At 43.4% G+C, this 71,720-nt stretch overlaps 1 protein-coding gene across 1 annotated transcript; it reads left to right on the top strand.

The window, feature by feature from the left end:
• The first annotated feature begins 25,993 nt into the window (after positions 1-25,993).
• Positions 25,994-66,353, top strand: NDRG1 (N-myc downstream regulated 1). The gene is made up of 16 exons (XM_054643090.2): positions 25,994-26,098; positions 39,571-39,649; positions 42,173-42,208; positions 49,517-49,622; positions 51,051-51,171; positions 53,817-53,879; positions 55,444-55,504; positions 55,964-56,050; positions 57,215-57,271; positions 58,219-58,322; positions 58,721-58,777; positions 59,570-59,621; positions 60,395-60,442; positions 61,958-61,993; positions 63,304-63,355; positions 64,504-66,353. Exons 2-16 carry the CDS (start codon positions 39,587-39,589, stop codon positions 64,767-64,769), a joined length of 1,209 nt encoding a protein of 402 aa, XP_054499065.1. The 5' UTR covers positions 25,994-26,098; positions 39,571-39,586; the 3' UTR covers positions 64,770-66,353.
• Positions 66,354-71,720: the final 5,367 nt, after the last annotated feature.

Below are 71,720 nucleotides of genomic sequence, written 5' to 3'. Positions count from 1 at the left end.
CTTTCTGCACTGAAAGTCCCTGATGCAAAGGGAACCACCTCTTGGTTTGGCTGGGACCCAGGGCAGATTGGAAGGACTGGTTTCAAGACAAGGTGCCAGGCAACTAAACAGGCACAACTGGAACTTCATGTGCTTTCTTACTTAATCCTGTGATAAGAGCTTTCCTTGCTTGTTCATGTCCCACCTCCATGCACTGCCAGTGCTGCCCTTGGATGGGGCAAGTGTTGCTGCAAGTGTAGTGCTGGTAGGGAACTGGTTCTTTACAGCCTCTGTGCTTGCCTTTCACACACACCAGGCACTGAACTAGTTCTGTGGTCAGGCTGATTCAGAAAGCAAAACATTGCTACTACAGGCATCTGTTTGTGCCTGTGTTTGGCACAATCTTGAGGCAACACCACCTCCCTGATCTTCTCTTCCCTGCACCTTATTTTTAATGCATTTTTCACTTCCTGTCCTGCCCCCTCCCTTAGCAAACCTCTGTTGTTTCATTTCCAGAGAATGTCATCAATCCCATCTTGAATTCAAAAGGTATTTTTCTAATTCCAATGTATTCACCTCGCTCATTACCAAAAGTCCTTATGAAAATTGTGAAGAGGTTGGAGGCTCAGAGGGTAAACCAACACACAATGCTGATTTACAGGAATCCTTTATCATGGGAAGGGGAAAGAAACCTACTCTTCTACCAGCTCTGGAGACTGCCAGAAGAGCTGGCATGAACATTCACCTCTGCTCTCAGCTATTCCCTTCTGCAATGCTCCTAAAGCAAATTATGCAGGACAGTTCTATATGAGTGTCCCTTGTGTTCACATGGGGCTGGGAAAGGGATTCCAAATTGCAATGGGAGAGGAGCTGGGTGCTCTTAATGCCTTGTGGTTCCCTTTCTTAAACCATTTTGGCCTCAAAAATACAAAAGGCTTTGTTTTGCTCAAAGGAGGCAGGGCAAATCATTGAAAAAGGCAAGTTTAAGCCAACTGTGCTAGTTTTAGTATCCAGTGCAGCCCACAATGCAGGGCTTTGTGCAGACTCCAAGGAGAAGAACATGTGTGCACATTGCAATGGGAACTGAAAGAAATGTCCTGTCAACTGACCAGGAGCTGGAATGTTTAGGGATCAGTTTTCCAAGTGAGTGCAATGGCATAAGAGCAGTTAGGAGATGATTCAAACCAACAAGCAGAGCAAAGCTCTCTGAGAGATTCTTGCCCTGGACAGATGATCTCAACTGAAAGAGATCTCTTTCTGAAGTGTGTTTGAGTAACAAATGCATAGGCAGGAAAGGGTCTCTGATCTCTTTTAGGTTTTGCTCCTCCTGGAAACACTCCCATTTAGGCAGAGGGGAGGCTGAGAGAGACCCAGGCAGAAATGTCCATCTAGTTAGACATGTTTCTGGGATGCACTTGTATCAGTGGTTACTCCTCCTTGATGGAATCTAATCATCCACTGCCAGTCTACTGGATGATGCACTTATGGGAGGTACTGCTTTTCTTTTTCTCATGGAAAACCAGCTGAATTACTTTCATCCTTCAGCTCGTTGGTCTGAGCTGATTTCCATGAGCAGCTGACTGAAGAGTGCTGCCACATACTGCTCTGCCTGTAGGCTGGTTGGCAGTCATTGGCAGCCAGGATATCAGGGGAAGGAAGGTGGAGACCCCAGAGTCCAACAAGATCTCATATTGTGATTTTACATGTAAAATCACCAGCCACAGCCTAGAAACCTTTTATTGCCTCACTTTGCTCAACCAGTGCAGCTCCCCAGAGCCTTGTGCCCCAAGCTGTGAATGGTGAGCCTTGATAATTGACACAGCAGGGGAGACTGAGGCCTGTGATCTAGAGATCAGGTGGGGAGAAGAACACTCCAAGTTCCATTTGGGCCACGGTGGAAAGACAGGCAGAATCTCTCTCAGATTGTTTCACAGCTCTTCTGCAGGACTCTTGTTTGCCCCAGAAACACTGCTACACCATGGATAATGACAGACATCCTTTATATGGAACACCTTTTGTGTAGCACATCCTCTGCCTGTCTGTAAAGTACCCTAAAAATACCCTAAACAGGCATTTTTGAGTGGGACATTGCTCCAGTGCTCCTCTGCAGTGTGGGTTAGGGTACAGCCAAGACCAGAAGGGGCCTGGGTCCCTAAGGAAAGCCCACACACAGGAGTCATCAGCAGTCATCTGCTCTCAGGAGAAGGCTCTGCATCCTCAGCACACAGTGATAGCTCCATTTCTTTTCTGCTTCAGGCAGATAAATCCAGGGTAGGACAGCAATGCAGCAAAGCCAAGTACTTCATGTTCCTGTCACGTGGCAGTGCTTGTGTTGGATGTTCAGATCATGTTTATGCACTGTTTATGGAATCTGATCTCTGGATTTCATTGTGAGGTTGGGCATGTAAGGCCTGAGCCTTGGCACTCCTGAGGCCAATGCCTGGCCACAGGTCCCCTAAGAGAAGTTGGTTTTGTTTTGTTGCACCTCTCACTGCATGATGAAATAAATGTGCTTTTGCTGCCTTGTGTTAAACACCAGTTTATACATGTTTACACACAGTTTACACCAGTTTAACACAAGTTAACACAGAATCCCACCATGGAGCATCATGTCTGTGATGGGGAAAACACTGGGATTCAAGTACAAGTAAATTATTTCAGTGTATGGTTGGTCAGTTACTTTCCACAATATTTCTGCTGTGCATAGAACAGTTCCTGTACCTGTGCAGCTGAAATATGACACAGACCAACAAGCTTTTCCTGGCCTTTCCTCAAATGTAGGCATCCCTGCCCACTGCCTCAGGGTGTGTGCACATCAGAAAGAGGCAAGCCAAGCTGGCAGAAACCATCTTTCACAAATTCATACCTCTCCTGAGCAATTCATCTTGCTTGCAGCCATCACTACATCAGTCACACTGTCACTGTGGCATGAACACCACCTCCTTCCATTTGCTGCCCACCTGGGGAATGAGCTTGGCTCCCTTGCATTGCATGGAACAGTGACAGTCCTGGCAGAAGGAAGGACTGAGACCAATCCACCTGATTGCCAGGGGTGTCCCCACCTTGACCCTACACCAAAAAATGCTGAGATCTCTGGGCCACGGTGCCATGGCACTGCTTACCTGCTCAACAGCAACACCATGAGCCAAGGTATCCATGGGAAAGGGTGTTTCTAAACTCTCTGCAAGCTGTTCTCCTTTCCTAGGCTAACATGTTGTCAATTAAATGGTCTTGAAGAAATGCTGAGAAAAACATGTGGTTTGCACATGTATCTAGCAAACAGGCAACCCACCCCCTCCTCTCCAAAAGCAGTCTGTTCCTTCTTCTTCCCCATGCCTGTGGAAATCTGTTTCTGATTTCCATTAATTTTTTCACAAACATTTGAAAATCAGAAGTTCAATCCTCTGAGGTTTTTCAGTCTCCTGGTTTGAGTAACCTGAGGAGCTGGCCCCAGATCTGTACACCTTGTTAAAACCTAGCACATCAAAATGAGGTTATGAGGTTAGCTCTCAAATTTGTGCTTACATGCTTTCCAGAGTTCTGTATTTCTGTTTGAAAGGAAATGTTGGCTGTTCTTACAAGGCTGTGCCCCTTAAAGGTGCATACACACAAAGGCCACACTACCTGGGGGCCTTTGTTTGACTTGCAGACAGTTTTCTTCCTTGCATCCCTCCTAGACAGCCTTCTGTGTCTGACAGCAGATGCACAGATAGAATTTGTCTTTGTGCCCCCCAAATGCCACAGTTTCACTGAAAAGTGGCCCATGCATCAGGCAATCAGCTGTGCTGCCCTGTGGGGCACCAAAAACTTCTTTCCCCTAGGAACTGATCCTTGTGTCCTGTCACAAGGTGCACCAGGGAGGTGATTTTAGAATATGAACCTGAGGGTGCATTCCTAGGGGAAAGCACAAGAGCCTGGGGATGCAGAGACAGCAGGGATGATGATAAAGGCAATGTAAGGCACCAAACTTCTGTCTTGGGCAGAGATGGTTGGGCTGGTCTCTAACAGATCCTGGGAAGGAAGAAATAGTCCTGCAGTGTGGGCAGTCAGAGTTTGAGTTGCCTCAGTTTCTTCTCTGGATAATTTCTATTTGGCAAACCTAACCCCAGAGCAGAGGTGGGAGATCAAACTGTTCAGAACCCATACCACAGTGCTCTGTCTCAGGGACAGGGAAGACACAGTCCCTGGTTTTTGAAGGAGGCTCTTCTACTTAAAGTAATCACCCCTCTTCTGAATTTTTAGATTCAGAAACAAAGCACCAAGCATGGGCCTTTTTGGCTACAAAAAAGCCCACCCTTCATGTTGAAGATGCCCTTCCCTAAATGATTTTCCTTTCCTCTCTCTTCTGCAGCTGGTTGACAGAAGGCCTTAGAGATTAGCTGCGTTCCTGTGAGTTATTTATACAGAAATATTTTGTGTTGAAAGATGTAAGCCCTTTGTTTCCTCTGTATATACACAGAGATCCCTGCGGGCAAGCAAATCCTGCTTTGTTTTGGATCAGATACTCTGTGAATTGCTGTTGTAAAACAGCCCCGAGTGCACTTTTATGAGTCAGTCTCACCTTTTTGCTTCCACATATCACCAGGCACTCTCAGATGTCTGTGCAGCTTTCCAACTGCAGATTACCCTAGTTAAAACAAGTCTAATCCCCACTTGGGATGATGCTTCCAAAACATTTTCTCTGAAACAATATTTCTTGATAAATTTTCCAGGCAGAGAAAACATTTAGCTCCCTGGTTGAGCAAAATAGGAAAGCCCCCCCCAATAACATGCTTGGCCAATTTGGCTGGCTGATGTGTTGGATTAGGCAAGCCTCATATGTAATGGAATCCTCAAATCCTAAAATAAAATCTATGGGATCATACAGTATTCTCTGCTCTTGTGAATGGAGGGGGACTGTGCTTCCACACACCCCAGGTGAGAGGGTCTCAGAAAGGAAATGGAGATGAGAATAGCACAAAAATGCAGGCAGACAAACATAGGGATGGATTTCACCCCAGACATCCCTGCCCTTCCTCCCTTCCCATAGCAGAATGGCTCATCTGCTGGAGCACACAGTCAGGCTCTTATGGAATGAGCAAACTCAGGGATGAGACCCTGGCAGAACTGCCCAGGTGGAGATTTTTCTGTTTGTCTCTGCATTGTGGAGAGCACCAGCAATTTGGGAATCTGAAAAACCAGTGAGCTCCACACTGAGCCAGCTCTAACCAAAACTCCCACAGGCTTTTTAGCCCCATAAGCAAGGACTCTGTCACAGGGAAAAATCCAGAAGCATGAAGCCTGGATACTGGCTTTGGAGGAGTCAGCTGGCAGCTCAACATGGCCTTTCCAGCCTCCAAGCCTTCTTCTCACTCCTCCTCCTCTCCTCAGTTCTGACAGGAGCAGAGGTGATTGGCACAAACTGAAATTCAGGACAATTCCATGTACATCAGGAAACATTCCTTACCATGCAGGTGACTGAGCTCTGGCTCAGATTGCCCAGGGTAGTGGTGAAATGTCTCTGTTTAAGGGTAACAAAAACCAGATACAATCCTGGGCAACCAGCTCTGGGTGCCCCTGCCTGAGCAGGGGTGGGGGCACCAGGTGACCTCTGGAAATTCCTTCCTGCCTCCATCATTATGTGTGGTTCTGTGAATCCCCAGGAAAGGTCCCTTCCCCTGGATCCCCTCACATTCTGTGTGGCAGCAGGGAAGGTCAGCATTAGCAGCAGCCTCTGTTACAGCCTCTAACTGGGAAACAGCTTTGTGTGACCCAGGATGAGTCACTGGACCTGCAGGTCAATGGCCAAATACTTCATTTTGTTACACCCATTTAGTCCTGTGGGCTTCAGAGAGTGGGAGGGTCATGGAGCTGCTCCAGCTACATTTTATTAGAGCAAAACTGCATTTTGGTCCAAGCTGTTTCAAAAACACTCAATAAACAAAGCACACTTAAATATAATGTCCTGAAAAGATCACAAAATCCTATTCCTTTGGGAAGATAATTAGTTTAAATAAGACTTGGTTGAGCAATAATAGCATTCTAAAGGGAATTTTGCTTTTTCTTGGATAATATAGGTTGCCATCAACTGCTGAATCCTTCCTCAGTTGCACAATTTAGTGATACAAACATAAACTGCTGCTATTTACTGGGCACTATTTACAGTCTAATTCCTCTGAAATGAGGTTTTATGCTAATGGCTTCCACACTTCTCTGGCATTTGGGTTGTAAGAATTTATATTTGAAGACTTTTCACCTCAACTTTGATTCAAGGATTTTATTTTTTGTTACTTGGAAGTTATCTGTACCACACTTACTAGGCATGCTGCAGCTTTAAAGGGCTCCTTCAGATCAACTCAAAGCATTCTGAACACTTTTCCACATTTTTATGATATCTTTGGAGAGTCAATGATGATTATTTTCCATATTGAGATAGCAATATGTTCCAAGTGTCCCCATCCCTCCCAAATAAATATCCCAACCAAACAAAAAACATGTCTATAAATCAAGCTTCATTATATGTTTTTTATGAAACTTTTTAAGGCCAACACAGATGAAGAAGGATGGCAGATGACTCTGGCCTGCAGTGGAATTTTATTCTGTTTTGCAAAGCAGAAGTGCTGTAGGAAAAAATGTCACTGTTGCTGCCAATGTTGCCTTCCAATAACAAAAGTTAAATTTTAACCAATAGGTTTGTTATAATTGATTCTTTTTACTTGGAACTATTCTAGGGTATGGCTGGTTATTTTGAATCAAGCATATTTATGGGGAGTAAAATAAAATATATTTGAGATTTGCAGTTTTTATTTTGCTAAGTGGAATATTCATACTCATTTGATTTCTTATTTCTATCAAAAAGGGAAAATCTTCCACTTTTAAAGATAATAATGCCTCCAGCTATATTTATACAGAACCCAGACAACAACTCTACATTTTGTCTCTTGAGTTTTTTTCCTCTTCTTCCTACCTCATATATTTCATATTCTTCTAAGTCTACCAGCCCTGATTGCTGAGATCATGCCTGGCATTAAACATTTAACAGAGACCTTTTGTTGCTCACTGAATGGTTATGACAAATGGCAGACTGTTAGAGCAGGAGCTGTGTTATCAAAAACCAATCAAGAGTGTGCCAAAAACCCGGACTCCTTTTGCAGAATTCCAGAGTGCAACAGGCATTGTCTAGATTGGAGAAAGAGACAACTCATGAACTCCAGCCAAATAAAAACCTTAGGAAGAATGAGGAACACAGAGATGTCCAGCTGAAGCCAGCGTCACCAACTGTGTCCTTTTTCACTTGCTTTTGCATGAAAAATCCCTGAAAGAGGGAGCCTTTAAAGGCTGACTGCAGTAAGGATTGGTGAGGGTGAGTGTCCTATCTGCATTTAAGGAGGTGGAAGTAAGGAAGAGGAACAAATCCAAGGAATTCAGTTGAATGTGGAAAGCTCTTGGAATAAATTATGCAATGGCCTGTGAGCAGTTGGAAGAAAATACAGTGCTCAGAAATGGCCAGCAGGGTTTTGTCAAGAGTAAAGCATGTTAATGGAATTTAGCTCCCTCTCTGACGTGGTGGCTCACTGTGCAGGGCTCATGTGGTCAGGTTTTGGAAGCCGAGGGTTCCAAGTTACAGGGGAGGCTTCTGGGAGAAGGTGCCAGAATCTTCCCTCATGTCTGACAGAGCCAATGCCAGCCCCAAGACAGACCCACCACTGGCCAGGCTGAGCCCACTAGCAGCAGGTACAACTCTGGGATAATGAACTAAAAAAGCGGGAAAAACCTTCTGTGCAACAGCAGCCAGGGGAAAGAGGAGCAAGAATATGTGAAAAAACAGTCCTGCAGAAATCCAGGCTTATGGAGAAGGATGGGGAGGAGGTGCTCCAGCCACTGGAGCAGAGTCACCAGAAGCTCAGACTTGGTGAGGCAGCTCTGCCCTTGCAGCCAGGGAGGTCAGTGAAGGAGCACAGATCCACCTGCAGCTGTGGAGGTCAGTGATGGAGCACAGATCCACCTGCAGCCAGGGAGGTCAGTGAAGGAGCACAGATCCACCTGCAGCCAGGGAGGTCAGTGATGGAGCACAGATCCACCTGCAGCTGTGGAGGTCAGTGAAGGAGCACAGATCCACCTGCAGCCAGGGAGGTCAGTGATGGAGCACAGATCCACCTGCAGCCAGGGAGGTCAGTGATGGAGCACAGATCCACCTGCAGCCAGGGAGGTCAGTGATGGAGCACAGATCCACCTGCAGCTGTGGAGGTCAGTGAAGGAGCACAGATCCACCTGCAGCTGTGGAGGTCAGTGATGGGGCACAGATCCACCTGCAGCTGTGGAGGTCAGTGATGGAGCACAGATCCACCTGCAGCCAGGGAGGTCCATGGGGGAGCACAGATCCACCTGCAGCCAGGGAGGTCAGTGATGGGGCACAGATCCACCTGCAGACAGGGAGGTCAGTGAAGGAGCACAGATCCACCTGCAGACAGGGAGGTCAGTGAAGGAGCACAGATCCACCTGCAGACAGGGAGGTCAGTGATGGAGCACAGATCCACCTGCAGCCAGGGAGGTCAGTGATGGAGCACATATCCACCTGCAGCCAGGGAGGTCAGTGATGGAGCACAGATCCACCTGCAGCTGTGGAGGTCAGTGATGGAGCACAGATCCACCTGCAGCCAGGGAGGTCAGTGATGGAGCACAGATCCACCTGCAGCCAGGGAGGTCAGTGATGGAGCACAGATCCACCTGCAGCTGTGGAGGTCAGTGATGGAGCACAGATCCACCTGCAGACAGGGAGGTCAGTGATGGAGCACAGATCCACCTGCAGACAGGGAGGACCTCTCACCAGAGCAAGGGAATGTGTCCTGATGGAAGCTGAAGCCCATGAGGAGCCCAGGCTGCAGCAGGCTTCCAGCCGGAGCTGTGGCCCAGGAAGAGGAGCCCCCACTGGAGCAGTTTACCCTGGAGGACTGCAGGGTGTAGAAAGGAGCCATGGAGGAACGGTTAATGAAGGATAATTGTGTAATTGGACTCCATGCTGGAGCTGGAGAAGAGCATAAGGAGGAAGGTGTGATGAATTGACTACAACATCCATTCCCCATGCCCCTGGGCTTCTGGAGGAGCATGAGGTAGAGGAGTCAGCAGTGATGCTGAGCCTGTGAAGGAGGATGGAGGGAAAGGGCTTTTAGTTTTCCTTTCATTTCTCACTGTTGCTAATTAACAATAAACTAAATTAATTTTCACCAAGTCAGGTCTGTTTTACCCTTGGCAGTTACTGGTGAGGGATCTCCCTGCTCTTATCCCAACCACATAATTTCCACCTCATTTTCTCCCCTCATCCTGCTAAGAAGGAGTGAAAGAGCAGCTTGATGGGCCCTTGCTGGCCAGCCAAGCTCAATCTACCACATGTGCTCAGCTGATGACAGGGGAGCATCTGATGTAATTCATGGCATTAGTAATAAAGCTTTGGGATAGATGGTCAACAAAAAAATACTATAATGTAACCACAAAATTCAGTGATATGCCTCATAGCAGGGTGTAATAGTTGCTACCCAACAGAGATGGAACACAAAATAGCTCCTTTCAGATTGTGATTTATATCACTAAAATAGAAATCCAATTTACACGAGCAACTGGCATCAACATGTACAGGCAGGTTCAACACTCAAACCAATCTCATTAAGCAGAAGAAAGGGCCTAAATTAGTGAATTTATTAAAAACATAGAAATCAGAAATCATGGACTAATTAGGAGAAAAGAGAACTCTCAAGGCAGCAGTAACAGAGAATAGGCTCTATGAACTGAATATGAAAGAGGATGATATTTGGGAAACAAAGCAAACATCCTCCTGGGCCATGTTAGCAGGGCTGCTCTAAGTCAGACATAGGAGGTAAACTTTGCCCTTCATTTATGCCTTTGAGTAACAAACCCAGAGGACCCTTCAGCACCTCTGACTTCCAGATTTCAGTGCCAGCTTTGGATACCAGAAGATAAAAAATATGTAAAGAAAACAGAGTAAAAAACTGTGATGCTGGCAAGCCCTTTAAGCAACAGGACTTATGAGGAAATATTTTAAAAATAAAGTTGTTGTGCTTTTCTGTACTAAAAGGGGAAAAGAACCAGTAGAAACATCACAGAAACACACAGAGAAGGAAAGCCTGAAAACTGCTGGCCTTCCTGTACTTGGAAATGTTATCAAGAATGTTACATATTAGAAGGAAAGCTTGTTCTCTAAGTGCCCTTAGCCTATGATAAGAAAGAACTAGCAAGAAGAAAAAATGAAAAATAATTTCTTAAATTAATGTATCTCAGAAGAACCTAGAGAAGCCCCAAATTCTATTTCTGGAGGATTTTGAAAGAGATGAAAAAGTGTTGATAAGCAATGGTTACATTTAATTGACCCTTGTTCCAAAGAGGCACAGATTCCCATTCTGAGTTCTCTTCAACTCTAGTTTTCTATAATATGATATGAAAATACATGTTCTTTCCACTAAGAGCTGCTGGCAGCATTCTCACTTTAGAGGGAAAAAAAAGTAGTATTTGGAACTGCTGTGAATTTCTTTCCAAGTCTGGTTTCCTGTCAATAGACTAAAGCCTTGATTTTTACTCAAAGCGCCAGGGCTAGTAGCCTGTTTTTTTCAAATGTTTACAGTAAGTCAGTACTTCCAGTAGTGTTTCCATCTAGTATCTTTTTAAAATCCCTTTTTATGCAGCACTACATTGCTTTTGGTACTTTTTCTTTTTTCTGAAGTCTTTTACTGTTGAAATGGTCACAAAAAGAAGAAACCGCTTGAGCTTCCCTAATCCTCTTTCTATAGGAAGTTGGATGAAAACCTTCTTTCAGTCCCTTAAAGGGTCACATCCCATTTTCCAGGATGTCTGAGCCTCCCTTCTCCACATGTTCTGGTGATGTTTATGCTGTTTTCCTTCTTGAAACATTTACACCATTAATAAACTGGTCACAATGCAATAATTAAATATTTGCACTATGAGGAGGTTGAGCACAATAGAATAAGCAGGAAAAATCATATTCAGCTTCCAGAGTTACTAGTGTTTTGTCTATTTAGCATAGTGATGTATGCCCATGTTGCCCAGAGCCCTTGCCAGCTGGGCTACCCACTTCCCCAGTGGAGCTTCCTGGACTTAAAATCATCCTAACTGCAGGTCAAGTTTCTGAAACCCAGCAGCTCTGCCATGTGTTTATCCTTTAAGTGAGAAACAGTCTAAAGATGATGAAGTTGACTTTTACCTCAGCTACCAGATTCCTCCCACCCCTTTTTTATTCATGCTTTCTGCTACTACATCCCTCCCTCTTATGACCAGAAAAACAGGAATCTGTTCCCATTCAAAAAAGGATTGAACAAAGAACATTACAATGCCCAGGTTTTCCTCTTAACTGAAAGCACCTCAAATCTTTGCTCAATCAGTCAGACTGGGATAGATATGCTGTTCCTTTTCCACTTTTATAAACAAACCTCCTATATTAAGGAACTGATTAAAGCATTTAAACAGAAACACACATCAATGGCTACAATGAATAATTATTGTTATTTAACTGCAGGAAGGACTTCGAGTGTCATAACACAAGTGAGTGTTTATGAGAAAGAGATGTTTTAAAATAGTGGTTAATCCTAACCTTAAATATTTACCAGACCTGCAGGCTCAGTATCTCACTCCGTGCCCTGGCTCAGCCTTTCTGCAGTATCAGGGAACATAGGAACTGAGGCCCCTTCAGATTATTCCAGGGAGGTTTGACACTTGGCCAGGAAAAGTCCTGAGTACATAACAGAACTGCTGGATGTTGGCAGTGGGCACACAGACAATGTGGCTCTAAAAATGTCTAGTTCAGTACACTGCAGCTGCTGGGGGAAAAGGGACACTTCCCCTTTTGGTGAGAAAAGTTCTGCTTTGACAAACTTTTAACAAGAGGCACTGGCAGCACCCAGGGCACATTTGGTACCAGCAGTTATCACGAGACATTGTTTGGGCTTTTTTCCTGCTTGGGGTTTTAGTGTGTTGCTGGTTCTGTGTGGTGACCCAGGCAGAGAACACAAGTTACCCTGCAGCACTGACAGTGGCTGGTCCCCAAGAGCTGGACACTACTGTAAAGCCACTTAGATATAGGTGAGGATCCATTTTCCACAGCACCTTCCCTAGACCAGAAATTCTCATAACCTACTCTTGCAAATTTGCCTGAAGGAGGGTCCAAACCAAGGATGTGGATTGTCCCATCTAGAAAAAGCCCTGAAGGACTTTATCATGAGGCAGATAGGATTACAAATCTCGTCCTTTGAGGATAGAACCCACCAGATTCCTCCATCACCTGAGTGTTTATCACTCAAGCTTGTGAGTGATAAACCTGAGCTCTTGCCTGAGGTTATGGAGAGGTGGTAGATCAGACCTGGATGGGCCTCCTGCAGGTATCTCAGGAATTCTTTGGGACCCTTTCTGGAAAACCATTGTACACACAGAGAAGGAACAGATGTGGTCTGGCTTTCATGTCTGCATCTGGACCTCTCAGCATGGCCAAGACCAGGATTAGGCTAAAACCTGATGAAAGCCAATCAATAATGGGTCTCAGGCAGCTCAAGTCTGCTTTCAGCCTTTGTCTTGAGTTTCTAATAGTGGCAGACAGAAAGGTCTAGAAAATCTCCTTTCACCATTGAGAATAAACAGCTGTAAAGCATCTTCACAGCTGCCCAGGGATGTGGGGCAAGAGCTGTTCCTTCTCCCTGCCTGCATCAAATGCTACAGAAAGAACACAACATTAAGTTTGGCTTCTGTGGGCTTTTCTGTTCTGGAACTAATGACAGTGATAACCCAGCAGGAAGCATCAGATATGGCATATCTGGTTTTGCAGTCAAAACAATCTAGGTAAAGTTTTTTTTATTATTTCCATGCTACCTTACAATAATTTTTAAAGCATGTTCCCAATTTTACTGTAATTCCCAGTTTAAAATACTGCTGCAGATGGATCATTATGATTTTCAAACTGTATTAACTAGTTATGGTCAAGGCTTCCTTTCTCAGTTAAGAATTGTTTCTAACAAGATGGCTTTGAAATTCTGTCCAAATATAGCTTGAGATATCATGTCTGAAAATTGACAGTAAAAACTGCAACAGATTTTTGCCCTCTTTTAAACTCTGATAATTTTTAAAGAGCTTCTTCTGAGATATAAATAACCTACGATGTGTGGAACAAACAAAGCCATAAATGAATTCCATCAGGGAAAGCACACTAACAGGAAATCTTACAGTCACTAACAAATATTCTTAATTATTCCCTTATCAGTTTGCTCAGGATCTTTCAGCGCTGAAAGGACACACAGTGGGGTACAGGCAGACTTTTCAGATACAGGGCCTTTAAGCATGAACCGTTTTGTTTCAGAATGTTCACATTACTCTCCCAGGGTGATGTTGTATTAATCATCCTGCTCAGATCCCTGCTCTCTCTGCTCAGATGTGTCCAAGCTCCATGATCCATGGTTATTGTATTTGCTGGGTGCCCCAAGGAAGGGAGGAATGATGCATTTGACTCCATGTTCTCAGAAGGCTAATTTATTATTTTATGATACTATATTATATTAAGGAATACTATACTATACTAACTAAAGAATACAGAAAGGATACTTACTCAATGCTAAAAAGCTAATAAAGAAAACTTGTGACTCTCTCCAGAGTCCCAACACAGCTTGGCCCTGATTGGCCATTGAGTGAAAACAACTCACCAGAAACCAATGAAACAATCACCTGTGGGTAAACAATCTCCAGACACATTCCACATGAGCAAAACAGAGGAGAAGCAAATGAGATAAGAATTGTTTTTCTTTTTCTCCGAGGCTTCTCAGCATCCCAAGAGAAAAATCCTGGGCGAAGGGATTTTTCAGAAAATGTGAATGCCACACACGGTGCTGTTTGCTGGGATGGATTCTCCCTTTCTGCAAGGCTGCCCAGTGCCACAGACCATGTGTGGGTGGATTACAACACTCAGGCCTTTACCCAAAGCGTGCCTACGTGCACTCAGAATCTGCTCATCCCACAACACTAATATTTGTGCTAGCTCCAGTACTTGGAATTACCAACAACCTCAAAGTATTCTGGTCTTATATTCTGGCCTTGGCTCTCAAGCAGAAAAGGATAGGGAATTTCCTCACCACTTCAATAGTAATGCCACAAAATGTCTCTCAAGATTAATTTTTAGTAAAATAACCTTAACTTAGTGAATTAACCTTAATTGAACAAATTAGCCTCAACTTAGTAAACCAACCTTATCCTAACCTTAGCTCTACCAAGCAATGTAACACCAAAATTAATGAATAATAATTAGCCACGTTTGTAAAGCTTTGCTACGCGCTATTAAACAGCTGTGGCCTTGCATCCACATTTATGTTATGGCTCGGCTCTGGGTGATGAAAAGCTAAATTCAATGCTCAGCCATGCTGGGAGACACTTGGAGAGTTCAGTGAGGTAACAGGGATCAACACACACTTCCTGAAAAGATGTTTTTTTCATTTGGCACCACAGGTGATCAGCCCACTGCAGTGAGGACCTGCAAGAAGCAGCAGGAGTAACTCACTACAGACTGTGGGAGCTCCTGCCCCCAGGCTGTGATCACTGCTGGGCATCACCTGCTGTGAAATGAGATGTGAATTAAAGAGAAATGATGTGTCTAAATACTGGATCTTCCACCAGGGCCCTTTAGGATACAAGCTATAAGGACTGTGCTTCATAGAAAATAAATACAAGTAGCCCTTTAAGATGCATTTTTTCCAGCTGCTGTTAACACTGCTTTGGTTGTTCCTTCTTACTCTGCTCGGCCTGTACTTTTTGTAAGTAAGGCAGGCCTTAGGATTTTCCTATCTCTGTTCATTGGATACCCTCCAACACAGCCCTGAAAGTTCCCAGTTTTTGTGACATCCTTGTCCTCAGCATTTTCATCAGAATTCCTTCCTGCTCCAGCTGGTGCTCCGCAGTTTGATGCCTCTGAATCAGGTTTTATTTACAGTGAGCTCTTACCTTTCCAGTGACCACTGGAGCTGGAAAAAGGCAGGGCAGCTGCCTCCCAACAATAACTTTAACCAATGTTTTCTCATCTAAAGCCCATCCTTAGCAGTAGTTCTGCGGTGTTGACCCCCTATTTGTTCAAAAAAGAAATATGATGTTTACAGGTTTTAAATGACATTGACCTGCTCACATCGACCCTCAGATGTTTGCTCTATTAGATATTTGTTTTGAACATTAAGAAGTGGGTCAGAAAGAACCATATTTCTTCCAAAATTAACAGAGACCTTATGCCTCTGATTTTTGCCTTGGTTTTTTAAACTCTAAGCCTTCCTCCCATATCCAGAGGACATGCTGTACAGTAGAATTTCTGTCCAGAAACTGCTTATTTTTCCAAGTAGGTGGAGCCTCCAGAGTTCACCTTTTTAAGCACTCTTGGCACCCTTCACTGTTGACTCTGTTTTGCAGTGGAGATCCCAGCACTGCTGTGATCTACTCCATGCACTCCTTTCCTTTGGGCCTGCTCCTTCCACTGAGCAGAACTTATTTTGGTTTCCTTTAGCTTTTTGTTACTGTCTTAAACATCAGATTTATCTCAGCCTCCCAAGCCATGGTTTGTGTCTGTTTCCCCTTTATATTCTCTGCCACTACCAAAAAGGGTTTGTCTTCATCATCCCTCCAGTTTCCTCTCACCCAGATGCAGGCTGCTGCTCCACCATCCTGTGTCTCCTCTTCCAGGACAAACAAGCTCAGCTCCCTGACCTTCTCCTTGAAGATCTTCTGCCCTTCCATAACTATCTTTGCAGCCCTTTGATGAGCTTTTAAAGTTCTTGACATCCTTGTAGGTCCAAAACTGGTCTCACCAGGGATGAATAAATGAGGCAATAATTTCCCTAAATCTGCTTCTCCTGGTATAGCTCCATGTGCTGTTTGCACCACCTGTAATGAGAGCAGATTATTTCCTCTTCCTTTACACATTTTGGCACCCAGATTCCCTTTTATAAAGTCTCAGCCATTCAGTTCCCAGCCTGTGCTGATGTGTGGGGTTATTCCACCCCAGCACAGAGCCTGCAACTTCTCTCTGCTGAATTTCAGGAAGTTCTTGGTACAGTTTTCATGTTTCTTAAAATCCTTCTGGGTTAAAGCTTTGTCACTTGGGATCAATCATTTTCCCTCACTAAGCATCATCTGGAATTTGCTGCAGGGTGCACACCCCTTGTCTCATCATCCAAATCACTGATGAAGACATTGAAAAATCCTGGATGCCCTTGATACTCCATTTGTTACTGGCCTTCAGCTGGATGTTAAGCCACTGATTATGACACACTTTAGGCCTGGCATCACAGCCATTTTTCAAGCACACTCATGCATCCTTCAATACTTTCTCAACTTGAAAATAAGAATGCTGTGGGTGAGAGTGTCAAAAATGTTACCTGAGACAGGATATATTCTCCATTGTCTCTTTATTCACATAGCCAGTCTCTCCAATGGCTGTCCTTTTTCCAAGGACAAATGTCAGGAACTTCCCATAAATAACAGGAGGCTTTGCTGATGGCAGACATCAACCTGGCAATCATCACTCATCTTTGATGGTTTCACCAGCTGGATGGTTCCTACAGCAAGGAACCTCTCTCCTTCTTTTGGCCTTAGGCTGAGGAAAGCTTTCCTGGAAGTATCCTGATTTGGATTGCAAACGTCTCTATTCTGTGGTATCTTGAGAAATTCTTCATTTTTCTTTTACAATTTGTTTTCTGATAAAAATACAGCAGTTATGTTTTATTTATGGCAGTGTCTGTATTCTGTTAAAAAAAAAAAACTTATCAGAGTTGTTCTTGAGTTAACTGAAAGCTGTTAAACATATCAAACATTTCAGTTGCTGTGAGAAATGAGACTACTGCCTTCCTTTTGGCACCCAATTTCAGGCAGATGGAAGCTGAAATGCTGCTGAAATTTCCCAGTGTTTTCCACCTATCCAGAAGTTTCCAGCAGAGGTGGAGTTTCACCTGCTGCAATTCTTCATTAGCAAGAAGTTTTTGAGGACTTGAGAGATTTTCAGGGGCTGTTCTCTGCTCAGTGTTTAACTCCAGGTGGATGCATGTGATAACAAAACCCACAGAGGAGCCTGCTCAGTTCTTCTGGATGTGTAGGCTAAAAGGGACAGGGTGTGAGCTCGAAACCCTTGCTTTCCCACATGCTGAATTTCTGTTTTGCTCCCTGACTCTGGGCTGCCCAGGAGCTGCCAGCACTTTGTAGATGACCACACTCCAGCCCACACAGCCTCCCAAGGCTGTCCCATCCTCCTGCAGAGCCTCATCCATACCCCGGGGGATGCAACACACCCTTTCAGCTTCAGGCCATAAATACATCACTCTTGTGGGTTGCAACACCACCCTTAGGTTTTTTTCAGAGCCTTTGTACTCAAAAACACAGCACAGAAAAGAAGATAAATCTTAGGACCCGAAGGGACACCACTTGCAGCACAGAAGGGAGCCAGGGCCAAGTGCCACACAACTTGTGGGGTCAGTCTGACACAGAGGGATCACCCAAAGACTGAAGCCAGGCCACGTCACTTGGGGTCAGGGCCAGACACTGGGGCTGCCCATTTTATATTTAGCAGAATGGACACAGCATCTGTTTGAGAGGCAGCTTGTACAGGCCAAAACTTAACACCAAAGTGGGATTTTTTTGTAACTCTTTTGCTCTGCTAATCTGAAACAGATTTACCATGCCTTGTTTAATAGGGAACAGCCTCTAAAGCTATTAAATGAAGGAATTGCTGATTTAGAGCTGGCTCTTTGATTCTGAGCAACTGTTTTGAAATGGCTGGCAAAAAGAGCATGTCCAGTGTTGCTGCAAGGGCTGCAATCAGCTTACCTATTGCTCTCTTCTGCTGTCCCTACTCCCTTCATTACTTGGTCCTAAGGCTACACCCAGTATTTGTCAAAAAAAGACTTTTAAACATATTACAATCAGAAACTGCTGTTGTATCCTACCCATGTCCTCTCTGGCATCTTCTTCCTCGAAACTTTTGTATGAAGCCATTCAACCCTTGTCTCCTCTACCTGGACAGAAATCAGGGGAGAAACCTGAAGCATCTGTTTGATAGGTGTTTGTGTTTTATGCCCAGGAGTCCAAGAGCAGGAATGTGGTCCCAGTCCTGTTGGTGTGGTCAGCTCTGAGTATAAAATGCCAACCAACAATATCACTTTGTGTCTCCTTGATTCTGTGTTCAAAGCTCTAAGACCAGCATTTATGACCAACAACCTCAGAAAAAAGCAGCAGCCATCTAACTACTCACAAGTGACACATGTCATTTAGGGTCTTGAAGGACAAGACTTTCTTTGAGTGAATTGCTCAGCTCTGCACTGCTCTGCTTTGCCCCTGGGCAAAGGGACACACACTTTTCAGAGCACTTTAAAGCAGAGGGCACATGATATTTCTGTGTGAGGAAGATTAGACAATGATCAGGCCTTTTACCAGCTCTTCCTTATCAGACATCAGTGAGGACAGAATTCTGACTTGCACTTGCTTAGCTGCTCCTCAAAGTGATAGGCTCCCTTCAGCCTGTTCTGCTTGATTTTGAGCTATGTCAGCCTTGGTGGGTTCAAAAGTTCAGCTGAGATGTGAGTTGGATGTTCCTTCAGTGAGGCTGTGAAAAATGGAATGGGAAGGATTCTGGTACACACAGATGAACCCTGGCTACGTGTTTGTGTGTAGCAATGCCTCAGCCAGACTGAGTGGGAGGAAGAGATGAGGGGGGAGGGAAGTGCTTTCCAGATTTCTAGCCAGGAGAGGAACTTCTTTAAAAATATAACAGCTAAAGTGGGGGCAAAGGGAGAGAGGAGGGCAATTGCACGTCAGTTTTGGAGCAATTTTTCTCAAATAAATAATGACCACAGATAATCAAAAAGATGCCAAATTGCATTTGGTACCTTCTGCCCTGGTCAGTATAGGAACAGCAGGCAGCTCAGCTACAGAGACCTGCAGCAAACTGTTAGAAATCAGATTTCCTAGGGGCTTCCACGTTCTGTGATCTCTTGTTTCCAACAGCATAATTCATCAGAGCACAGACTCATACACAACACCTCCTTGGCCACACTTTCCTGCTAAAGAACAAGTTGCTGCAAAGTCTGTTTTACATAAATGGCTTTAAAAGTCCCCTTCAAGTTGCTTGTGCAGGTGAGCTCCGTTAGGACATCCCTGACACTGCCTGCAGGGAGGATGTGAGCAGGGTTCACTATGGTCAGGTTCACAGAATACCTCCTTTCTAGTACGTGAAAGCTGCTTTTAAGGAAAGACAATTACAACCTACAGGTACTTTTTAAAATTTGCTGTTGAATTTGTAGCACAGGACAGTGTTTGCAGTGGATGGTCAGATTCTCACTGAGCAAATCACAGAACCACAGGATATAATGACTTGAAAGGACCCACAAGAATCATTGAGTGAATGGGGAGGGAGTTCTGGCACACCAAGGTTTTGGCCAGGCAGACTGAGGGAGGATTGCAGGTGCAAGAAGTTGTGGATGACCAGTTGTGAGCATTAGCTGGGCTCTGTTAAAATCTCTGCTCACTCGATCCCTCAGCAGTTTAATTAGGGGTCTAATTAAACCACTAATTAATTAATTAGTCTTCATCTTGCCTTCTTGTAGGCCATTTGGAAAAAGTTCAAGGAGGAGAAATGTCAAAGGCTAGATGTTAATGCTGAATGCAGAACTTACTAATTGTATTTCTTTAGGCAGAGGAAACTGTCTGACAAACACAAACTTTCTCATTGGGGATGGGATAGAGAAGGGCACCTATCTCTGAGAGATCTGAGAAAAATCCATTCATATTTAAAGCCTTTCAAATTTCCATTTCTCCCACCTCTGACTGCTGTGTAGGACTAAGGCACTGCCTTTAGCTCACAGTTAAATTGGTTTCTGTACTTCCTTGCTTGCCCATAGTTGACCACAAAAAAAATCATTGTGAATGAAAAAAAAAAAAATCTCATGCCAGCTTGGTAAAGCTGCATTTGTAAGGAACTTATTGTGTGTGTTTAGTGTAGATCTAAAGCAACAAGCTCTGTTCAACTGTCCACAAGGTGTGTACATGTGTGTTTAACAGGTGGACAGGTCTGAAGAGTATGGCAGGAGCAAACAAACTCGTGCAAACCCAATTCTCCAATCCCCCAGCAGCTCCAAGCAGCTTTCTTTTAGACCTTTGGACAAACAAGAGGGTAGGTGAGCAGCTGGTCACCACACACATCCTGCTGGGGCCACCAGGGATCTTCATGGGCCACAGTGCATGGCACTCTTCAATCTTCTGCACAGTGGCAAGCAGGTGACAAAGAAGATTACACAAAGAACCCATGTGAGCAGCCAAACTGAGACTAAATCTGTGTGTTACACTTTGATTGTGGTGAATTCACCTGAAGCTCAGGGAATCCCAGAGTCACAGGATCACAGACTGGGTAAGGCTGGAAGGGACCACAGTGGGTCATCTGCTCCAACCTCTCTGCTCAGGCAGGGTCATCCCAGAGCACATGGCACAGGATCTTGTCCAGACAGTTCTTGGATATCTCCAGTGAGGAGGCTCCACACCCTCTCTGGACAATCTGTGCCAGTGCTGAGTCATCCACACAGTAAAGTTCTTCCTCATATTCAGGTGGAACTTCTGGGCATCAGTTTCTGCCCATTGCCTCTTGTCCTGTTGCTGGGCACCGCTGAGCAGAGCCTGGTCCATCCTCTGACCCCTCCCTACAGACACTGACAGCCATTGATGAGGGCCCCTCTCTGTTTTCTCTTCCCAAGGCTGAACAGGCCCAGCTCCCTCAGCCTTTCCTTGGAAGAGAAAGCTCCAGTCCCTTTATCATCTTTGCTGTCCACCACTGGGCCCTCTGCAGGAGCTCCAATCTCTCTTTCACAGAGCCCACCTGAAAGGCACACAGAGCTCCAGGTTTGGCTGCACAGGGCTGGGCAGAGGGGCAGGATCCCCTCTCTGACCTCCCCCTGATGCACCCCAGGTACCTTTGGCTCTCTTGGTCCCAAGGACACTGTTGGCTCATGGACAGCTTGTTGTCCACCAGGACCCCCAGGTCCTTCTCCACAGAGCAGATTTCCAGCAGGTCAGCCCCTAACCTGTCCTGATGTCCAGGGTTATCCCTCCACAGGTTCAGGACCCTGCATTTGCTCCTTTAGTCTGAAACACAGGTTCCACTGAGACCTGTAAAACCCAGTTGTGCTGCCACCAAATCAGGACATGTGTGAAACCCCTGGGAAAAGGAGTTGCTCTAGCTCCTAACTGAAACCCCAGCTGGGATTTCTTTCCTTTTGTCTTATCCTGCACAAGTTTCAGTGAATCCCTGCTGGCTTAAGCTTTGCACAACAGATAGATCCAAAAATGAAGGCTCTCTCTCTGTGAGTTCTTGGTTTGAGAGACAGGTTTTCATCTAGATATTGCAATTGGAGCCTATTCTGTTTGGAGGAGGAGTGAAAGTATGCAGCAAATCCCAATTCCCCTTCCAACTGTAGCAGGGATATAGAGCTATCTCTCTGCCTTCACAATGACATCTGTGAGCTGCAGAGCCAAATTCTTCCTTTTTCCTGTTTGGCTTGAAGAACTTTCATTATTTTTACAAAATGCATTAACTCCTTCAGGAAGGATTGCAGGCAAGCATTGTGCAATGGATGTTCCCCCACCCTGGAGGCTGGGGCTGAGACTTTTTCCTGGTTAGCAGAAGAGCTGTGCTCACACAGCTGAGTTTGGTATCTGACACCAAGCCCCTGGTTGCCTGCATCCTCTATGGGTTACAGACTGTGAGGCAGCACAGAGAAAACTCTCAGTGACCATAGGTATTCATCTCAGAGGGAACTCACAGTCAAAAACCTTATGTGGAAATAAACATAAAATCTATTTTAGACCTTGTCTCTCTTGGCTTTTTCTCTTGGCTAGCTTTAATATTTACCAGTCATCATGCTGACTTCTCATAAACCCAGTTCTTAGGCACTTATTTGTCCATGTCATGGGACCAAAAGCCTGAGTGGGGAACGTGGGGCTGCGTCACTGAGCAGCCAAGTCCTGCTGCCAGTGACACTCACAGATTCCACAGCAGCCAACAGAGCTTCCTACAGAAATGCTCCCCTTGCTAAAACACCACCAAAACCTCCTGAAGCACAAACCTGTTCAAAGAGAAACAGATCAGCCCCCCAGCCCCTCCATTCTTTACAGATAAACACAATCTTCTGAAATATTTTTTTTAAAAATCCACTTCCTTTGCAAATGGCAGGAAGTTCCTAATGCAAGACCAAATAATGACTCACCCCCTTCTACACTTTTGCTGAAGCAGCTAAACCTGCCAAAAGTAGTTTCCAAACTGGAAATAAGTACTTAAGTGGGGATATGAATAATAACAGTCAAATCTCTGACAAAGGCATGTGAATCTTCAGTCTGTGGTGTTATTTATTTACATTTTTAATTGAGGTCAATGCCCTTGGTTCAAAGCTGCATTGAATAATTTTTGGAAGGACAAATTATCTGAATGGCTACATGTCAGCATCATCCAGGGATCCAAAGACAACAACAAAAGACTATAGTAGAATAAAATTCCCAGTGGACAGGGTGTGATATCTGATGGGTCACACAGGGAATTCTTTTAACATGAACCAGCAAACATCAAGTATATTTTTCATAAAACATGGAGCTTAATCCAAAATTATCCCTCCTTTATTGTTAGTGAGAACAAGGGAACACCCAGTTTCTTTTGCAGTGACTAATAATATTACCACTGCTTAAATGTAAACAGTGTGCAGAGATCTTTCTAAACAAATGCATAATATCTTTTGCAAAATATAACACTGTACTCCAACTTTATTTAACTCTTTTTTCCTTCTTTACTGCTGCAGCACAACCACTGAAATTTCCAGAATTAATGCTGGCATGGCAAGAAGTATAATGTCAAGGGAAAGAGGAATAATCTTGTAATTAACACCTGTTTCCATAGCATCAAAATTGATGGAATTGACACCCTTTGGTGGACTTTGGATCAGGTCTCTACTTGGTGGTTCTTCATTTGCACCATACTCTTTTCCCTGGAGCCTTGTTAGCATTGATTAGTTAATGGCTTTAAAGTGCTATTTAAATGCTGAAATATTGTTACTGCCAGATACTGGAACACATAGGCAGGTTTCTGCTCAGCACATGTGATTAGTCTTGCACTAGCATGGAATTATGGCCTTTCATTCTTTGGTTGTGTGGATACCTACACCAATCCATCTTAGTAAAATAAAAAAAAACAAAACAGTAAACCAAGGACTTGTTTACTTTACTCTTAAATAACTTGAAGACCTATGCTGTGATCTCAAGTGAAAGCACCAGCAGCACAGAAGAGGTTTCAGGTTCATTTGCACAGCCTGTTAGCTGGCATGGGAATGGAGATCTGTGTCAGGGCAGCCGCCCCTCCAGAGATGCTCTTCTCAAAAGGACAAGTGCATGCCAGCTGCACAGAGCTGGTTTATTAAGTGAAATAATATTTACAGTAGAAGCACCCATTAGGATTTCAGAGGGCCCACATGGGTGGCAGCTTGTATTGTCTCCCCAGCACGGTGGTTCCTAAAGTACACACGCCTGTACACGTACAGCTGCTGCTCCAGGAGCCATCCAGCTGCTGGGGGAATGCAGTGAGAGCAGTCCTGCAGCCCAGCACAGCCTGAAAACTCACTGAGGCTGTGCTGTTGCACTGTCAGCAGTGACACTGGCAAATTAAGCCTGGAAATTCCTGTTTTTCCAACCTGTCTTCTGAGCAGACTTTTTCAAGCAGAGGGGAGTGATGTTCCCCAAGCTTTCAGCTGTGCTCCTTTCTGGCACAGGTCACAATTTGGATCTCTGAGTACAAACTTTATCAATTACATTTTTACACAGTAAAACACTTCCTAACTTGGATTTTTAGAATTACTTCATTTTCTTTTGCAATCCACCAGTCTCTCAGAAGTGACTGTAAATCACCATGTTATCCTCAGCCACAACAAGCAAAATAGCTGGGAGGAGTGCATGAACTACTGAAGGCTCTGTTTGGATGCACAGATTACCAGGCTTTCCAAGCAACTACTCCTTGGGATTTCTACCTGCCTGTCTTCAGCATTTTTGAAAGTCCAACACTGCATGTGAACTAAACAAACTGCAAGGCCAAAGTGAAAGAAAACATTTCATTTCAGTTTTCCAGTCCACTCCAGACTCAGCACTTGTTTTTTAACTGCAAAAGTCTGCATTTAGTGAACAGAGAATAGCTCACTTCATCTGAATCTCTGAAGCTTTCAGCCCCTTCCCCAAAAAGCAGCCAAGCACAGCATACACTAAAAGTGCTTGAGGATGGGCCAAATCATACAATTCAGACACTGCCCCAGATCTGTTTTCTGAAGGACTGAATGTTTTTGAGTAAGGATATTGTTTCATGATCAGATGAAGGAAGGATTATTCTGTTGGAAAATTAGTCAAGCCCATGTTCTCATTCTAGCATTTGCAGTTGTTCCATAACTTGGGTACACTGAGCTAGACAGACCTTCCATAACAAACACAGCATGCCAGTGAGCTGATGACATAACTTTTGAACATATGACTTCAAAATAGGCTCAGTTGCAAATTAAATTATTTGTGATGGTTTCATTGGTTTCCTGGCATCACAGTTTAAAACAATTATGAAAAAAGATTAGGCCTTTTATCATTCAAAAAACCCCAAAGAAAGCACATAGAGAACAGTGCTGTCTTAGGATGACAAATGCTCTCTTGCATTGTTCAGAAATACTTTTCATCCTTGCAGACATTAATTAATCAGAGGGAAGAAAGCAAAACATTCCTTTTATTCTACTCTTGGTAATACTTCAATTATAGCTGCACAACATGATCTCCCATAATTTTATAGTGAAAAAGAACCAGACTTCCAGGGTTCCATTTCCAAAGGCAGCAGTTTCTGACTCAGGTGCAGAAGCTGAGTTAGGAGGAGAGAAGCTAATATGCATTTAAACAGAAGCAAGCTTTGGTAGACTCCAGTTAATAACCTTATTATATAGCTGAGAAAACAGAGGCTGAGAGTTTAACAAGTTTCAGAGTTTGAGGAATTTCTGATTTTGTCTTCAGACCACTTCACAAGGGGCAGTGACAACATGTTGTGGATTTCATGTGTTTGGGTCACAGTAACATGCCATAAAAGTGAAGTTTGTTAAGTGAAATCATGTACTTGGGGGAAGAGTGTTTTACAGTAAAGTCAGAAAAAGCAGCTGGGGCCGTGACAGTTTAACCCGCCTCTTGGCGGATGGCTGCACACAGAACTGTGTGTACACAGATACTCTTTGCTCAGCAGGCGAGGGCCTCTTTTTTGGAATAAACGATTAGCTGCACTTCTTGCCAAAGGGCTGTTCACCGGGAAACTCACCCAGCACTTGCAGCACCGGCTGCACCTTCTGAACTTCACCAGAAATGTGCAAAGGCATTATTTCCCTCCTGCAATTACAGTTCCTTCCTAGTGGTCATTTTAATGTGTGAGCATAAGATTTTGCAACTCTGGTGAATAGATTTTATATCACATAGAAGTATATCCGCAGGACTTTGCCAAGACCATCTGTCCCAGGACCCCGCTGTCGCCACCCTCGGCTCAGCCTTTCCCAAGGCTGCTACTGGGTCCTTGGGCAAGCCCTCGCACACGTTCCCTTCTCCTCGCCGAACTGCTGGAAGCCCCGGCTAACGGGGGAAGCGGGACGCGGCTCTCCAGCCCACCGGGAGCGCGATGTCAGCGCTGAGCCTCCTCCGCCGGGGCCAGGGAGGGGCGGCCGGGCTTGCGGTGTGTGTCGGGGCTCCGTGCCGATACCGGGGCTGCCTGCCGATACCGGGGCTCCGTGCCGATACCCAGGGCTCCCTGCCGATACCCGGGGCTCCCTACCGATACCGGGGCTGCCTGCCGATACCCGGGGCTGCCTGCCGATACCCAGGGCTCCCTGCCGATACCGGGGCTGCTGTCGGGCCGGGCACGGGGGCGCAGCGGCCGCAGAGGCCGGGGCGGGCGGGGCGGGCGGAGCCGGTGGCGGTGGCGGCGGCACCGCCCGGCGGGCGGGGCAGGGGCTATAAATGCACCCCGGGCCGCGGGCGGCCACCGGAGCGCGGGGCGGCAGCGGCGGCGCAGGGACAGCGGCAGGTAAGGGAGCCCGTCCGTCTTTCCATCCGTCTTTCCATCCGTCTGTTCACGGTCCCCTCGGGCGCGCATCCTTGCATCACCCTCCCGCTTTTCCTTCGAACGGAGTCCCCTCTCCCCGCGGCTCCGGGCAGGGCTGTGCCGGGGCAGCGGTGGCTCTCAGCGGCTCGGTCCCCCCAGCCGGCCCCCGGCCCTTCCCGGAGCGGCTGCGGGATGCTGCTGCTGCTGCTGCCGCTGCCGAGGTCCGGGCTCCCGGGCAGGGAGCAGCGGGATGGGATGGAATGGGCTGGAAAACAGCTGTGAAGCCAAGGCACATACTTTCTCTAAGGAAGTTGACCACTGCTCGTGTTTCTCTGCTCTCGCAGCTCAGTGCTGGGTTTGGAGCGCCGGACAGCGCGGCCCGGGGTCCGCTCTGTGTCCCAGCGGGGCTGTTGTTGTCACCGTGTGTCCCAGCGGGGCTGTTGTTGTCACCGTGTGTCCCAGCGGGGCTGTTGTTGTCACCGTGTGTCCGTCTCAGCGGGGCTGTTGTTGTCACCGTGTGTCCCAGCGGGGCTGTTGTTGTCACCGTGTGTCTCAGCGGGGCTGTTGTTGTCACCGTGTCGGGCGATGGGCACAGTTCGCCAGCCCTGCTCCGGGCACTGCCGGGCTCAGAGCCCTGCAGGGAGTGTGTGTGTGTGCGGTGGAGGCACAGCCACGCACTGGGCTTGGTGACACGAGGGATTTCACTTCTGCTAAGGAGGAGGTTTTGGTTGATGCTTTTCATCGTGGTTCAGTTTTCCTATGAAGCACTTGCAAGTTGGCACTGCTCACTGCATAACCCACTGTTTCACAAAGATCACAGTGCCCTGCTTAGCACCCCATCCCCAAACAGGACTTCAGATAGAAATATTTCTCATCTATTTTTTTGATGATTTTCTTTCTCTGCTTTAAGTAGGAACTGTGTTTTGAACCTAGAAAATGCACTTGTAATGACATAGAAGAGGTCAAAGACAACCTGAAGCTTTCTGTCCAGGTTCTTTGCATGGTGTTTTGATTGTTTTGCTTTCTTTTGGCTTTTCATCAACTTTTTTTGTGCGTGTCAAAGATACACAACTGCTGCAAAACTCACTGTTGAGGGCAAGCAATGGAAATAACCTATAAAGAGGAGCTATCAAGTGCTTCAGGCAAACATCTGAGAAGCCTGCCTTGCTCTTACAGCCTTGGCTGTTACAGGTATAATTTACATCAAAACTTCTGCCACTGGCATTAAGCAGTGCACTTTGAACTTGGCTCTGAGAACATATTTGGTGGTTGGTTTTTGTGTTTTGGTTTTTTTGTTTGGTTTTTTTTGGAGGGGGTGAGGGGGCTTTTTTTCATTTGGTTTTGGTATTTTCATTAGTTTTTTTGGTTTTTTTTTTTTTTTGTGTGTGTGTGTGGATATTTATTTCCTGTTGTTTATTTTAATTTTGTGGTCTTTTAACCAGAGTCTAATGTAGTTTGGCATAGAATGACTGTGTTTTTATCACAGGTACTTGAGTAAACAGCAGGCAGCTAATGCTGTATGATGTTCTGTGCACAGCAAGAATTTAATGACTTTGGATGAAATGCTAAAGCTCAGAGTAGATGCAGCACAAAGAGTGATTCTTAAAGGCCTGTACAGTTCCCAGAGTACTAATGAGTCCCAGGCCCTCAAAGAAGAGTAACTCATGAATGTGTTCAGGAGGACCTGGTGTGTGTTTTGATGAGGAAAACACAGATGCAGTGAAAGCAGGTTTTAATGTAGTAATCATGGACTCCTTAGGGTTTGGCTTTTACACCTAATATGTTTCAGTAAAAACTGAACAGATGCCACAATATAATGTTTTGGGGACCTGGAGGCCTCAGCTTCTGGGTTCCTTGTGCAGCAGAAAACTGAATGGGTTTGATTTCAACTTTAAAAACTTTGAACAGGGATTTCTACAGGTACTGAACTGTGAGACCACAGGATGGTTTTTGTTGAAAGATTATCTATTCCAACTCCCCTACCATGGACAAGAACACCTTCAACTAGACCAGGTTGCTCAAAGCCCCATCCAGCCTGGCCATGAACACTTTCAGCTTGTCTGGGCAGCCTGGCCCAGTGCCTCAGCACCCTCACAGGGGAGAACTTCTCCCCAATATCTGGCTGAAATGGACCTTCTTTCTGCTGAAAGCCATTCCCCCTTGTCCTGTCATTACACACTCTTGTAAAAAGATGAGCTCTTCCCCTGAGAATGGGCACTGCAAAGTGCCTGACCTTGAACCAGGCTGGGGAAGAAGGGTCTAGACAAGCTAGGGTTTGCATGTTTCCCTTGGAAAGAAGGGTTTGTGTGCTTATTTCCTGCATTCATTGGCCTCTTTACCCAGATGACAGCAGGATAGAGATGTCAAAGTGTCAGGTGTCCAGAGAATTAGGCAACAGCCACAGAAGTGTCACCCTCTGCTGAGGAAGGGCTGCCTGTGTTTGGGAACCAGCACCTGGGCTACCAGCAAACAACCTCTTAAGGTTTTCAGTTTGTGCCTTCTACAATGGCTTTTTTTTTAATTCTTGCCAAAATAAAAGGAACACTAAAACCGTGGCAGACCATCTGGGCAGATTGTGTGAATGCTCAGTAAAACCAGCAGGATTCCCCCATTGTCTTCCCTCCAGTGGGAGGAACTCTGCTCTTTGGATATGACTCTTTGGACTATGACAATTATGTGGGGAGATTACAGGGCATCTTTTGGAACACTTTGGCAAGGGAACCTGATCTTTAGAGGTAGTTATAAGGCAATTCAGTCATTTGCTCTTGTAGTTCAGGTGAGATTAGCAGTGAAGTGTTGGGAGAAAAATTCTTTTATTCAGATTTTTAAGCCTAAGTGATTAATTTCTTTGACTGAAGTGCAACATAAAACTTCTCATGATCAGCTTAAGAGATTTTGACAAACTTCTAGCTTCCCACAGAAAATACTGTTTTTTCACTTACCTCATTAGAGCACAAAACATAGAGCATATATGCAATGAGACATTTCCTGCTTTTATTGTCTCAAAATAGACAAAGAGTAAAAGAAAAGGTACAGAAGGGGTGAATCTGCCTTGAAGCTCTTCAGAACATGAGCAGGAACTGCGAGACTCTCAAAAATAATACAAATTCTAATTGTGGTGGATCAGCAATGTTTACATCATGTGCACAGCTGGAAGCTTAAGGCAGCAAAGCCTGTTTGCTGCCAGGGGGAGCAGAGCCTGGGGTAGCAATGGCCTGGATCAGCTCAGTCACAGCAATGCACAAAAAGAGTGACTGTCTTCAACTGCCCTGGTTTGATGACTTGAAAGGAAAACCTTCCCATATACAGGAAATGCAACTGCTTAGCATTAACAAGGATGAAATACTGCTTCTGGAGATGAAGTAAGACCTCCAGATGACTTTTTAGATCTAACTTTCAAGTTCAGTCACAGCACTTAGAAATACAGAAGTACAGAATATCCCAATTTCCCTGTCACTGTGTTGCTAAAAAGATGGCACTGCACTTACAGACTGCCCTTGGCTCCAGCTGTAGATATGAATTTGAATGTTACCTAAAGCAGGATTGTGCTGTCCCTGGAGCTGCCTCTGGAGAATTTCCCTGGACAGTTAGGTAGGAGCTGATCTCCAGTTTCAGTAGCTCATCATAAAATCATAAAGGGCTTGTGTTTGAAGGGACCTTAAAAACCCTCTAGTTCCACCCCCTCTGCCATGGGCAGGGATGCCACCCACTAGATCAGGTTGCTCAGGTCCAGGAGCAGCAGTTACCCCTCTGCCTTCTGTCAAAAGCTTTGTCCCAAAAGTTCCAAGTAAATTACTTGCTACTACTGGAGAGTTAGGGGAAATATCCTGCAACTGTTTCAAAGACTAAGAGTGAGGCAAACCCATTTTCAGGTTCAGTGGTGTGTGTTCCTGTGGATGACTAAAATCTGGGTTAGACATCTTGGAAATCAATGGCTGTGAATATAATGGCTATTGAACTTGGTGTTTCTATCAAATGGTGGCAGCTTTTTTTCCCCATCTGTGTCACTTCCAGAGCCCTGGGTGACTTCAGTGAGGGACAGCTAGTGGGAGGTAATCCCTGCTGGTAATTTCCTCTGGCTGTGGTTTTTAAGCAGCAGTAAGGAGCCATTTAGAGCTTTTCCTGGATATGTGTTCATGTATCATTGAAGTGTTTCTATGACATAATTAATCCCAGTACTGAGAGTCCATGGGAATCAGCACCATTATCTGGAATTTAATCCAGAACAGCAAGTGTGGGGTATAGAAAAAAGTAAAGCCTGAAATTGTCCAAGTGTCAGACTTGAACATGCAAGCTCCTACATTGGATGATGAGGGAGATGAGTTTAGTTTTACTTTTGTCTCAGGGCTGCTGCAGGTTCAGGCCTATTTTGTTTCCCAGCTGGCAAGAGAGTGTTGCCTTTGGATAATGCCCAGGAGTTTGTTGTCAGAGGAGGTGTTCTCCATGCAGAGGTGTTCCATGGTGTGCTTGCTGGTGCACAGCTGGACTGCCTGTGCTGAGGAAATTTTCCACAGCTGTATCTCTTTGTACTAGGCAGGATGTGTGTCAGTTTTGCTGCTCTTATTTTGTGTGGCTGATCACATTTCCTATGTTTCTCCTGGGTTTGGGGCTGCTTCCTTTCAGTTAGTTGTCAAAATTTTAATATATCTTTTTCATCTGTCAAGGTTTTTCTCTTGGTAGCTGGAAGTTAGTCAATATGGATCTTCCTTTTCAAGACCTGTTTTTAGAACTGGTTATTCACCACTTTTCAAAGCCATCAACTGGCTGCTTCCTGCTTGACCTAAGTATAGCTTTGAAAGTGTAGCATTTTCAGCTTATTTTCTACCATGGATATGTAGGGCCAGTCTGCTAGACCTGTACAGATGATGCAGAAATTAGTGGAAACACCAAACATTAGGACTTAGTGCAGCATGAAAACCCAACTCACTGCAAAACAAATCTTTCCATTCCTTGGGTGTTTTGTGTGTGTGTGTTTTTTCTGTCCTTGCCATTTCGCCACTCTTACAACCCAACGACTTTTCTTATAACCTGACTTTAAGAAATTCTGAATTTAGGAAGCACAAACTAATTAATAAGGATCTTAAATAAACTCTAATGCCGTCATGAAGACTCTGTAGGTGGAGGCAATGTGACAAAAAATCTGGTAGTGTGTTTACTGGTAGGCATAATCTGTAATGGAAAAGTAATCAGCAAAGTAGGTTGCAACTTTCAAAGGAACTTTTATTTGTGAACACGGTAAGGAGACATCCAGATGGGAAATGCAGTGTTCAAGGAAGGAAGGATTGCTCTTGCTGTGGGTTTTTGGGTTGTTTCCTTCAGGAAGATCGTGTGCACCTTGTCAAATGATGTCATTTTCCTGCTGCCATAGTTCTGGAGTGCTCTAAACATGCTTTGCATGTACTGTAACATATCCCTGCTAAATTTTTAAATGTATTTTTATCCTTTGACAAAGTTGTGGCTTTTTGGGCTATGGGATTAATAATGCAGTAGAAGCACTGCAGAATTTTACAATGACCTTTTATATTTTCTTTCCTAGATGATTCAGTTTAAGAGCATCACATTTTTTCCCATCTGAAACACTATGAATTTTATGAAGTTTTACATAAAATCCCAATGCTATATAAAAGCTTGGACATGTATAACTCCAACCCTTCTTGTAAACACATCCTGGAAAGTGATAAGAAAGTTCTGTGCCTGTGATGGGCACTAACCTGGAGTGTAGATGGGTAAGGCTTTTATTTTAAAAGTCAGCAGAGGATGGTGAATTGCTTTTTGCCACTTTGAAGGATTTTGGGAGGCCTTGTTTTGAGAAGCAAGGAGTATTCTGGTACTTAATGTTGCTGATTTAGACCCTTCCTCACCTGTGCCACCTGTTGTGGTACAGGCTGTGTGCTCAGCCCTTGGGAAGATCATATTGTATATTTGGGTGCTGATGTTTGCAGGCAGTGGAAAACTTTTTCCCAGATGTAGTCCCATGTAATTCAGCATGTGAAAATGCTTACATTTGGGTAATTTTATAAAGGGACTTGCTTGGGAAGAATGAAAGATATGTCTTAACACAATGGCCATTTGTGCCAAGTTCTAGTTCAGCTTGAGCTCTAGAAGGCTAAAGTTCATCCTACAAAAGGGAACTGGCCGTGGATAGGAACAGAATAATATCCATAAATTATACTTTTCTGCTCAACAAACAAGCAAAAACCCTCATGCACTCATCATGGAAAACTTTGGCCCAGACATTTTGGCAGGGGTTAGAAAGAACTTGTAATAGCAGTGACCAAGCAATTTTAATAGGTGGTAGAACAAGTCATCTATGTACTCAAAAGCTGCAACCTGTATAGTACAACCTCATGAATAAATGTAAATTAAGAAATGTCATCAACCTTAGCTGCAATGCTTTGTAACTTAAGTCCTCATCATTGCAACATCAATGTGAAAATGCAAAATATATAAAAAGAATCCACTATAATCTTGTGAGGGTGCAACCTAGAAAGCCAGACAGCATTCCTCATCTCTGAGTATACTGTGAGCCTCTCCCTTCTGGAATAATCTCAGTATGTTTTTGCCTCTAACTTTGACAGCACCACCCACTTGTTGAAGCGGCTGCAGCTGGGCAGCAGCTCTGGGCTGTTAAAGCATGGCAGATTGAGAATAGGAGGGGGCAGGGAGCATGTCCTGACACTGGTGAGCTGCAGGAACAATGGCTTTTTTCTTGTCTGTTTAGACTGTAATCTTTGTGGCGGGAGCTGTGTCTTCCATGTTATGAAATACCTAATCCATCTCTGCCCCCTCATAACATCTCTGTTATTTCCTCTGCCCCCAGAGCCCAACACCCCCCCAGTGCAGAGCAGGTGTCAGGTCCTGTGTCAGTGCATCACCTTCAGCCTTTGTTTCAGACCCTGGTGTGGGTCGGTGGAAGGAGCAGTGGGATGGATGCAGAGGAGGGTGCTGGGGGGTGGAAGGGACAGGTTGGCTGGCAGGGTGGGTGTGAGGAAACAAAGCCTGGGAAAGCAGCTGACTGCTGTTCATCCTTCCCACCCTCCAGTGCTGCCACCCGTGGTCTGGAGCCCTTTAAAGCCAAAGCACAACACTGGCACCAGTGTGAATGCGCAAATCTGTCTTTTTTAGAGATCTAATCCCACCCCTTCCTTCCACTAGACCAGGTTGCTCAAAGCCCCATCCAGCCTGGCCTTGAACTTACTCTGCATTATCAGACAGAACCACTTGTCACAGAGCTGTGACCCAGGGCAGTTTCACGTAAACATGAATTTTTTGAGAACTGCATTAGGGTTTGTCATCTGTCCCTCATGGAGCTGTGATGTTATTATAGTGTAGGTAACATTAGGGATTGCTACAATAGGAAAAAGTCCTAAGGCATTGAAATCTTTCCATTTCCCTGCCAGCTAGCAAGAGAGAGCTGCTCATTATATTGGGAGGGGTACACAGCAGGGGTACAAAGTGGTGATGGGAACAGCAAGGGTGTCCTTTGGCCAGCTCACCAACCCTTCCCACAGCCAACTTCTGCTCCTGTGGAACACAGGAGGACCTCAAGCTTTCTAAGGAACATTCTTCATCTCATCCCACAGAGAGAGGTTGTGCAAGCTACATTGCAACAGCTTCTTGCTCAACGTCTGTGGGGTAGGCAGAAGGGCTGTTCCAGCTCCCTGTGTTTTGGGGCTGCTGTCCATGTGCAGCTGCCAGCAGGGTTCATGGATGGTGACCAGCCCCTGGTGTGAGGAGCTGGCAGTTTCAGGGCTGTGCCTGATCCCAGAGTGGCCACAGCTGAGCTCGGGCCCTGGGGACAGTGGCATGAGAGGAGGTGAGCCAGGGGAAATGTGCTGGAGCTGAGCCTGGAGATCTCCTCCCTCGCTGCAGGAGGGTGGCCCAGCTGCTGGCAGGTGGGGCTGGGGGGATGCTGTGGCCTCCCAGCTGTGCCTTTGTGCTGGGTCAGACACTGCCTCTGTCCCTGCAGCTTCACCCAGCTGTTCCCTGGCACAGGGCTCAAGTTCTTGGCTGAAAGGCTTTGATTTCCTAATCAGATTGATTAGCACATAGCATAAGTGTAAAGTTAAAAATGGTTAAAACTTAAGGCTCTTCTTGGTTTTTTGGCTTGTAAAAAATCACTGTTAGGCTACATTATCCTCCTAACATCCCACATTCGGGGTTTTTTTCCCTTGGATGCCAGCTCTCATTTTCAACTAGATCCTTCATGGAAATATGCTGGTGGAGTAACTCACAAACAGGGTTAAGAGAAAATAAAAGTAAAATGGTTAGAAAAAAGGAATGAAATTGAGCATCAGCAGTGTACTGTGCTTGAAGAGGGCTGGGTGATAGCAGCTCCCAGGACACCTGTGAACTGGAGACCACCAGGCAGCACAACTATTTCAGTTCCCAGATAATATTTGGTTTAATACTTTGATTCCTGACCTTTTTCTCATTTGAAACTTCAGGCTATTTAAGGGTTCTGCTTTGAAACTTTGTCTCAGGTTATTAACTTTTAGTTGCAAATTGAGATAATGTGTAACCGGAGGCTAAGGAAGCCTGGAGAGTCCCAGGCAGTTGAGTGTCTTCAACTTTTGACACTTCCTGCTCAAAATGTTTGTTCAGATCCTACTTAAATGTCAAAAGTAATTTGCCTTTTTTAAAGGGGAGGAAATGCTGTAAAACCTCTTTCATAATTTATTGTGTGGAACGATGGCAGAGAAAAGCAGTAACTGAGCACAAAGGACCTCGTGATACCAGGCCTGTAACAAAGAGGAGTTTAAACAGGGCAGAGTGGGGGCAGATGCTTATGCATGAACTCTTTGGATGCTTGCAAATGAATCATTTGGTTCACAAACAGGAAGATTAAATTTGTCAACTTTGATATAAAATACCTGAGATGTAAACTGTACTTAGAGATGCATTATGGCTCCAAACCACACATGGGTGCTGTGAACTGTCTTGTCTTGCTGTCCACTTATCTCTGTTTAGTCTCTGCTTAGTGGAGGCGAGGATTTTTGGGTTTTTTTCAAGATTGCCTCCAGTTTGCAGTAGCCATGTTTATGTTAGGCCGGTCAGACAAGTTTACAGCATTTACTGTTAATGACTGGAAGAGGTCTAATTGACTGGGGAAGGCTCAAAGGCTGTTTGAGCATCGCAGTAACTTTCCCTCATTGTCAGATGCCTGAGATTAGGGTTTTTTTTTTAATGTGGATATTTGCCAATCAACTTTTTCAGAGCTTTGGAGACATTTCAGCTCTCTCCATTCTTGCATAATTGTTCTGGGAGCTGCTACAGGTTCACAAAACCTCCACCACCCCTGTCCTTCCTACCTTCTTTGGTGACAGTGCAGAGGACACCCACAGTTTTCAAGGGATAAAGTGCAGAGTGATGTGACAGCCTTGGAAATACCTTTCACCTGTGGTTCTGCAGCACAAGTTTCACATGGTCCCTCTCTCTGCAAAGAGAACAACACCAGTTCTTGGGAGCTGGGACCCTCAGTGCCCATAGCTGTTTCCCTCTTTGCCATTAGATGCTCATGAGAATTTAATCCCACATGCAAAGTGATTGCTGTCCCTCCTGCTTGCTCTTCCTGCAGAGATAAAAATGCCATCAAGATGCTCTGGTTACCCTTCTACACACCAGTACTCAAAGGGAGAATAATCTCTGCTGCCAGTGTTTAAACAAGCAATTTTGAGGAAATTGCTTTCCTTATGAAACTCAGGCAGGAGCCTTTTGTTGCTCTTTGTTTTCTATGATAGCACATAAATAAAAAATGGTTGGGTGTGAGGGCAGAGGAATGCTGAAGAGCTGGTAGCAGTGTCCCCAAGCCTTCATGGATGTGAGGCCATTGTGTTTGATTATGCACCCCATGGCACAAGCTTGGACAGCCCTGCATGTGCCTTCAGAAGCAGGAAGTTTGAAATGGGAGATCTTGGAACTTGTTTTGCTTCTGTGCTTGAAAGGAATTCAGTCACACACATGCATATTACCTGATGTTTGGTATTTATGACTGCAGCATTGCTGGGGTCTGAGGATGGCCTGATGGGTGCCTTCTTAGCCTCTTTGCTGGGATCTGTGCTCTGCAGAGCCAGGCTGCACATTTATCCTGTACCTTCTGCTACCAAAACAAGGCTGCAGCAGTGATTGTCCCTCCAGCAATGATGCAGAGGGAGAGGGGATATATTCTGATCTTTTAATATTGAAATAATCAGAAATTCCTGAGCTACTGGCCAGTTGCTGCAGGGGTTTTGGAGCAGTGGGATTGGGCTGGACGGGGTGTAGAAAAGCCTCTGAATGAAATTAGCCAACACAGTATTGCACAGATGACTTCACCCTACCCCACACCTTCCTTGATTCCTAGAGTCTGATGCCTTTCCTACTACTTGGCAAAGATAGATATGCCATCACTTTTAAAGCATTTTGCCACCTTCCTGCTTTCTCTCAGAAGTATATTTATTTTAAGACAGGTACCTGGGTACAGGGTGGCACTTGGTGGAAGTGCCTTGTCTTGGAGAGGAGAACTTGGGACCTCTCCGCAGGCTGAATTGGCCAAGCAGAGTGAAGAAAAGTTATTTTTCTCCAAGTTGGCAACTTTACACTATTGCTTCCAGATATAAATGAACTTTGTCTTTGGAAGGCATCTGTGAGGGAAGTGCTTTGAAATGAGCATAAAGGGATGCTTGTATGGTTATCTATTTAGGAGAGTTATGCAGCTACATTAGCTTTGAGCTGCCCTGTCACATAACAGAGGGCAGCACAAAGCACCTATTTAGAAAGTATAAAATTTGTGCTGAACAAGGGTGGTACAAAGCCACTTCCCCATCTTTCTCCTTAGAAAAGAAGATGTTTTTTACAGTGCTGTCAGATAGCAGGGCTTTGTTTGGCAGCTCTTGTGAACAAACAGCGCGTTGTTATCCCGCCTTGACGCAAGGTTGCCGCTCGCTAGGAGCATTTCAGGTATTCCTGATGCACAGAAGGAAAACCCAGGGCTTGGAAATGCCTGATCTGAAAACACTGTGCCTCCAAGATATAATATATTTCCACAAGTGAGAGCTTGGTGAAGGTAGGGCTTTTGTTCAGCAAGCTTGGTGGCAGTCGTGCAATCTGCTGGTCAGCACTTCCTAATGCCTGCGCTCTCGGAAACACAGAGCAGCAACTTTGAACTATTGTGAAAACAGGATTGTTTTTAAGGCTATAAAAAGCATCCATCTTGTTCTTTTTTGGCACAGTTTTTTTGCTCATTTGTAGTCAATGCTCTGAGTCCCTGAAAATCCAAAACTACCCCATGTAAACAGCTCTATTCCACAAACAGTGGCCATGGCTTTGTTCCCTGACCACTTCTTACTGGAAAACTCAGGGACCTGCCTTCTTACTCTCCTCACCTTTGGGAAAGCCATAGAAAAATCTCTTGCACTTCCAATCCCTATTGCAGAATTAGGTGCAATATTAAGGTAATTGTCTTAATAGAACTTGCTGAATTTCAAGAAAAAAATCTCTTAGGTGCAATTGCTTATGAATTTTCAACCTCCAGATGTTGCAACAGCATTTATTTTTCCTCTCTGCTGTGTCCAATGGCCCACTATGTAGAATGGCAGACTACATAGAAGGCTGTCATCACAAAAACATGTAATGTTTGCTAAAATGTCCCTTGCATTTTTTCAAAATTTTGCAATTTTTTTTCCCCTGCTTATTCTTTATGATTAAAATTTGTAATGGACAAAACACAATGGAAAACCTGGAGAAAGGGGTGAATCAGAGTCACTTGATTCCCCTGATTGTTAAAGTACCTCTGATGTCATCTTGTAAATTTGAACTACAAAGCACTGGCAGTGGGATTAGTTTTGGTTCTGTCTTCATGCCTCGACTGGTGGTGTAAAATATTAATGAAAAATTTCTCTAAACTTAAAATCCACAGTCTAATTTTTACCTAAAATCTCCCCCATTGCATAGCTAGCATGAAGAGTTCCTAAAGTGCAGAGGTATTCGAATGTGAATGGACACCCCTGTTTTTCCAGCATTAACTCTTTTAGTCTGAGTGTGCTCCTTCATTGCTTTCTGCAGCACCCAGCTGTCCTGCAAACTGTCACCAGAGCATCTTTGCCCAGGGACAAGTGCATCGAGGTAACCCATGGGGCAGAGTGAAAAATAATGCTGCTGCCACTGCCTGGATGCTCCTGCAGGCTTCACAGCCCTTCCTGAGCCATCAGGTCGTTTATGTAGACAGCATGATGGGCTTAAATCAGATTTAAGTCAGGAGATGGAGAATCATGCTTTAAAGAATCAATGTAAATTGTGTTCTGTACTTCTATGTTTATTTTCAGAAAATAATTAAAACGTTACACTTAATCAATAATTCCTAAATATGTTTCAGGCTTTTGGCTTGCTTTGAGTTCACTTTCTCAAAGCTTTACTTGAGACCATTCTAAAATTTTCTTAAAAAGGAAATATTGAATTTGTTTTACAATTGTGTAGATGGAGAAAATTGGAAACTTATTAAAGGTGCCCAAACCCCATATGATATGTGTTTCTCCAGCAGACTAAAAGATATGTAATAAAATGACTTTGACTTCTGTATTTGCTGCTGCAGGAGTTCTAGGATCTCTCTTGAGAACTGTTCCCAGTCATTCCTTAGAGCTTCACAGGGAGCAGCCCTCTGACTCTGGTCCCTTCTCTTTGCCAAAGGAATGAGAAGATGAATCCCAGTCTGGAGAGATGCAGAAGGTGCTCTGCACCTGAGCCATCACCTGGGACTCTGTTTGCCTTGGCAATCACCTCTGCTGGGCTTTGCTGTCTCTGGGTTCCCAGTTAAGCTTCCTGCAGCTGAGGGCTGCACATCACAATGCCAGTCCTGTCCAAGAGCAGGATACAGCAGACTTGTCCCTTCCTTTGACAGTTTTGAAAAAAAGCATTATTTCATGAACCTTGGCATCCACTCAATGGGGTCTCTGATTTTTATCTGTCCTAAAGAATGGAGCACATCAATCTGACAATAAAATGATGCTAAATGTGTGTCCAGTTTGACTTTTCTCACTGTAAAAATCTGGGGAATAGTGAGGGAGCCTTGCATACACTGAAAAAAAAAAAAGGTTTTCAGAAACAACTGTTCAAGCACATTTCGAGAGGTAGTCATGCAGATTTGGCTATGTCTTCTTTCACCCTTGCAATGATAGTTTCCATGGTTCTCTCTGCTGTCCCTACCCTGTTTTCTTCAACATTCCCTGCTTTGAAGCTGCCAAACTTCTGTTTGATCTTGCAGCCTTAGTATTTCTTTAATCTCATATTGTGCAGGAGTGTGTATATAAATAAACCAGGGAGGCATTTTACAAGAGATTTATAATCTTCTAGCAGAGGTCTTTTAAACTATAACCTGAAAGAGTGGGGCATTGTGGGGGCTGGGTGGAGCAGGATCTTTACTTGTTCCTGTATTTAATCTTTGATGCAAGCTGAGAACAAATCTCTTTTCCTCTTTGCAGATATCAGCTACTGACCATGTCAACAGAGTTCCAGGATGCTCACCTTGCAGAGGTGAAACCTCTGGTGGAGAAGGAGGAGGTAATGAATCTAAAGCTTTTTAGAGCTTCTGTGTTTTCTGTCAGAACTGCTTTTGGAACTGAACATGTTCTTAGATTGCTTTGAACATATTGTATGGAAGAAGAAAAGAAAAACTGGAGATGGAATAAGAATAGTTCATTGGGTTGATTCTTTCAAATAATGCAGAACTGACCATAATTGTTTGTTCTTGTTTGGTTTTGTTATTTTAAGATGATGGTGACATTTTTTCTTCTCTTAATAATGACAGCTCTGGGTGTCTTTAGCTGTGTCAAATGATGCCAATTGGGCAGTCTCACATACCTGCCTCTACAACTACACATTTCTCAGTGTAAAGACAGACTTTGCTCTGTCAACTGCCTCTCAGAGAGAGCCTTTACCTTTCCTTTGGGCACAGCTGAGTCCAGAGGTAGGGCTGAGCCCCTTCTTGTCCTGAGTAGGTTTTTTTTTTCTTTAACCTTGTTGTACTACTTTCCACTCTGTATTGGACTTTTTTTTTTTTAAACCCTATCAACAACATCTGGATTCAGTGGCTGACTCTTCAGTGGTAGCCATACTCTGTGCTTTGGTAGGTTCATGGCAAAAAATTCACTGTAATATGTGAAGAAACATCTCAATGTTTTCTTGAAACAAATCTAAGATTTTCTCTTGGTCCCAATGACATGTTTTCTTGGCAATCATGTATATAACTGTGCTGGGTTTTTTTCTGGTCTTATACACTAGAATTCATTGCTCTATCTACTGCTTTCTTTTTTATTCCCTCCCTCTTTTATGTAAACACTTCAGAAAATAATTTCCACTTGTGACTGCAGTGAAATGGCTAGAGAAACTTTAAACACAGCTCTTTGCCAAGGACATTGCATGAAAGCAGAGCTTGTTTGGATACCACTGAATGCAGTGCTCAAACTTTTCAGAAACTAAGACCCCTTTTTAATGCCCATATTGTTCAGAACTACCAAAGCAAAGGAGATTCTAAGATTCAGAAATCCTGTTGGTACTGGAATATCTTTGTTTCAAAGTTCAGAAATACCATAAAATGCTGATTAACTCCTTGGGTTTTGGTATGCCATAGGCCAAATGTTGGAATCTTAACAAGGAGCCCTATATGCTTTTGTTCATGATGTTACCTTAAATTTTGTCTGCATGGGGGACTAGGACAGAGTTTGATTTCCTCTTTGGCCATTTTAACATCGATGAAGGATGTTGAAGTGTTTTGAGAAAGTGGAAAAGGTTGCCCTGAAGGATGCTCAGCACATATTGAGATGAACAGGGGGGCTGGTTTTGAGTGGGTTATTGGGTGAGGCTCTCTGGAGTTGTGTCCTGGCTTGCTGTGCTTGGGCTTCTGCTGCAGCCAAGTCTTTGTTCCTGAGCAGTGATCACCCTTATTTCATATGCTGCTGGTACAGGTGCCAAATACACTTATTCCTTTCAGCCCTGGGTCCCACAGGAGCAGCAGTGGCTGAAATGTTTTGTTTAAAAGATCATGAGACCAACAATACAGTGAGAGTGAAACAGAGCATATTGTCTAAAGCTAAGGCTGTGCAAAATTATTTCTGCTCAGTCAGACCTTAAGTAGTTGTTCACATGTTCAAGACTTTGCCTAGAAGTCAAACTGTGAGAATTACAGATTATACTGCAGTGCTTGAGGGTCCCTAAGAAAGCAGCTGTGGTGCTTCTTACATCTCTCTTTACTTTACCTGTGCTTCTGAGGCTGAGTGACCTCCTTGACAGGATTCTATGCATTCCTTTTTATCTCAATATTATTTTTCAAGCTTTGGCCTTTTGCACTTTGCAGCACAAAGTGTTTGCTTGGCTGCTCTTCCCTCTGTTTTCTTGCCCTCCAGTGGAAATAAGAGTTTGACCTCTTTCTTCTCCCTTCAAAAAAAGGAGGTAACTAGAAGACATTTCCTCCTTTGAAGCTGTAAGCCTTGTGGGCTACTGGAGGGGGGGAGGTTGTCTCCTAACTCCTTTCCTGGTGGAGACCCTTGACAGGTGCAGGAGATTGTCAGTGGCAGCTATGGCAGGTGACAGGTTGGAATCGACCTCTCTGTGTCCAGCCAGCTTCCCAAACGCTGCAAAGATTAATTTTGGCCAGAATAAGACCCTTCCCACCTTCCACATCACATAACCAAGTCCCAGTAATGACTGCTTAACTGAGTTCCAAGTGTTCAGTGCATTCTTGAACTGAGGCTTCCCACCCTAGGCAGGACTGAGGCTGTTGGCTGTCCCATGGCCACCATAAGTGATGCAGAGAAGTTCAGTTTTACTGCTCCTTGTGAGTGTATTGCTCAGAGATTTAACAATAACTGAGGATGCAGCAGCCTTTGGCCTTCATTTTGCTGGTCAGTAATCTAGTATTTTACTGCCCTCATTTCTCCATGAAGATTAGTGGGTTTAAAAGCTCTTGGGTGAATTTTGATGCTCATCAGAAGAGCTTTCATTGAACGGACAGAGAGAGCTCATATCCAAGCATAGATTTCCACAGCTCCAACTTACTTCCATTTATGTTCTCAAATCTCTTCACAGGCTATCACTCGCCTTCTTCCAGACTTCGATGTTCAGGCAAGTAAAACTATTATTCTTTCTTTTTTTTTTTTTTTTTCTCTTCCATTTCTTTTCTTTTGGCACGAGGGGAGATTGAATTGACATTTGAGAAAGCAGCAAGATGTGACCAGAAGGGGCTGCCTGCTTGCCAGGAATGCTGTTACTGTGGGAGAGGGGTCTGAATGGGGCTGTGCTGTAGCCATGTGAAGGGGACCACAGGGGGCCTTTTCAGGCTAGAGCTGAGAAAGTTTCAGTCAAAGGGGGTGGCTGGTTTGCAAGCAGTTCTGTTCTTGCTGAGAGAATGAGAATCTTCAGCAGTGGTGGTGAAAACAACATATTCCCCTCCCACATGGACACACACTTCCCCCAGTTAATTTGCTTTCATTAGCAGTGTGCGTGCATTTCCTCAGAGGAAATGTTCCTCTGGATGCATCCCATTATGCTGTTGAAATTTTCCAAAATATTCCTGAAGCCTGTGGGATGGTGGAAGGTGCTAAGCAATCAGTATTGTCAGTCAAAGGAGTGATGGTATATCTATATTTTTATTTAGAGACCCAGCATACAGGTTCATAGCACAGCACTGGGTCACATGGAAGCCCTTCACTTTCCCTGAGTGTCACACTTTTCACAGATGACCTGGTCACCCTCCTGGCTCACCTTATTTTATTGCCATTTGGGCTTTTGACTGAGAAGTTTGTCCTTGCTGATTCTTAGCTGAGACCAAGGAATTGCATGGCTGCAGGAATTGCATGGAGCCAGGCTGGGATGAGCTGGGATGGAGATCAGGGAGGGTGAACCTGCCCTGAGGAATGGTGTGAGTGCTGTTTTCCCACTGCTGGGGATGAGGATTGTGTACTGGGAACAGAGGCTTACTGGGTGTCTCATTTTTATCAAGACTGTGCAGAACCAGGGAAAGCTGTTAAATTGTTCTAGTCTCTGTTCAGGTCCTTGAAGGAAATAACCCTTTTCTACTTTATTTCATGTTGTGCTTCATTAGCACCTGTCAATATATTTTTATTCAATGTTGTGCCAGTTGCCTAAAAAATACAGCCCAAATTTGAACTTTTCCTTGGAAACCAAGTGAGAAAGCAATCTTGAACTTTTTTTCATCTTTCAATGGTTCTTACTTCTACAGCAAGCTGTAGTTTACACTAATCCTGCATCTTACCCCTATTTTTTCCTAATGAAATCTACTGCCTGAGGTCTTGATAAATGTAAGTTAAGATTGTCACCACACAGCTTCTGGCAGGGCTGTGCACAGCATGGGAGAAGCTTTCTATTTGGTTCCAGATTGATCACTTGGTCTAAATAAATTGAATCCCAGATTAAGGCTGCTAACAAGAGTACTACAGTCTTTTGATTAAGATTCCAGAAGTGACCCATATTTTATTTCTATTCTTGGAATAAATTGCTTGGTTTGTAAACCATGTGTATATATAGATTGTTTTAACTTGCAAGATCAAATTCTCTAAGCCTTTTTGCTTTTTTTTCCCTCCATGTTTTGGATTAACTATCACTAATCCAGAGCAGTGGTTCTTGTCATTTAGCTATGTTCTGCCAGCCCTTACTTTTTTTAATGATCTATCTTTGTTAAGAGTTTAATCTTTAGTTGTTCTAGTTCAGGAAAGATGTGGAATAAGTCTCAATGCATTTTGTTAAGAATTGTGACTGCAAAGGAGACTTAGTTTTGGTCCTTAAAGCCACAAGTACCCACTCTGTGCTTCTTTAAGTTCTTTTGTGGTTGATTTGTGGAAAAAGTGGTTTGGAACTGCTATGAGAGATTTGATTGCTTAGTTCATTAGAGAAATTCCTGTGTGGCCCTAGAGGACCCAGATCATTCAGGAAGCTGAAGCTCTTAGGGAACCTCCTCTCCTATGAACTACTTGGGAAGAGGATGAAGCTGGCCAGGGAAGGAAGTTATTGGTGCTTGGCAGGATGAAGCTTCTTAATTAATGCCTGTGTATGGATGTGGGTGTCCACCATATCCACTGTAAGTTCCTCCATCCTTGTGGGAACAAGTTAGGCTGTGTTCAGTTAATGACTTTGTTTCTGCCACTAGTGAAAAGAAGTATGTGTGACGTGTTCTCCTTCCAAGAGTAAAATTTTACATAGTTAGTCAGATCTGGAAAAAAATAGATTCTTACTTCACATGCAGTTCTAGACAGACTGGAGTTAAACACAGCTTTCCATTTTTAGAGTAAGCCACTGTATAGTGGTATATTGCCCTTCTGAAAGCACATGTTGCAAGACATGTGCGTGGTTATTCTCTGGAGGAAAATCTTTGTGAAGTTACTAGGGCATGGCCAAGACAAGAGATGAAAGAACTGACAGCTCTGAGCTGCCTCCAGTCAGCAATTTGTCTGTTATGATGTCTGTGGCACCCACCTGAAAATTGCAGCAAAAGTCTCCTGGATCTCAAGCAGGGGAATGTTCCTGGCCAAACCTGTTTTAGGATAATTGATGATAAATGGTGCAGGGCACTGTGCCCTGGGTGCCTTTGTTGTCTTCAAGCCAAGCACATTTTAATTGCATTTCCAGTTGGATGTATGTGTGTAGTCCCTAGCTCAGTAGCTTTGGAGGCAATGGAGCCCTGGCTCCGCCTCACTGTGCATATTCATCCTCCCAGCTCTGTTTCAGTCCATCAGGACTCTGCTTTCTCAGTCACTCAGCAGAGCTTGGAGCAGTGTGGCAGCTGCAGAGATGAGTTTGTCCCCTGCACTCGTGGCCATCTGTATCCATAGGCAGGAAGGATCTGTTTCTGCTTTACTTCCTCCTCCTCCTGCCTGTTGATGGCGAAGGGAAGAGCTGCAGGGGAGATGGATCAGCTGGAGCAGCTGGCAGGAGGGGTGGGATTCCCGGCTTTGGGGTGTTGCAGTGTGGTGTGTGCATTTCCTCATCCTTTGGGACCCTGAAGGAAAGGGATGGGGGTGGCTGTGGTTTGCATCACCAGTGAGAGCAGGGCAGGGTGACCCCTGCTAATCGGACTAGGAAGGATCCCTGGGCAGCGCTGTCGCAATGACCTGCGTCAGTTCCTGCTGCAAAGTTTTTGTTCTTGGCTTCCACCTTAGCAGGGTCACTTACATTTACATCTGAAGTCATCATCCTTATTAATGTACCAGACTCCCAGCCTGATTTTGGGAAACCTTTTTCTTAATATTGCTAATTCAGAATAGAAATGTTAACTAATTAAAAAATAAAAATGGAAATGTGGAGTTTTAGGAAAAAACAAGCGTGAGATGAATTGAAATTCTATTTTAGAGTAAAAAATCTATTGAGAAAATGCTAAAGAGCTTCAAGGTAAAGGGGGTTTGAAATTCAACATTGAAATAGCACATTAAAATCTCAAATAATTTTAATCTCCAAGAAATTGAAAAAGTGAAAAAATAGCTTATGCAGGTATTACTATAATAGTTCTTAAGTAATAAGCATTTAAATATACTATCTCCTAGAAATTTAAAAGCTATTTAAATCTTCTTTAAAAGCCCCAAAGCTTTTCCCTAAATTCTAAGGCGAGAGAAGGGAGGTGTATTTAACAGTCATAACATCATGAATTAAAATAAAAGCATGAGATTTTAATTGAGGATTAAGTATATTTGAAAGCTTTAAAATAATCTTGATGGAATGCAGTATTTTACCTAAAATATAAAACATGATGTATTTAGCAAAACGTGCAGTGTGCACTTTTCCTTTTTAGATATCTGAGATATTTTGGTCGTGTATTCCGTACTTGAGAAAACAACTTGTTCATAAACATGTTTCTCAATCCATGTCTTACTTACCCAGGGTAGAGGGGAAGGAATAAGTGAACCCTCCTGTGTGATAACAAATTGTCTTCTCCTTCAAACCTCATGAAAAAATTAAAAGGTCACTTGAAGCAAAAATAAAATCTATTTTAGGATCTACCAGCTCCTCCAAACTGAGACATCCTCCCTTAAATTGCACATATTGAAAGTATTTTTATGTGTGTGTTTAGTGCACTGAGATAAGACTGCACCTCTGTTAAAGTGAGAGATGTGAACAGATGGTGTGTTTGTCTTTATCCTTCTATCGGATTAGTGTACCTTGGATTTTTTTCCAAGATAGTGTTTTAATACAAATCAGTTGGTGAAGAGCCTCTTACTATAATGTTGATGTTGATTGGGATGTGCTGCCATCTGTTTTCAGTGCTCTGCATTTTGAAAACATCCATCCCTACATCACGTAGACAAATCTCTTGATCTTTAATAGGATCAATAGGGATGTGAAGTTGTTGATGTCCCCGAACAAACTGGTTTGAATTGATTGTTTTTTAGAACCTTGTGTGCATTTCCCATTAAGAATTTGTGCTACAGGAAAACAGCACAACCCTATTGAATTAGGGGAGTCTCACTGTGACAATAATGAGGAATTGAGCCAATTGTTGTTAAACTGACTGTGTTGTGCCACTTATTGGGAGCATGGTCACCTGTTGTCTCTGAGCTATTTTTAGTTGACACTGAGTTTGAACTAGATCCAGGTTTCCAGTTCCGGAGCAGTTCTCTGTGGCGGTCAGTGGGATGTACAGGTTCAAGGGTTTGGTTTTATCTACCATGAACAGACTTTTTCTTTCATGCATGAAGGAGGTTGATCCTGAATCTTGAAAGTCCTCCCTGCAAAGAAAACAAGCCCTGGATTTTCACTGTTGTTACTGGAAAGCTCTAGCAATAAAATCTGATTATATGAAATGCCTATTAGTCTCTAACTGAGGAGAAAATAATTTCAATATTCCACACTCAGCAGGAGGTGTGTTACACAATAATGCTTACTCTCATTACAGTGCTGAGGTTGTCAAATTATTTTTTTTAATTAGCTAAGCATAAGAAAGTAGAATGTGGAAAATATTAATTGCCATCATTATAAATTTGATGTATTATTAATTGCTATGTACTGGCACTGCAAATCTCTTTAGGACTATTGTATAATGAAGGTACCCAAATATATATTTATGATACAGACTGTTATTGGGGCCCTGAGCAATCTGATTTAGTGGGTGGCATCCCTGCCCACAGCAGGGAGTTGGAATTAGATGATGTTTAACATCCCCTCCAGCCCAAGCCTTTCTATAATTATATTTTAATAGTATATATTAATGAACCACCCAATGTATAATGTAAACACCATATTTTCCACCAAAAGCTGAACTTGGTGACATTAGTGTGGTGATGTAGGAATCCTGTAAACTAAATGTTGCTTATCTACTTTGGATATACTAGATATCAAACATTTAAAAGGCCTTGTTTTTTTTTGTTCAGAATCATTGTGACTTATATTAATTTTTCATTCTTTTGCATTTACTGGAAACTTTAATCCTGGCTTTTAGGAAAGAACTCAATTCTGCTTTCGTTTAGCATAGGTTTGGGATGTTTCAGCATTTCAGGTAACAAAACATTAAATGAAGCTAAACTTCTCAAAATGTGATGGAAACAGCAGCAGAGGAAGGTCTGTGCTAAATCCCAGGTTACAAATTTGGCACTTTGTACATTGTGTGGCAAGGACTTAGTTCATCTTTGATGTCTGACCTCTGAGTACATTCTTCCCCTGGTCAAACCTGGCTCAAATCCTATTTAAGAGTGACATCCTCGTGATTTAGTCTGTTTTGGTTTCCCCAGCTGGGCATGATGGGAGTCATAAGCCTATGTAGGAGAGCAGCTTGTCTATATAACCCAGTTCCCTGCTGGGGCAAAATAAAAACCTGCCACCCGTCCTCTGTGTGACTCGCTGGATTTGTCACCCTGTTTTGCCTAAGGATGGTCCTAGATGTGGAAGATACAGCTTACCTGATAAGTAATGCAGTGAGTATGCAGAGGAATGAGTCTCTAAGGAGACAGAGAATCTGAAAATTAGAGTTTTGGAGTGTAGTTCAGAGAGCAGCGATGCTTAACTTATCCTGTGTGCAAGGGGGGATAGAGCTTGATTTACTGCCTCAGCTGTAACTTTAAACTGATGTAATTGTGTAATTAAAAGGAAAATAGATGAAATGTAGAATGGTGTTGCCTAGAATCCTTATTTGCAACAAAATCTGCAGTGCATTCCTTATATCGACTTAAGGAGCTGAGATTTAGATTGAATTATTACTTCAGATATTGGAACGTAACCAAACCTTTTAGAAAGGTTTTTGCAGAGGCTGTACACCTCTGATTTCTGCAGCATAGTTTTTGATAGATTTGAATTTAACTTGGACTTTGCCTCTGAGTGTTACTGCATGGAACAAGTCAAACAAGCCCTGCAGCAGCAGGCAGTGCACTGCACTGAATGCCATGGATCATATCTGTGTCCTATGCTGTAAATAAAGATTCTGGGGAGATGCAAAGACTGGCTACTGCCTATGTAATTCCTTGATTGTTATGTGAGTGTAACCATACTGTAGATAAGTGTCAGAAATAACTGTTGGTTTGTGATTCCCTTGATAAATGTTGGCAAAATACCAAATTGTTTATACCCATTTGAAGTGCAAGTGGAAAAGAAACAAAAAACTGTTCCATCTTTTGTGTAAGTCACATCTGACTTAGAGATCCAAAAGATGGTGCACATGGGGACTTTGGGTTGTTAATGAAGGTGTCCTTGGCTTTAAGATCAGTAAGAGGTAGAAACTCCTGTTATGCCAAATAATAGCAGTTTACTTTTTAATGGTTTTTTTCTGCTAAGCATCAGAATAATGTTGTGGTTGTTTTGTTCTATTAGCAAAATTTACACGGTTGGGTTTATGCTCAGGTCTGTACATCACAAGCCACAAAACAAACACATGTGGCTGCTGATTTTATTGGGGAGACTACTGCAAGTAGTAGGAATGTAGGAATCCTGTAAACTAAATGTTGGCTTCACAGTGTAATAAATCCTTATGGCAGATAAGCATGTACAAGCTGCTTAATGCTGCTTTCTTTGGGGAATAGTGGCTATTTTCTCAGCTAGAGTTCTTTTTCCTAGAAATCAGAAATATTTTATCATGGTGATTTGTACTTCAGCAAATGTTGAGGGTCATAGTTGGAAGCTCTTGTTATTCAAGGTGTCACTACAACAAAACTGCTTTCTTTGTTTTCTTCTTCTGCCTTTTAATGTGGTTAAAAACTGTTAAACTGTTCCCTCAGCATCTGGTTAGAGCTAGCAGCTTGAGTGCTTCTGTAATTGTCTGTGGACTGGAGAAGGTGAAAGTGAAATGTAAAATGTACCATGGGGCAGAATGGGGGTGTCAGGGTGGGATTGCTGGGCAGACCCTGGCATGGGGCAGGAGCTGTGCTCGTGGTCCATCAGGCTCTGCTGCAGGAGCACTTGGACAATCCCTGACAATCCCTTGTTGTTGCTCCCTGGCAGGAGCAGGATGTGGAGACCGTGCACGGCTCCGTGCGGGTCACCATGTGCGGCACTCCCCGCGGGAACCGCCCGGCCATCCTCACCTACCACGACATCGGCCTCAACCGTAAGTGAGCTCTGCTTTCACCTGCTCAGCTCCTGGGACAGCTCTGCCAGAAAGCAGCAGTGCTCAGGGAACCCTCCCCAGGCCCTTGCTTCTTTCTGTGCCTTGGAAGCTGTTAGATGGCACCTAACTCTTACAGCAAGTGTAATTCTCAGATTTTTTTTATCCTTGCTCAGTAAATAATTGGAATGCTTTAAAAGGTCTCTGGTAGTTCACAGTGACTGTGTGTGAATGCTGTAAAAAATCTCAAGGGGAGGCTGATGGTGTATTGCCAACAGGACTGGAAAAAGAACTCTGCTGGGGCTTTGGGTCCTGTCTGATAAGCAGCCTTGTGCTGCTTGGGTTTTTATGAATTACATGTCAAGTCAGTATGAAATGACTGCTGGCTTTGTGTCCTTAGCCAGCAGTAGGAAAAAAAAAACTTCAAGTGCCTTTTATCTTATCTGTCATATGATGAGTTAATAGCCAGACCTGCCCTAGTGTGTTCTTTTGTCAGTCCTATTTGTTACACACAGTTCATGGTTTCTTAATCAGTTATCAATATTTAAAAACACCTGCTGATCCTTATAGGCTGGCTATTACAAGGGGGTGAATATTACTATTCAGACAAAAAAAAAAGCTTCATTCACTTCCAGGAAACACATTGCCATTGTGTTTCCTGGAAGTGTCCTTAACTTTGATTTTCAGTGAATCAGCACAGAGAATCTGTAACTTAACTTTAAATTTACACCTTTTCCTCCCCAAAGTTGTTGTGGATTTGCATATTCTTCTAAATTTGATTTGAGCTAAAAGTATTTTATATTCTGCCCAGGTTTTGCATGTGTGTTTTCTGAGGACATTCAGAAACACACAGAGATTATTGAACCATTTTCTAGGCATCTCAAAGATGGTACTTTCCACACCAGAAGGAAAATGTGCTAATCCTCTCCCTGTATTAATATTGCTTAAAAATCAGAAATCAGATCACCTCAAGCCTTGGAGCCTACAGCACCGAGTATCCCAAAAAGATGCTTTTGTCTTGAGTTGCAGTAGTTGATCAAATAATGTTTAACTTGTAATATTTGGTCAAAAGAACAAGTCACAATCTTAGCCTTGGATGTTTTTTCCCTCCATTTGTCTTGACACAATTAAAGAAAAAAAAAGAAAATTGACAAGGAAATGGATAATTTAATTTAAAACAAAACCTGGGATAAATACCCTTGGCTAAATTTTGTTAGTATTTTAACTTTGCATAAGGATTATGTTTTGAGGAATTAGGTGTACCAAGTAAATACTTCTAGTAGTTACAAAAATAAGATGGAAAACCTTAGCTGACATGATTGATTCAACTTCTCATTAAGCTGCGGGATAGATTAATAAATTATTTTTTGTAGCTGCAAACTTAGTATTTCCCTCAGCATAATTATTTTATATTTTCTTTTCCTTCCCAAGATAAAACTTGTTTCAATCCTCTCTTCAACTTCGAGGATATGCAGGAAATCACCCAGCACTTTGCAGTCTGTCATGTGGATGCACCTGGTCAGCAGGATGGAGCACCATCTTTCCAGGCTGGGTGAGTTGTCAGGGAAACAGCCCATGCTTTCATAGTTACCCTCTTTTTGGAAAAAAGAGTCCTGAGCTGCAGTTCCATTAAAAAGTCCTTGCACCAAGCACAGTAGTTGGCTTTTGAACTTAAATCCTGACACTGTTTCTAAAGAAATGGAGTTTTGGGAGCTCTGTTTTGTTGTGCCAGTTCACAGCAGACTTGGTGGCTGCAATTTTGTGTTTTAGCTGTGCTAACTAGGCTGCTTGTAAAGCAGTTCCTTGACAGATATCTACATTTTGTCAATTTAAATATTGAGTTAGCTTGTTTTGTAATGACACCCTGAATATAAATACTGAATGAAAACTAAACAAGACAGGCATTAACCTCTACATCACCTCCCTCACAAATCTATGGTCTTTATGAAGTGGCAGCATGGTAGATGTTAAGTTGATAAGCCACCTGGAAAATGCAGGTTGTTGGGCAGTAAGAGGGTGATGATGACCCACACAGAAGGTTTTAGAGAGGATTTTTTTACTCCTGACTGTGCCATGTACAATGCTGTAGCTCTTGGAAACCTTATGGGCCATGAGCACTGCCATTGCCAAAATGTTTTACCTGTTTAGGGCAAGTGGGACAGGTTTACCTTGAGGTGCCCCTTGGACAAGAAGCAGCTTGGCTGAGGAAGGGAGCAGCCAACATGCCAAGGGGAGGGTACAAGGCCAGGAGCAGTTGTTCTGTAAGAACCACGTATTAAGGAGCTTATAAGTACCCTTACTGCATGAGCCAGTCTAGTTCCCTGCTTAATATTTAAGCTGGTCTGATGCTGCTGTTAGCTGCAATGGCCCAGTTGTCTGTCAGAGCAGCCTACAAAGCTATTTCAGTCACCCTGTCTTTGCATTTGTTTAAATCATGAGCTTTTAAGTGCCTTAGCCCTCGTGTCCTGAGCGAGTGTTAACACTTCTGAGTTGGCAGCTGCAGAGGGCAACCATCCTGGTCTGGGGCTGGCAAAGACTTGATATAATCATGATGGGCATGTAAGAAGCTCTATTATCTCTACCTGCCCTTCAACTGGGAGACCAGCATTCCCAAATTAAGTCATAGAATTGTGGTTTGGTTTAGAAGGGAAACTTGCAGATTATTACCTGGTCCAACCCCTCTGCAGTGAGCAGGGACAATTGATCAGATTGCTCAGAGCCTTGTCCAACCTGATCAGGAATGTTTGCAGGGATGGGGCACCCACTACCTCTCTGGGCAACCTGCTTCAGGGTTTACCACCCTCATTGTAAAAAAACTTCTTCCTTAGATTAGACCTGTGCTGTGAGGAATCATGAGGAAGACTCCATGGATATCAGAAGGCTAAATAATTACTTTATTATACTTTATTATATTATTCTATACATCTAAAACTGAACCTGCCAAGCACTCAACCCTGTACACACTGCACTGAAACTCGTGACTGTCACCTGACACACACTCTTGGCCCTGCTAGGCCAAGGAAACAAAACACCAACACTTTGGGTAAACAATCTCCATATTGTATTCTACTTTTGCACAAACACAGGCACAGCAAATGATAAGAATTGTGTTTTCTTTCTCTGATGTTCAGAGAATGTGAAACCCAGAAATATTCTTGGGAAGAATTGTGCGTTGCTTTTCTCTGTGAAGAGAAATGTGGGGCTACATTAGATCTAATTTAAATCTACCCTCTTTTAGTTTAAAACCATTACCCCTTTTCCTATCACAACTGGCCCTGCTGAAAGGTTTGTCCTCCTCTTTCTTATAGGTCTCCTTTAAGTACTGAAAAGCCGCAATAAAGTCTCCCAGACCAAAGCTGTTGCAGTGACACACCAGCTTTTGTCACGTTAAGGTTTAATTTCCCAAAAAAGAAAATCTAAGAAAACAAAATGTTTTGCAGTCCTTGGTGGTTTTTGTTTGGTTATATGCTGGAGACTAAACTAGAGAATAATTAGGTATAACAGAGATTTAAATACATCCTAGGCAGATGTTTTCCAGCTCTGCTCTGGATAGATTTTTTTCCACATGCTACTCAGTTGAGATTTTGCTCAGAATCTCCTTCTCTCAAAGTTTTATTTCTGATTTGAGAAGACCAGGAGCATTAACAAACAGCTGTTTTTATTGAGCCTTCTTCATCAGCCTCATAGCCTTTCTTATGCCTTCATTTTCTTCATCAATATTAATGGAAAGCTGTTCTCATTTATCCTATGGTAATGTTTGTGTCCCTAAAAACGTGCATGTAAGTTTTTTGCCAACTATCTAGAAGTCATTTCTGTGGTCTCTGATTATGCAATGCTGGGAAAATTTTGTGGTGGACTAGAAATACAAACATAGTGAATGTGGTTGGAAACTCATCTCTCTTCTTCAAACTTTCTCATAATTTCTAAGTGTAAACTTTCCTTGGGAAAGATTCATTGTAGTCTGTTTTGTTCTTAGGCATCTATTGTCTTGTAACATATAGAATACATATATAGATTATGCTGATATTTCTGCAAAATTACTTGTGCTTGCTCCTGATTTAAATTCACTCATGCACTCAGTGATCTCATGATGACCACATTTGGTACTAGCTCTACAGTGATCACTGTGCCTCTAAATTTGCCAGTGTACTCTGCTGGATGTGGTGTAGTAACTCCTCAAAAACATGCTCGTTTTAGGTATGTGTATCCCTCCATGGATCAGCTGGCTGAAATGATTCCTGGAATCCTGAAACAGTTTGGGTGAGTGCAGAATTGTTTACTTGTTTTTCTCATTCTCTCTATGTGGCTCACTGAAAGAGCAGGCATTTGTTTTAGCTTGGCAGTCTGGCATTTTGTTTGCTAGAAATACATTTGTGGTTCTTTTGGATTCCTCTCTTATAGATGGATTGCTTTTGCCTTGGTTTCTGAAAGAGCTTCTTTTTTGGCCCTTTTTGAAGTGTCTGGTTATTTTTAAACAGGAAGCAGCTTAGGAGAAATCCCATGAGCCTAATTCAGGGGCTTCCTCCAGTATTCTGTGTGCATAGCCCTCACAGGGGCAGGGCACAGACAATCTGTTCTTCCCACTGTAACAACCCACGTTTTCCTGTGTGGTTAAGCAGGGGGGAAAAAAAGGCAGCACTGTCCCATCTGAAGACATTTACTGTTTTGCTTCTGTGGCTTGAGTGTTCTAGGGGGTCAGTCTGACCTCTCTGAGCATCTTCCACTACCAAGTGCAGATGCCAGGTCACCAGTGTTGAAAGACCTAGTGGCAGTGTTCCTGGGTTGTCCTCCCTTAAAGCTCAGCTTTAGCAGGAGCTTTATCTGAGAAGAGTTCATTTTCTGTGGAGCTCATGCTCCTGGCTCACAGTGGAGAGGGCAGGAGACACCTCCAAGGGGTTTTTAGAACAAGCAGAGAAAACTTGTCATTCAGGGTTAGGCAGCTTTGGCAAACACCGGCTGGACCATCTCCCCAATTTAGACATTGCAGTTATAAGCAGCTCTTACAGTACTGTGGACCAGGTTACCTCACTATTTCTTTAGGGGATGTGTATCTTCTGAACTGCCTAATGTCAGGCACAGGGTTGCCAGTTCTGTTGCACTGCTCAAAAAAATGTGACCAATAACATCAGTACCTTGGAAATCAATGAAACTGGAGTGTATTTACAAAGTCTTGATTTAATATTGCTAATGAGAATTAAAACTATCCTCAGGTATTTTCCTAAAAGCATTGAATAACCTGTTTTTCTCAGTGGTTTTGTCTAGCCTTCCCTCCCATGTATTTTCTACGACCTTGAAGGTGATGCTTTAAATCTGATTTCAGTTAATGCAAATATTTGGTTTGTCTCTGCCCTGTTTGGTTATGAAGTTTAAACTTCATCACCCCAGTGACTGGATAGCAGGAGATGTTTCCCTGCCAGCCTCCTGTTAGAGAGGAATCAGTGCCCCAGTTGGATAGCTGTGATGGGGAAGGCAGGGCAAGCCTGGGGAGGGGGAGCTTTCCATTTAGGCTGCAGATTTCAGGTCTGTATCTTGTAAGTTTTTCTGGCAGAGAAGAATCATTTCCTCCCAGGATCAGAACAATGCTGTGGTTGCTCAGTGTATTTACTTAAAGATAAGTGAGGATAGCTGCTGCCCTGCAATGCAGGAGGACCAGGGTCCTGCAAATATCACTGGGGCCACTGACATTGCTGGGTGTGCACAGCCTGTCCAAGCTGGGCCCTCCCCTCTGCAGATACACACTGGCATGTGAAAGAGGAAGGCTACTGCTGTAACTCTATTTTCAGCACCCTTCCTCATTTGTCTCTTCTGTTTTATTGCTGTGCAGGCTGAAGACCATCATAGGAATGGGAACTGGAGCTGGTGCCTACATTTTAACCAGATTTGCTGTAAGTTTTGTGGAGCTTCCCTAAAGCCTCAAGCATGATTTCCCTTACACGTTGTTGTCCCCATAGCATGCATGGAGAATTCCTGTTCTGCTGTGCCCAGTTAGGCATGCAGGCCAAGCTTTTAAGTGAAATACCACAATCTGCAGGATAGCTAATCCAGAAGACCTAGATTTTCCATTTTAAGGCCTGGGCTCTACCCAGTTAATTTGCAGAAGGTTTTTATAATGGGAGTTCTCTATTTAAACTGAGGGTGGAGAAAAAGTTAAATCCTAATGTTCTCCAGCTGCTCAGTTGAATCGCTTTAATGATTTTTTTTTCCCCATACATATGCTTCTTTTCTGCAAGATAAAACTAGACCTACCACTTTCTTCTCCATGACATAATTTGCTAATTTAAGTTTTTTGCTGACTGTTGAGCTTCAAAGGATATCTGACAAATCTTAGATCTTCTCTTTTGCAGTTAAACCATGCAGAGATGGTGGAGGGATTAGTTCTCATTAATGTAAACCCTTGTGCTGAAGGTTGGATGGACTGGGCAGCAACTAAGGTAAACATCTTTAAGTTAGAAAAATAAATTTTACTGAAAGCCTGTGGGACATGAGGAGTTTGGCCATCTTGTATGTCAGACATGGCTGCAGATACTAAACATCCTGGGCTAATTCCTTTTGGGTTTATTCTTCCATTGCAAAAAAGCTTCATACAGGGCTACTGATAAAAATAGGTACTTTGAGAAAACACATACATGTGGCACAGTGGGACAATTCCTAGCAGCTCATAACTGCTGGGGAGAACAGTTTACCTGGACATGGTAGTTTTGGAAACATCTTTCAAGAAAACATCAAGTGTAGTGTAGCATTCAGTGTTTTCTTGTCCATGGCTTTGTTTACCAACACAGCCCAAAATATGAAGCAGAGCATAGAAAAATGCCCAGAACAGCATCCTCCATTTTTCAGTCATTTGTGAGTCTTAGATGCCAAAAGGACTCAGAAAAAAGCATTGGCTACAGGTGGTTTGTACAACCAGAAGATGCTGACATAAAAGAAACTCCTAGGAGAAACTTACAGAGGCAGGATGTAACATTCTTTCAAGGCTTAGTTACTAAATATATTCCCAGATCAAACTTATCAAAATAAAGTGGTAGACAAACTTATTTAAATGAAATGTAGTAACTTTTCATTTTCTATGAAATGAACCTCCTGACCCATTTTGATTCTCACCCAGCACCTCAGTGCATTAAATTCTTCCATATCTGTGCCTCTGCATTCCATCTCTCAAAGGGAATATTGCTCACCTCAAGAGCACAGCAGGTGCTTTATGTTCTTATGTCCTTCCAAAGCAGGAGTATTTACTGTGGGTTGTGAGCTTCTGGTCCCAGTTCCATTGCATTGTCAGGGAGGGGAGTGGGCAGTGGGGTTCAGTGACACCCACCAGGCTGGTTTGCTTGGTGTTCCTGCAGAGAGTGATTCCCTGTTCACCTCTGCCCCTAGCAGTGTGTTCTCTGTACAGCTGCATTAGTGAAGGCATCTGATGAGAATGACTCCAGCCCCTGATGCTGTTCTAGTTGGATTGATGGGGGAAAATATCACTTCAGGGTATTCTGTATGTAGAGAGAGCAGAGAAACATCCATTGGTCTGTGTATGGGTAATTGGAAGGTGTCATTTGTTCAGGGGCTGTGGTAATAGCAGGTACTTAGGTGTTCTTGCTGTTCAGATTTCAGGTTGGACGAATGCTTTGCCAGACATGGTCATTTCACATCTATTTGGAAAGGTAATGTTCAAAAGATTCCTCTGATGTATTCAGTCATCTGTATTTACCTCCTGGGGCTGAGAGGAGTGCAGAAGCTTTCAGTCAAACAACAAAAGATGAAGTTAAACTGAGATAGGATTCATATTTGTGTCCCCAGCATTTTGAGCAGCATTCTGCCATGGGGTTTTCTGTGTCCTGAGTACTCAAATGCATCTCAGTTGTAACAACTCTAATAGGGGCCAGCTCCTTGTCTAGGCAGCCAACACTTAAACACAAGTATAAGAGTTGTATATGCTCATGTTCTGAGCTGAAAAACCCCAAAGATTTTTTTATATAATATGCCTGTAGCTCTGTGACAGCTGGTTATTGGTATTAACAGTGCTCTCCAGTGCAAGCCTCATGTAAAATGCTGGACTGTTTTTGAGGCTACTTTGCTGTGCTTGAAATTGTTAGTGAATGCAATGGAAAACTCCATTCCAGCAGAACAAGGAACTAATCTATAAAGACTTTAGAACCCAACTGTTTGAAAATGTTACTGATTGAAGTCCTCAAAGCTTAGTTATTTACTATTGTGAAATTGAGTTCCACATTGGACGTTTGTAAGCTTTCAACATCTGCTTTACCCTGGAAACATTTATTAGGCTTCTTACCCTGAATCTTCTTCTGTTTGTTTTAAAACCTTACACTTGTCTGGCTGTAACCATGTGCACTACGACATGTTTTGTAATTGTGAGATTTAAACGTTATGACATATTTGAGTTTTCAAGTGAAAATTGTGGTACTGCAATCAGAAGCCAGTATTAATTCTGGGTGACTTCACTGGGTGCTGGAAGCTGTCCCTTCCCTCAAGGTGCACTCCTGTTGTTCCTCTCATATCTATGAGTCTGATACACAACAACTACTGTGCCATGTCTTCAGATCCTTTCAGAAAATAGCCCCTGTTCTGAACAATTCTGTCTCCACTTTAGGAAGAGATTCACAGCAACCATGACCTGATCCATACTTACCGTCAGCATATCATTAATGATATGAATCAAACCAACCTTCATCTCTTTGTCAACTCTTACAACAGGTAAATACATTTACCTGATTTCTAACTGGAAATCTTTAAGAGGCTGGCCAGCTCTTTAGAGACAGTATTTCTTGTGTGATGGGATTACATGTGTTCCCCCAGTATGAAGTTCTGCTTAATAGTGCCTTTAGGGATCTCAGGTGGTTTGCTTATTGGAGAAGGACCTTGTGCATTTGTGGGGAACTGAACTACTGAACTACAACATTGATCCTTCAGTCTAAGTGTTGTTCTACATCAGTTATGGAGGCCACGACATATTAAGTTGTGATTAAATTAATATTAACTCAGATTAAATTAACATGTGAGTGTCTGTGCTTTCTCTAAACTAGAAGAATATAGAAGTAACTATAAAATTCCAGTGTTTCAAAAGCTGTTGTCCTCTCTATTTTTTTTTTTAGTCGACGAGACCTAGAGATTGAGCGCCCTGTTCCTGGAGTGAATGTTGTCACCCTTCAGTAAGTACTTTATTTCAGAGCTTACTGCAGGTTAGGGACTACCATTAGGAAGAACTCCTCTCTTCAGACCTGGCAAACATATTAAAATTGAAAGTTAAGTATCTTCTGTCACTGTGCATATAAAAAATCAACATACAAAGTACTTGAAAAGTTAGTACATTTAGATTCATGCAGAAATGTGTTATAGTTAATGGAAATTATAGCTCTGATGGCACTTGAGCTGTGCTAATACAACCAAGAAAGCCCAGCCTAAAACCATTAAGAAAACCAACCAAACAACAAAAAATTCCAGGAAGATAGAGCAGGAGTGAGAATGACTGACAGATAGATCATCTGGCTTTTGCTTATGCTCCAACTTGTGCAACATAAGTTGTCAAGTCCTTCCTAGCTCAGCTGCTGATGGTCATACACAGGACACTCCGTTCCTCTGACAATCTGGAGTTGGATGGACAGAGTCAAAAGCTGGAGCTCAGGGGTCTGGGGGGTGGTAGGCATGAGACTTTGATGCTGATACCAACATTCAATTTTTTGTAAAGCAAGGAAGGAATAAGAGCACTGGCAAGGGCTGATTTGCTGCCAGCTGGGGAAGAGAACAGGTTCTCAGGCAGGGAATCAGAGCATGTCACTAGATCTGCAGCTGATGCAGGATTTGCCATATCTTTAAGGTGCCTGGAATACAAACCAAATCATTTCACATGCTTAACTCTCACTCTTCCAGAGACACAAACGGAGCTCAGGGCAAGTCTGAGCTGGGTGGCAGAGATGACCCCTCTCATGTGTGCTTCTTTGCAGGTGTCCTGTCCTCCTGGTGGTCGGTGACAGCTCCCCAGCAGTGGATGCTGTGGTGGGTACCTTGAGCCATCTTTGCCACCCTGCTGAGGATGGGTGGGCAAGCCAAGGGGCTGCAAGAGGCCAGCCGAGCCCCTGCCACACTGCAGCCCTGCTGGCTGTCAGTCCAGCCCAGTGGCTCTCCTCTTCCAGACCACAGGAGAGCTGCCATTAATTCCATGCTGTTTGTCCCTTCTGCCTGTGCACTATTATTTAATAGCTACCACGTTAGGAACAATCACCACAGCAGTTCCAGTGAACCGCAAATATTTTCCTTTAGAGAGGAATCTGCTGCTGGTATTTTAACTTGCTGTGTGGTGCTGGAGCTGTGCCCTGGGTCACTCTGGAAGTGAAGAGCTTCTTTTTTGACCATTATAACTCTCCCCAGATGACTGGATGACTTCAAATGTTGTGCCTTAATGGGCATGCCCAGTCTGCTGGCCCGTGGCCACATGGCTACTCACCACTTGGGAGGCTACCAGATGACCCCAAATCACAAGATAAACAACACTTGTTGCCATTGAAGTCCCAGAAACAGATGGGAAAAAAAAAATCTCCAGTTCCCAAGTATGGGTTTGTAACGTGGAGAAAATGCAGTTAAAAATGTGAGCTGACTTACTTGGGTTTAAAGATGTGTATATGTATACACAGAGTCTTCACACAGAATCATAAGACACTCAGTTTAGTCTGAGTTAAGCCAGAAAACAAGGTGTTGGATCTGTTTTCATACAAGAGTTCACACTTAAAATCTTGTGTGCAATGCCTTATGCTGCTTATTCTTTTCTGTAGGTTGAATGCAACTCAAAGCTGGACCCAACAAGGACCACACTTCTGAAGGTAATAACAAAAACTGTGCTTTTCAAAATAAACACTCCTCTCACATAAAACCAGTTGGATTAGCTAAATAAGCAGAACTAGAGTGATGTGTTGCAATACTGATAATACAGTGAGAATCCAGTTCTGATTTAAAAACACAGTTCCTTCAGGGTGTGAGAGTATTTTAGTGGGATAAACAAGACTAGGGGCTTCATGTCAGAATTACAGCAGGGAATTTCTCAGCTCCTCAATTTTAGAATCGTAGAGATGAGAGTTGAAATGTTCAGTATTTCACATACCCATAATGAATTTCACTAGAGCTGGCAAAGCTGATCTTGAGATATCTTGAAAGGTTTGGAAAGCTGAGAGCAGAGTAGGAGTGCAAACCAGTTCATTCTGTTCCTGTGCTTGCCTCTCAGCAGCAGTATCAGGTGAATCAACAGCTAATCAGCCACAGTTTGGTCAACCTGCCTTCTATGAGGGTACAGTCTAGGACATGTTACTGCTAATCTCCAGAAAAATTGATAAAATGCACTTAAAAACAGCAGAACATAATGCAAAGGCTTTGGCTGATATTTGGCATTCAGAGTATGAGTGCAATCTTCAGCTTGTAATGAAGTAATAGCATGTAAACAGTGAAACAAGTTTGGTCATGCTTTGCCAAGAGCTTCTACTGCATCTCTAGTGAACTAGACAGTGAAAATTATAATAAAGAAAAATATTTATTTTTTTTTTCCTCCTAACATTGAAGAGTTGTACTGCTGCCCTATAATGTGGGTGTGGCAGACACCCTAAGAAAGTTTGACATTGTCTCAGACCTTGTATCACTGGCCAGCCTTTGAACAGTCCAGGGATATGGCTGATCCTGCTGCAGGCCTGTTTTTCTGCTAACTAATTCTAGATAGGATTTGGGGTTTCCTGTAATTTACAACTCTACTGTTTTCAGCTTGTAGTGTTCCTTGGAACAGGACTGTTTTTGTTGGGTTGACTTGAGGGGTGGAGTGGCAGGAAAAATGAAATGCTCCAAAAATATTTCATGCACTCAAGATAGCTTTTCTCATTTGGCTTTCCCTGCTTCCCTTGGCAAGTCAGGCTGATGCTTGCCATCAGCAATCTCAGCAAATAATTTTTCCCCTTTTTTCTCTCACCTCTGAGCTTTAGGTGTTTGTTTTCCCTACTCTGTTTGTCATCCAGGTCAATACAGAGTCATGTTATTGGAATTCAGAGCTGAACTTGCAAGCAGGACTAATAGGCTGGTTTCTAAGAAACTGGTAATTGCTGCCCAGCAAAAAGCATTTGTAGCTCCAGCTGATGCTTTCCCTGAGCATCAAGAGCCTTTGTGGTTTTCTGGGGTGCAGTGGTAGCTTTATAAACATTTAACAGCTTGCTTTGATGCGTTCATCCACGTGTATGTTACTCACACAACAAAAGGAAGTGTTTTTCTGCCAGATAGCTAAAAAGGTCATTTCAATATATCCTGAGCACAAATGATTTCCTCTGGCATTGCTCTAACTGGCTGTTCTCATCCCATTTCAGATGGCTGACTGTGGTGGGCTCCCTCAAGTTTCCCAGGTAGGATTTGCTGTCGGAAATTCTACCAATCATGTTCTGCAGCAAATGGGTGTTTTCCTATAGGGTACTTGCTGTTCCCAAATGTCAGCCAAAAGGATGGTTATGATTTCATGAATAATGATGTCAGTTGGTCATCTGAGATTTCTTTTTTCTTTAAAGAGCAATGAAGCACAAAATTAAGATTGGGGGGGGATATTATTTTCACTGATAGTCTTAACCAAGGAAAGAACTGAGGTGGGAATGCAGAAGTATTATTTTATGTCTATTTACTAAGATAATGTGGATTAAGGCTTTAACCACTGACATTTCAACAGCATTCTTACTTGGACTATTTATAGTATACATCAGGAAAGTGGGAGACAGGAAATAACAATGCTAGGTTATTGCATACACTGGCTCAGCTTGACTGTGGATGAAGTGGAGTTTCTAGAACACATTTAGGCATAAGTTCCAAGCTGCTAATAAAGCCAGGCTGGCAAAGTTAAAATTTACCTATGCCCTTGTATTGCTTCTCTTAAAGAGCTGTTTTGTAAATCAGCTTTGGAATGTGATCTAACATTTAAACAGATTTCTAAGAAATATAAAGTGATGTTTGTGAACTTCAGGAAAAGATAAATTTGTAATTGCCTGCAGCTGAATCCCTATACAGGCAGTGTGTGCTCCACCAGTGGGAACTGGGAAAAGGTTTTTTTAAAGCCACATGGTAGTATGTGCATTGCTTCTGTTATAGGGAGTTCATTCTTTGCAGTGGTTCAGAGAATTACGCAAAAAATATTTTCATGTGAAATAACTGAGCCTGTAAAGCTTATGTGGCCACTGTTAGCAGAGGAGAAGAGCAGGGAGTGCCTCATTGCAAGAATGTTGGTTGTAGGCATTTGTGCTGCTGTGTGCCTGGTGAGCTTTCTTGCCCTATACACATAATTATCAGCTCTGAATAGCTGAATTTGTTCTCTGCTGATTAGGAATTACTCAATTACCAGTCTAGTATGAACTGCCCTGTACATTTTGTGAGGCCAGTTGTTTTACTTTGGTTCACCTGCCTCAGTAACTGCTCAAGTCAAGTTTTGAGCCAGGTTTGGACCATTTGTGTTCCCTGGATCTCAAATGTATGTATCCATTTTGTAAAATAATGGGGGGATGACTAGGGAGGGAAATGATGGAATTTTCTTACAAATGAAGTTTTCATGCTGTCATTAGAACCCAGAGAATATTTAATATGTCCCCGTTAAGATAGGGCATCTGTGGAATCTGTAACATTGTAATATAACCTGCTGAGCAATGCCTACGATAACTCTGCCTCTTTTTTGCAGCCTGCCAAGCTTGCTGAAGCTTTCAAATACTTTGTTCAGGGAATGGGATACAGTAAGTATTGGCTTTATTGAATGGCTGATCTTGCTACTGAAGTTAATTGGGCATTTAAGCACCCAGAGAGTCTCTGATCCCACGTGTCACTTTTTCCCTTTTGGAAATGCATTTGCAAGGGGAAAAAACACATGCTGTATCTGGGCAAAGGATTTTCAGACCAAGTGATGTTATTAAATAGTAGAGAGCTTTGCAAACAGCTTATACCCACAAATACCTCTTTTACTTCGTCTCAATGTTTTTAAGGTTGGCTATTTGTAATAGTGTCCCCTCGTGGCATCAAAGGATGAGGTTCATCTACTGCACACAGCATTTAAAACCTCATTGGTTTCAAATGAGGTTTAAAACCTCATTTAAACTTCTTTGAGTTGTAGCTGTTTGTTTTTCATGTATTTGCTTCTGACTGGTGCTGTGAGGATGCACTATGAGCCTGGGCTGCCAGCAGGGGTTGAATATTGGAAAGTAATGGGAGGGCTGATGAGTCTCTTCAGTTTCCCTCTGGATTCTTCCAGCCACAGCAGTGTGCCCTAAAGTTTCTTGAATTCCTCAGCCCTGGCCATTAATTCCACTGTAGTAATTTGGTCTCCTTAACCACATGCTTGGAGCAGGGGAGCATGTGAAGGTACCCTGAAAAGTATCCATTCCACCATGAAGGCTCCTCCAAGGATGGTTAAGGCCAAGGGGAAAGCAAATGTGGTGGTGTTTGCAGGTATCCCAGGATGAGGGAAGAGATGAGAATCTTGACTCCATGTTTCAGAAGGTTGATTTATTAATTTATGATATATATTATATTAAAAGGAAACGATCTATTAAAACTATACTAAAAGAATAGAAGAAAGGATTCCATCAGAAGGCTGGCAAGGAAGGCAAAGGAATGATAATAAAATCTTGTGACTGACCAGAGAGTCTGAGACAGCTGGACTGTGATTGGACATTAATTAAAAACAACAACATGAGACCAATCACAGATGCACCTGTTGCATTCCACAGCAGCAGATAATCATTGTTTACATTTTGTTTCTGAGGCCTCTCAGCTTCTCAGGAGAAAAGATCCTAAGGAAAGGATTTTTCAGCAAATATGTCTGTGACAGGCAAGGGCTTCCTTCCACATCCATGCAGCAGGCACTAATGAAGGGCTCTTCTTGCAGTGCCCTCTGCCAGCATGACCAGGCTGATGCGGTCCCGCACGGCTTCTGGCTCCAGTGTCACCTCCTTGGAAGGACAGAGGAGCCGCTCCCACACCGGGGAAGGCACCAGGAGCCGCTCCCACACCGGGGAGGGAACGAGGAGCCGCTCCCACACCGGGGACGGCTCCAGGAACCGCTCCCACACGGACACGCGGATCGAGCTGACGCCCAACTCGGCGAGCAACGCGGAACAATCGAGCCCCAAGTCCATGGAAGTGTCCTGTTAGATGGCTCTGGGAGGTTCAAAACGGGTCACAGTGTGAAAAAGTAATGGATGCCCCCTGTGTATCACAAAAACATAACTGGTATTAATCTCTAGCTATTCTGTAGGATGAACTCTGTTCACCAGGGTCTGAGAGGGACCAAAGAAAAGAAGCATCTCATTTGCTCTATCGTTATTCTTGTGTCTCAGACAGCTGCTGCTATTGTGCCCTCCTTCAGTGGATGCCAAATTCTAAAGGATACTTGCCAAAAGCTGATGTGGTTGTAAACACTTCAGAGTCAAACCAGAATTGCTCAGTACCCTCCTTTAAAATCAAAGCTGTTACAGGGCCCTTTATCTCTTCTTCTCTTGAAGTAAACTGGCACAATTTGAGATGAGTTTCAAAGCGGGGGAGAAAAAAATAACTGTTAAGGATGACTTTAAGAAAAGGAAATGAAACAAATGTGTTATGGCCTCATGTTGAAGCTGGAGTTGAATTCATTGTATATAGCTTGACTTCAAATGATAGAGAAGTTAACGTATCGTGCATTTATAGGCCTTCTAATTCATTAGTATTCAAGCCTGTTTTCCTATGTACAATAATACTCTACTAAAATAGGCAATTTTAATGTGACTTTGAGATGAACTAAATCTTTAAGGTTTTTCATTTCACTTTTTTGAGATTTAGTTCCAGTCTTCCTTTCCTTCCCCCCTCCTAGACCCTAAAACCTGCTTAGCCAAATGAGGACAGGATTTAAATTTGGTAAGCAAGGTAGGATTTCCTGTTTGGGAACTTGGGCCAAAGGGTGTACCAAACTGCAGGAGTTGGTGTAGTTGTAACAAGTAGGGTAGCTGTACATGCGAGCTAAGCAGAATCAGCTTGATATTTCCTTCAGAAAGCTTCTTATCTTTGCAGCTCAAGTTTTTTTGTGTCCAGCACAATTGTCATAAATTTGGAGTTCTGTAAGCAAAGACAGATCCAGCTGTTCTTTGTCAGGAGAGATGAATAACTGTGGGGTGGGCATGTAATTAGATACTGTACATTCAACTGCCACTAATTACTAGATTTGAAACTGATGAGATTTCACTGGTGCTGAAAAGTGTATTCCATGAAGTGGTGGAGCGGCAACACTGTATGTCTGGAATGCAGTGTCTAATGACTTTGTAAATGTCATGATCTGCTGGTTCTGCATCTTTGCATAGCCTCCTTGAGTTGCTTTCTTTGAAGCTAGTGGCTTGATACCTTTCTGCCACTCAGAATGTCACAGTTGGGTGTTCTTAAGTTTGTCCTTCCATAGCTAGTGGGACAGGATTTCCACAGCTCCAGTGCATACCTGCTGAATCGCAGTCCTCACACAGATGAAAAGCTCAAATGCTGAGCAGTTAAATAGCAAATGTTAATACTTTGGGATTGCTTGTTCAGAAGAACACCATCTAGGTTACTTTATATTGACTAACTTCAGCTCTTGTGTAGAATATCCATAACATTTTGTGGGAAGAACAGACAATTTCCAGAAAGAATAAAGCTATTGTGTAAAGTCTATCAAGAAAAGTTTCTTAATGAAGTATTTGTATTTATTTCAAAACAAATAAATTTGTAACTTTGCAATGTCTGGTGTCTTCATATTTTACCAGGAGTACAATAATCTTTTTCAGTCCAAATATATTCTTGTCATCCCTTTATATAAATGAAGTCTTTCTGATTTTACTCAGATCTGTTATTCCCTGCTTTTATGCTCAGAGCTTTCCTTCCTCCAGCCTACTATTCTAATAAAACAGCACACACTTATTCAGCTTTTTTGCTGACTATTTTAGTACTAAAGGATATAGAAATGCAGAAAATTATTGAGCCATGATACAGAGTACTATTTGCTGTTTGAACTTTTTTTCTGTCTCCCTGGCTAAAGAACTGTCTAGAGCACAGATCTGGGGTCTGACTTCCTCACTGGAGTTGGTGCCACACTCATTGCATCCTTTCTGATCTCTAAATCCATTGATGTGATGAGTTCCCCATGAATAGCTGGAGTTACTCAGGCCTCCTGACTGAAATTGCAGATGTGACTTGGATTTTTTAAAGGTGGTTCTTTTTGGAGCTCTTACAAGAATGTAATTTCAGGAAAGTAAAGATTAACCCAGTGACTTACTTAACATACTGGAGTTTTCAGGGACAGGTGCTTTGATGACTTTGCTGGGACTATTTTGGGCTGCTCATTCCTCCTGTAACTCAAAAAATCCTGTGATAGGAAGATGCAAAAGCAAATATTTGTCATGTCTGAGCCAAGGCTCTACTGGATGTGATGATTCAGCAGTCAGGACTGGACTGATACCAGCAAAGGGCTTGACAGCCAGTGCCAGTGAAAACAGGAGCAACCTGTGCCAGCCCATCTTACAAAAGAGGGGCAAAGTTGGGTTCTTTGCTGAGCTTTTCTGGGAATGGCTAATCATTCCTTCCACAAGGACACCATGGTGTGCCTGTCAAGCCCAGGCAGTTTATTTTGGTTTAATGGGGAGGAATGCATCCAAGCCTTATTGCAGCACAAAGGGATCTGCAAGCAATTCTGAGCTGCAAGGAGTTGCTAGGATCACTACAAATGTCAGCTTTGCCATCAGAAGTGTTCATTTGGCAGAGAACACTGTGTTCCTGTGCATAAAAGCTGGAGGGCAGCACAGAGGAGTGGTGTCTCACCTTTTACAAAGAGTTTTGACTCCTCTTTCCCTGCAGTACTGCCCTCCTGGCATCTTTAGCTTGTGTTGTAACTTAAGAGATGCAAGTGGTTTGAAGATTTATCAGAATTTTTTAAAAAACCCTTCCCAGACCTGCAGAAGCTGACTTCTGTGTTAGCCTGAATATTGTAGAGTCATTTACCTGGAAAACAGGAGCTGGGGTCTCACTTTTTTCCAAGTGTGAATGGCCACTATGGAGCTACTGTGGCATAGAGGAAATTCTGACTGGGTAACAGGAGTTTCCAGAAAATATCCAGTTTGCTCCTCACAGTGCTTTTGGGGCTATAAAGAAACAAAACAGGATGGGCTCCCAGGGACCATGAGGCTTCCTGATAGCATTAGTGTATCTCAATGCCAAATCTTTGCAGCAGTGGTACTCTTCAAAACCACTAATAGAAGGGATGTCATTGCTAAAATCCAAGTTATTTCCACCTCTGCCTAGGCCTTGACATCTACTGTATAAAAATCTGGCTTAACTTCATGCTATCCTTCCCCCTCCCTGTCCTTGCAGAGGGGGAGTGGATGTGCCAATCCCATGTGGTGGCAGCAGGACTTTTGTGCTGAAGGATGCTGCTGCTTTCCTCTTTAAAAGTCTCTATTGACTGAACAGCTGGAAACTTTAACCTAGATGTGTTTTTGAGGTTTATTATTAATGTCACGTGTTGTGAGTGATGGACTGAGCTGGAGTGAAAACTGTTTATAGCAAAGCTGCTTATTTGTTCTCCCCAGGGCTGGAATCCTCTCCCTGTCTGCCTTTGCATCTTGGGCAGAGTATCTGCTGCAATCCTCCATCCACCAATGCAACACACTGAGCAGTGTTGGTTGCAGCTTGGCCCTCCCCCTTCCCACATGCTGTCTGCTCCTTTTTTTTCTTTACACTATTTTGCACTATTTTACACTCACAGGCACAGAAATCTCTCCCTGTCTATATGAACAGCTGGTTTGATGTGTGGATTTAGCATTTCCACAGAGCCAAATATAGACTTTATGGTGGTAGCTGATCACTGCTATGCCTAATGTTTAAATAAGTGGCAGAAAGGATGTCAGGGTATTTTAAGAGCTCAACCCTTCCCCCTCAGCCCTTTGTAACAGACAGACACAGCCTCTCACTGTTTCTATCTATTGCTTCATTAAGGGCTCCATTCATTTTATAAACAACACAGCTGCTGACCAGTGTTAGGGGGGAAGAAAAAGGAAAAAAAAGGCTTCTGATTGCAACTGCCAGACAGTTCAATGTCTGTTCTCTGCAGCTCAGCGTGGGGATCATTTGCTTACCCAGCACTCCTATGGGCTGGAGGAGAGTCATTGTTTTGATGTCATTAAAGAGGCAGCCCCACATCCCATGGACCCCTACATGCTTTGGCACTGCTGGGATGTGCATCAAACACTGGATGCAGACACCCCTGGGCATGGGAAAGAGCCCAAGGGTTGGGAAAAGGGATGGCAGGCAGTTTTCCTTCATAAGCAGCTGCACCGTAGTGGGCTGTGACCTGCAGTAGAGCTGCAGAAAGTATCCCTGGGTGACCTGCCACTCTCTGCAATTGCTTGTGGCTGGAGTGGATTATGGTATTCAGGTCAAGGTCAGTGCCTGGAGGGGGCTGGGGGAGGGCAGGGCTGTTTGCTGGGCAGCAGCACTGGAGAAGGGCTGGGGCAGCTCCAGGCAAAGCCTACACGAGCCAGGGCACTTGGAAAAGAGCAGGACATGCCACCAGCCTGGGCTTTTCATGCCCTGGCTCTGCGTGTGTATGTCCCTCTGTGTGTGCACAAGTCCTCAAAAGGCTCAGCATGATGGGCAGGGAGGATGGGGCTGCTGAGCTGTGGGTCTGCCCCACCCTTTGGACCTGGCATTGGCACAGGGAACAGCCTTGTAGGGTTTGGCAAGCCCACCCCATGCAAAGATGCCACCCAGACCCACACACAGCGGTGAGGTGCACACTGTCCCACCAACCTGCTGGACCTCAGACCCACACAGATCTCTCCAGCTAGGGAATTGTCATTTACTGAATGGCTGCAACATGGTTTCATTTATTTGTAATGGTAATATGTCCAAATAAAAAAAAAATCTTAGCTCTTTATCACCAGCTGCCAATGTTAAACGCTGATCTGATCCTGCAGCCATTCCCCCTCTGCTGCTCATGTGTGTTTGGGGCAGAGGAGATCCTACAGAAGCACAACCTCACAAAGGCTCAGCACTTCATTTGGAAAGTGCAAATACTGAGGAGATGATGGCATTCCCAGACTAGTGGAAGCAGCCAGGAAGCCCTTCATGCAGGATTGTGTGCTGGGCAGCTGCCACGTGGGTGAGCAGAGGTTGCAGAGGCCAGATGGGACTTCTGGTGCCTCTGGAGACAGCAGGGAAATATGGTACTTTTGTGGAAAGCTATTGCCAGAGGCACAGGTGGCTGGAAAATGCTTAAAAGTGTAGAGGACTGCCCTTCTTGGGGGAAAAAGAAAAAAAAAAAGAAAAAAAAAAGAGTATAAAAAAGGCACACTGGAGGAGAAGGTTGGGGAGAATGAGGAGAAGGTGCTTTCTTGCCATAAACAAGCCCAGCTGACCAATCTCAGTCCAGGACAGGAGGCCACTCAAAGTATTTATGTTCCTATGAAGGCAAGTAAGGAACTTCAGGCTAGAAGGCAAACTTGATTTGTTGGAAAACACCGCAGGTATTTTTTTTAGAATTAAAAGGTAGAATCCTTACTGTGGTTAGCTCTGGAGGTACATAAATGAAGGGATACAAAAAAAGTGTTTTGTAATTAATTTAAATGCTTTTCCCCATGTCTTTAATAACCTTGTTTCAACAATTTCAGTTTGAATGGCTTTTGCAAACAGGTTGCTCCTGCAACTTCTCAAGAGAGCTGATAATGAAGACATGCTTAGGCAGGTTGGGTAATACACTCCACTTTGCTCAAATACTCCAAACCTCTGTCTCAAGTCCAATAAGAGTGCTGCAGAAAAAAACCCAAATGTTGAGCCAGAAACAGACCAGCAAAGAAATGTAAGTTGGGAAACAACTGCCTTTTCCAATCTGCCAAAATATTCAAAATGAAGGAAATGCTCTCAGACTATCCTTTTTCACCACATTACAGTGCAGGCTTTACTTTTATTTGTCCTCCAGTTTCCAGCTTTGTCACAGATTGCAAATGCCTACTTGGACATTAGCCAGGCAAGAAGATGGGAAATGTCAGCCACAGATATATTTCACCTAAATATATTTCACCTTCATTTGCTTGCCTAAACTTCTCAATGAGGTGCCAGTCACAGATTCATTAACCATTTGCCACTTATTTAATATCTTTAAACCACAGCAGCAATGTGCCATCTTAAAAAAACCTCACCATGATGCTCTACAAACAAGTAATGTGTTATATAGCAGGAGTAACTCAGACTGCCAAACCAATCTGGTTTTCTCATTATTTTTTCATATATTTCAGTATATGAAGCTGACAGAAATAATTCTATAGAAATGTTAAAACTGGAAAGTCACAATTTAAGAAGGTAAATGTATGGAGATGTGCCTCTAGATAGTGAGAACACTGTCTCTATCCATTCAATAAACTGTCTGTTTCAAATTTCCTTCAAGAAAGCTGGGACAAGAAAAATCCCAGGGTTTAATTTAAAAGATGACACAGTCTTTTTAAATGTTGTGGTTTTCCTGGAATATTACACATACACAGCACAAACCTGGTGAACAACTCAAAAACATGGCAACTGCACTACTCCCTGTTTCCAGTTGCATTTACATCAAAATGGTGTTTTAAATTCCAGCCAACACTCCATGGAAAGGCATTTTAAAAACCTTCATGCCTGCTTTCATGCCAGCATGACCAGACCTTCAAAATCCCACCCTACATCCTTGACCCAGCCTAGAGGACCAACAGGATGATCACCATGAGCTGAATGTGTGTCAAACAGTCTTGGCTTAGGTGGATTGCAAAATTGTCACTCTCATCCTTTCTTTAGCCTTTCACTTGCCCATTGCAGCAGAGGGGTCTGACCCTGGTACCTCCTCAATGCTGTAATTGTTGATGGTGGCATCACTTTCAGGTCCCAGCAGAGACCTGGGCCCATTGCACAAATGTACAATGAGCATCAGTTCCTGCTGGAGGAGGCAATGAACAGTAGGGCCTTGTTCTGGCTCTGAAATCCTGAGGAAATTGAAGCAAAGGGCTGGATCCATGAAAGCCTTTGGGGATCTAGATCTTCAATGAATTCAAACAGTAACCACAAAAGTACTTTTTTAAAAGATACATG

The sequence above is a fragment of the Agelaius phoeniceus genome, chromosome 1 (genome assembly GCF_051311805.1).
Source record: "Agelaius phoeniceus isolate bAgePho1 chromosome 1, bAgePho1.hap1, whole genome shotgun sequence".
Lineage (NCBI taxonomy): Eukaryota > Metazoa > Chordata > Aves > Passeriformes > Icteridae > Agelaius > Agelaius phoeniceus.
The sequence above is the reverse complement of the archived record's forward strand: the minus strand, read 5'-3'. Positions and strand labels throughout refer to the sequence as shown.

What these genes read in the sequence shown, in the direction of transcription:
- NDRG1 (XM_054643090.2), top strand. Translation starts at nt 39,587, where the DNA reads ATGTCAACAGAGTTCCAGGATGCTCACCTTGCAGAGGTGAAACCTCTG. An exon ending in TTTCACATCTATTTGGAAAG is followed by an intron (nt 57,272 to 58,218) that starts GTAATGTTCAAA and finishes TCTCCACTTTAG; the next exon opens with GAAGAGATTCACAGCAACCA. An exon ending in GGCTCCCTCAAGTTTCCCAG is followed by an intron (nt 61,994 to 63,303) that starts GTAGGATTTGCT and finishes TCTTTTTTGCAG; the next exon opens with CCTGCCAAGCTTGCTGAAGC.